The following is a 72,089-nucleotide window of genomic DNA, read 5'->3' as shown; positions in this document are numbered from 1 at the left end:
TAAGACTTTGAAATTGGTTACCAAAAATAATAAACTTTACATAAATTTAAACAAACAGGCTTAAACCATGAATGCATTTTGCTAAGTTGTTGTGTTTCCTTTTAATTACTGTTAATTAGATTTTTCAGTTTAAGTTTTAAAGTTGAAATACAATAACTAACCTTTTTCACAATTTACTGTGCTCTAAGTTAAAGCAAAATTTATTCAAACAAAGTGTGGCCTAATGATCCTAATCACCTTTAAAAACTCTCTAAATTGAACATGGCAAGATCAAAACCCTGTGGTTGATATATATATATATATACAAAAAAAAAAACATAATTTAAACAAATCAAATACAATATCAGTTCAATTTGTAGCTAGTAATACTAAACGATGTAATGCAAAGTTACCACACACTCTAGATAATTGTGAATTATCTAATTTTTATTGAACACTCGTGAAAATTAAGCTTCTTGAGCTTTGTGTTTTGCCTTGGCGGCGGCCTTCTTCATGGACTGGATGGTGGCTTGCATCTCTTCGCGCTTCCTCTGGGCATGTACGTGGCATCCAAGCCTCTTTTTGCTGAAACGGAGGGCACGTTTGTCCTTTCCAATCCTCAACAATTCCATGCATCTCCTTTCATAGGGGGCAAATCCTGAGACCTCACGAACAATTTGTCTGACAACAGTGGTCCTCTTTGAAAGGGTTCCTCTCCTGGAGGAATGCTTTTTCTTTTGGACATTTTTGGTGGTCTTGTGTCCCTTGTTAAGATCGAATCACATATCGTGAACAACTCCCATCTTTTTGTGTTCAATTGAAGAAATTAAGAAAGGCCATGAAATAATTCAAGCCAATGTTTGCTAGTTGGAATTTTTTTTAAAGATAAGATGTTTTTTTTTTCAAAACTCAGGCTAGTTCTTATCACTTAATATTTTTATTTTTAAATAGTTGTTTAAAAATTACCAATTGCCAATAATTTTTGTTATTAGAGTCCCTTAAATAAGTTTGTTGTAGTATTACGATAACAATATACAAAGTATTTGATTTTTAAAAACTAATTTTGTGTCATAAGTATAATGACAACATAAAGAAACAAATTTAGTTGTAAAAAATCAAGCTATTTTCAATTTATTTTTTAATCCACATGCTTTTGTATTTAAATATTTAGTCATGCATAACACTTTTTTACAGTTTTTTGCCTATATACTTTTTAATAAACTCAGGCTAAGTTTAATGTAATTCTAGCTAATTTTTGATCACTCAGACTTACTGTTTTATAAATAAAATAGCAATCATGGTAATGGTCCTATCTTCATTCAAGGTTGCCAAATCCTAGAATCCCAGAAAGACCTGTAAACCTTGGAATTTGACAATTTAGTAAAAAAAAAAAACAGGAATTTCAAACAAACATCACTAAAAAACCTTGAAAAACTAAAATTTTAAACCATATTTTAATTAGATACTAAATATCTAGCATAAAGATAAAATTTTTCGGTATCAAACAAAGATTTTTGAATTTTTTTATCAAAAACTAATATAAAGTAGCTTAACAGTATCTTTTTAATGTTCTACTACTATTTAAGAAAGTTTGTTCTGTAAATTTAATTTAATTTTATTGCTAAACTGGAACAAAAAAACTTGGTTTTTGAAAACCTGGAAGAAATTTACAAAAGACCTTTGACATCCATATTTATTAAATACTTGCTATCTTCTATAAATGTGTGAATGCTAAGAGTCGTGGCTAACATATTTGTTTTAAGTTGATGGTGTGTAACAGATTTTACATAACTTTACATTAATAAATTTTGACAGTTTATTTTATCAAGAATTTTCTATCTTAGCACTTTTTTGTGAATATTCTCTTCTGAAATTTAGTCAATTTAAACAGTACATTTCTTCAAAAATATCTGCATAGTCTTCCACTTCATTACCATCATTTAAACAAGCACAAGTGTTAGAGAATTTTACAACTTTTGTACTAAACTGTCATGTAAAAAAACAAGACTAAAAGGAGTTTACTTAATTTAATTTTTTTGGGCTAAGATTTCCAGTTTAAGGTATGCAAAAACCAGAATATTATATAAAGGGCATAGGGGGGATAAATCACCCTTTTCAAAATTTAATCTTATTTTATTGAGTTTTAACTATGCTATAATTTGCTTTTTACTGATTTTTTAAACTCAAAATAATTTTTGAGATGTTGCTGGTCAAAATTGGTTACTAAAATATATAATTTTTCACTATTTTCACAATTTGATCTTACTTTATACAATTTTAACTAAGCTACAAGACGATTTTTACATTTATAAGAATTCAAAATAATTTTTGAGATATAGCAGGTCAAAATTTGAGGCTATAATAGGTTCCTTATTGGAGGCGCAGACTAAAACGGCAAATAATCAGAAATCACTCAAAATCTATCTCCTCCATTGTTTTTTGAGATAGCTACCTCAAACTTTCAGGAAATGTTCTTTGCAATAATTAGTGAAGAAGTCTTTTTTTGCAATTTTAGTCTGTGCCTCCTATAAGGAACCTATTATAGCCTCAAATTTTGACCTGCTATATCTCAAAAATTATTTTGAATTGTTATAATATGTAAAAATCGTTTTGTAGCTTAGTTAAAATTGTATAAAGTAAGATCAAATTGTGAAAATGTGAAAAATTATATACAACTATTTTTTGAATTTAATTACATGGTTGCCACACAATTTGATAACTCTAGGTATTTAAAATTTTTTGAGAATCTCAGTATGACCCAGGATATTATAATTTGTATCTAAACTTGGATAGACTCAGCATAGTTTTTTTAATAAAAAACTCAACATAGTTTTTAGATCTTTTTTATGATCTCAGGAAAGCTTTTTTCTAGATCTTGATTGAGTTTTAGTTGTTCCAGTTTAATATTTTGTTGTTTTATATAACCAATTTTGTCCTAGAACTTGATTTCTAAAAATTTTATCATGCTTTTTAATTTTTTTAGCCTTATAGCTAGCTCTTTGCTACTCTTATAAATATCACAGGGCCACTTTATCTGGAATCTTAGAAAAACCTGGAATTTGACAATTTAGGCAAAAAAAAACCTAGAATTTGGGAAATTTTGAACAAAAACTGGAAAAACCTGGAATTTTAACAATTTTTACATGTTCAGTTGTAAAATTTCAATTTAACTCAAAAAATCTATTATTAGATAAAGAATTTTTGTTACATCAAACATTTTTTTATCAAAAAACATATTTAATGTCTCATAACAGTATTTTTTCAATATTTTTATACTATCTAACACAGTTTCTTACCTTAAACTTAACTTTAAACTAAAAATAGACCCAAAAGTGTTTACTTTTAAGAACCTGGTAGAAATTTGGAAAACCTGAAATTTTTTTGAAAATACTAGTGGCAACCCTGATATCATTATAATTTTTGTTTTAAATCTGAATTATTTTTAACATGATTTGAGTTTATTTTAGACAGAGACAGTTTATAGATATAAAATTTAATCATGCATTATAAACCTTAAAAAACTTTCTACTTTAACTAAAATAGTTAAATTTTAAGTTAAGTAAAGTTATATTTTTCATATGTCCTTAGTTCAAAGATAATATTTTTTGTTCCTACTTAAAGATACTTGAAGCTAAAAATGAGTACAGACTAGTGTTATTTTACTCTTACATGAGAGGTTAAAATTTTATGAATGAATATAGTTTTAATGCTAGTTATTGTTATTAATATGAATATTTTTGTATGAATTACAGTTTTTGTTTTGCAGATTTATTTAAAAGCTCTCTATAATGAGTAAAAATCAATTTAAAACATATTTCTAACAGGTTGGCCCAATGTGTAGACTTTTAAGGAATGGTTGTTTAAGGGTGTTGATTAAGAAAAATAAATTCTAAATGGTGTTCTGATATATAAACTCAGGATGACTCAAGATACTTGAGATACCTCAAGACAGTTATTGGTCACTCAGGATAGTTTTTTGACTCATCAAGTGGGAACTCTAACAGTATTTTATTTATTACATAACACATTTAAAGTAGCACTTAAGTATGTTTTTAGTGATTTTATGCTGTTTGAAAATATTTTAACTACCTAAAATTTAGTTTTATACTAAAAACGGACAAAAAACTTGAAATAAATTTCTAAAAAGTTATTAGCCACCCTGGTAAGATTTAAAAGTAAACATTTTCTTTACTTAGTGACAGAAAATTTCTAATGATATTACAATTGTTTACAATAATCGTTTATACTGTATGATAAAATTTATGATATGAATTATGATAAAATCAAAATATGACCAAATGATTTTTATGACTTATGGTGTGTTTTTGGTTTTTATTAGTATCCATTTGACTATTTACATAGTTAGGGTTATAGATAGGGAAATAATGGAAGAAAAGTGAAGTATTTTAGATGTTAAAGGTTAATATGTTACTTAGTTAATAATTATTCAAACTTGAGCAGTATTGAAATATTTTTTTTAATGAACTTTGTTTTTGACAGTTAAACTTTGCATTTATAACTTTTTTCAGCCAAAAAAAAACTAGTTGTGTCTATTGTAAAATACATAAAAAATATTTTACAACCTATATAATTAAAGACAATCATAAAAATTAAAATTAACAGCTTGTAAAGTTTGTTACTTGAAATTAATAATCTCTCTATGGAAAAAAATAAATCTGAATCAAACACAATGAGTCCTGCTATTTCTACTGCTGAAACAGTTCAAATGGATTCTAGTACAAAATCGTCAGACTTACTGGTATTTTACTATATTTTTTGCTATCAATTAATGTTTTGTATTTATCACAACATGTGAAAGTTTTGTACAAGTTAAGTTTAATTTGTCATACTGTCAACTATTTAGTAGCACTAAGTTCTGAAAATATTAAAGTTTTTAAGTTTAACTTTCATTGAAAAAAATAAACATTTAATAAGTTAAAACAAAAAAAAAGAATTAATCTTTACTTTCTGTAGTTTTGTTAATACTGTTTTGTCACTCACTCAAAGCATAAGCCACTCATACTAGTTGAAATTAGAGATTATCTCAGGTTGATTAGACCAGTTTGTAAAACTAAGCTACATTTTTCTTTGAAGCTTATTTTAGTTTTAATAAATATTTAAAAGTTTTATAAAAAATATCTCAATAAAAAAGTTTTTTGGAACAGGATGGTACACACTCAAACTACTAAAGATAACTCAGGGTTGTTTGAAACTTTTGAAAACTCAGGGTTGTTTTTTTTCTAAGCTTAAGTTAGTTTGGATGTTTTTCCTAAATTTTATGCTTTTTTTATGACTTTGAGTTTTTTTTTAGAAGTTATGTATTTATTAAGTCGTTATGATATTACTTGGGTATTAAAAAAAAGTCATATAAGCTCATACCAGCTCAGGCTTGTTTTTTGCCTCAAAAAGTGGAGTATAATAATTATTATTTTCAAACTTAAATAATGATCATAAATTATTTGACTTGCTCTATGGAGTTTTAAAATGGTTGTATGGTATTAGTAAGTATATAAATTTTGATTAGCTTGTTAGTAATACAAACTTTGTATAGGAAATAACACTATTTAAATTATTCAAAAATGTATTTTTGAATGAGATTTTTGAGAAAATTTACAAAAAATTACACAAATTTAAGAAGTGTCTATATAAAACTTTCTTTAAATTGCCTTAAGTTTTGAGTTATGTGTTTTTGTGATAATTGTCACTTTCACAAAATAACTTTCAGCTAAAAACTCTTAATAATTTAACTGAAGTTTTGCACAGTGTGTTTTAGTGATATTTGCCAAATAAAAATAAGTTTTCTAGCAGAAAACTCAGATGTTTAATTTTTTGTAAACACTCTAGTGGTTATATATGTTTATAATTATGTTTTTAAAAATGATTACAGTTGTAAAATAATAAAAAAATTAAACATTTAATCCTTTAAAAAATGTACTCATTAAATTTTTCTTTATTTGATACTTATAAAGTTTTTATGTTTTATCAAAGTATGTTTATAGCTCTTTGTAAACATAGAGTTCATAAACATTTATTTGCAGTCATGCTCTTAATGATTTTTAAATTAAATATATCAACATAGAAGTAGTTTTTGCCAGAAACACATTGTTTTAGGTTTGTTTAAAAACTCAAGCTGACTCAGTTTATAGTTAAGTTATATTATAATACGTGTAACCAGGTTATATGTATTTGTATTAATAATTTTTCCAGGTTATGGAAACAGATACTGCTTGTAATGAAAAGAAGCTAGAAGTTTCTAACAGTAAAAACAAAATTCCAGATTTATCCATAGATCATACTTTTTCAAAAAGTAAATACTTAATTGACTTATATTTTTTTTATAACCATATTAAGTTGAAAATTAATTCTTAATAAATACTTTTTATTAATAACTAAGTTTACAGTACTACTTTTATTACGTATAGAAAAAGGTATAAAAATAAAAGTTAGCTCAAGACTTTAAATTTCCTGAAATATTTCTTAAATAGTTTAAAAAAAGAAAGAATTGTAGTTATTTAAAAAAAAAATAATTAATTTTTTTAATTGAAATACAGTTTTTATATTTAAAGTATTACTTTTGAATGAAATATATAGTATGTACTAGTAACTAACAGCAGAATTTTGAGTACAAATTTTGATATATAAAGGATAATTATATTTTTAGTAATACAGTCTTTTTTCACCTTTTTGTTAGCATTTTCAATAAAAAACCCTTTAAACTCACCAACTTTGATATTTTATATCTCAAAAGTTAATTTGATTTTTGCTAAATTAAAATTGGTTAAAAACATTTTCAATTCTTATTAAAATAGAATATATATTATTATCCAGCAATAATCACCTAGAGTTTATAATTATGATTTTTAAAGTATAAAGTTTGTGTAAAGTAATAAGTATAATATTTTTAGGTAAAAATGATGAAGCTGCAGCAAAAAATTTATATGAAATTTCTAATAAGCCAGTTTGTAATGTACTTACAAATGAAAATAGTGTTTGCAAAGCAAATAATCAAGAACATTTTGAAATTACTTTATGCAGCCCACAATCAAATGAACACTTATTGCTCTGTGCATCAATTAAAAGAGGAAGTTCTGGTAGTATTTGTGAAAAATCTAAAAACAAAAGTAATTATTTTAACAGCAGTCCGCCACCTACAGTTTCACCTAGTAATAAAGAGGTAGAAGATTCTGGGGTTTCATCAAACAGTGCTGATTCTCCACAAAATTCTGCTTCACAAAAGTCTCCAAGTTCATTTCTACAAGATAAAACAACTTGTGCATCCAAAATTGATAGTTTATACTTATCACAAACACATTTAACAAATTCAGAAAAATGTACTTTAGACAATGAAAAAGGTTCAAATACTATTTTAGCATTTGAAAATAAATCTTCTGAAGTAATTCACAATCCCTTGCCATCTACAAATAAAAAAGACTTTGTAAATAATAGTAATTTTCTTCATAGTAGCAATTTTACACTTAGGTCATGTGATTTCGAAGATATACCAAATGCAAATAATAATTCTAACTTAGCTGGTGTGCATGGGTTTTTTGCTGAGTTTGATACATTTGAAGAAGACCCTGTAGCACTTTCTAAGGAATCAGATAAAAATTCAAATGATGATCTTTTAAATATAAAAGGTTCAGATGATGATTATATCTACTCAGAGTCAAAAATGTTGATCAACGATATGTTAGATGAAATATGCTCCAAAGAAGATAATTGTAAAAAATTGATAACTAAAACAGCTGAAAAATCAACCTTACTAAACTCTGTACCCAACCTTTCTGATGATAAAAATATTTTAGAAAACAATTTTTTTCAAAATAGCTTTGACCATCTAAGAAGAAGTTTGAATAAAAATAGTTCAAAGGAACAGAGAAAAGAGAATACAAATAAAGAGTCTACACGTGTTAACAATGAGAGTAAGATAATATTAAGCCTAAATAATCAGTTAATTGATGTGAAAAGAAAAATTCAATCAAATTTACTTATGAGATCCAATTTGATACTGAAACAGATTGATCAGTCCAAAAATTCCACTCAAAAATTTAAAAGAGAAGAAAGCACAAGTTTGTTTTTAATATATAATAAATTTAAGTTATATATCTTTAATTTATTAGTAATAAGTTGTTTTGAAAATGTAATGTGTTTTTAAGTACATGATAAGTATTTGTTTTGTAACATATACTGAAATTTATGAACTAGTTTTTATGTGGTATAATTAATTTCTCATAAAATTATGCTTGATAATCAATTAATATAAGTAAACTTCTTTCTTTTAAATACAAATTTAAATATAGAGTTGAAATTTTTTTTAGTTACTAATGGTCTTATGTGTTTTTAATGGTGTTTTAAAGTTTATACTAGATATTATTGTAAATTTAGGAAGTCTAGGGGGCCACAAGCCGTAAAAGGGGGAGCCACAAGGCCATGATTTGAAATTTATGATAAAGAGCAAAAAAACAAAAAAGGTCTTAGGCGTTTTTAATGATAGTTTTTTTAAGTAATCTTGTTAGGGGGGGCCATAGCTTTTTAATTTCTATAAAGGGAGCCTTTTGAAAAAAAGTTTAGGAAATCCTGATGTAAATAGTGTGTTTTTAAGTCCATAGAGATCCAGTATTTTTTATAAAAATTAAAATGGGATCTTATTTAAAAGCTTGAAGTATTTACTATAAGATATTTATCACATAATATGATTAATTTTTTTTGAAAAGGGTTGCTTAATAGTTTTAAGATTAAATATATTTTAGTAAAATAGTCAATTAAGCTTAAACAAGGAGCAAATTAGTTATTTTATCACTTTTGTCAAAAAGTATTTTTAATTGTAAAATGAAAAATGTAACTTATAGCTTATGTAAAAAAAAAGAGGTTTTAATTCTTGTACCCTTGTGCTAAGAGCAGTTTGTAACTTAAGTGATATCATTTTTTTTCTGTTTATAAAATTTATCATCTCAAATTTATTGTTTTGTATATTCATGGATCACAAAACATTAAAATTTTTTTAATTTATAGATATTAGTTCAGCTTATTGATATTTTATAAGTTAAAAAAACCTCATGTTTTTAAATATTACGAAAGAGTTAAGGCAAAATGGGGGTACAGTAATTTTTTAAAGTTTTATTATTTACATAAATAACTAAGGTACCAGAAAGCTTGTAAAATGTTAATGGTTTGTTTAATTTGAAGTAACTTTTCAGATATACATGATCAAACTAGAAAATTTCTATAGGTTCTTTATGGGAATTGACTATTTCACTATAAGTTTATCTCCTACAATTTTTGAGCAATCGTTTTTAGACTTTACTAGTACATATAATCTTAAAAAATTACATATAACTTGTGTTGGAAACGAGTTTTTAGATTTATAAATTAAAATTAATTTTTTATTTTTATTTTAGTAAACGAAAAATCTATTTACAAAAAACTTTAATTATATATTTGAGTTATACAAGGTTGAAAAATTGGTCTTAATAATATTTCCAGTTATACTTTTGTATCTGAGTTTTTTTGCGAAATTGACTTTATCTGAATATTAGTATACAATTTTTATTGTTATAAATCATGCTTTAAGCTAAGAGTCAAAAACCTGTGGCCCTTAACATTTTTTAAGGTTTAAAACAACATGTGCAAAAAATTAGTTAATTCTCCAAATGTATCTTAATTTTTTTAGTAAACGATAGGAATTATTTAAAGATAAAAATTACCAATTTCAGATTGAGTTTAAAATTAACAGAGTATTATTTTTTTTAGTTTGAATTTTAAAAATACAGTGTCCCATGAAGTTTTTTTTTAAGATATGGCCCGCTAAAGACTTTTCCAGTAAATCTGCACCTAAAATTTCTTTAGTCTTTAAAATTAACCTTTGTTAATTGTAAAGTTAGACCTCATATGGCCATAACTTAACTTATATTTAATGAATTTTTTTTGAAAAGTATGAATCTAATTGAAAAAATGTAATTTTATTTTTATATTAATTTCTGTGTAATAAGTTATTTAAAAACTGTTGTATTTACTTATTAATAAACAAATTTTTAGCTTCTGTTCTTTCTAAATAAAGTATCCTACGTAATGAGATTTAGAAAATTTTAGTTGTTTTTCAATTTGTCCTTAACTTTCAAAATTATAATAAATATCAGTTAAATAGTAATTTAAAATTAAATATAAAAGCTTGTCTTTATATTTATTATTTAAATCTTTGACTCTCCAAATTATTTAAAGTTTTTTAATTGTATGAATGTGTAACTTTGAGCAGATGTTGAGGTTCATCAATTGAAAAAGGCAAGAAAGTGTGTAGACCCGTACATGACAGATCCCGAGTCTGAAGATGAAGGAGATAAACCCACATCTAGTAAAAATGACCGAATTTGTTTGTCAATAAAGAAAACAAAGTGTACATTGTCCAGTGAAAATGAGTACAAATCCATACCTCTCTCTTCTGATAAAGGAGCAAATCTAGAGTTTGTTTTTGTCATTTTTTTTTGAGGAATCAAGTAAAGCACTAAATAACAATACATAATAAAAGTTATTTTAAATCTCTGCCATAAGTTTTTTTTAATTAAGGCTATGGGGGTATTGAGTTTATTAGACTTTTTTATTTAGTTTACTTTTATGATAGTCAAAATACTAAATTTTAAAACTAAAAAGTATACAGCTTATAACCTACGGTATTATAAAAATATCTAAGTACAATTTTATATTTTATAAGAATTTCTATAGACCTGACCTAGAATTCAAACTATGCTTGTATTGAAATTTTATAAAACCGATATTATTCAAATAAGTTTTGGTAAGTAACTTAATGTTTATGTTAAGTTTTTAGTTTAAAGTAGTGTACAAGTATAAAAAATAATGATGTTTTATAATGTTCATTTATTTATATATAATAGGAGTATTCACGATATTGTATCAAAATATATGAAAGTTTATGCTGATTTGATCAAATATCGTCGTGCAGATAAAATATTGAAAAATCATTGTCAAAGACTAAGATCTGAAGAAAATAAGTTAAAACTTGCTAAGGTATGTGATTGAATAATTATACATACCTAAATAGAATTACTAAACAAACTTGTTGTAATAATTGACATTTAAAATTTGTATGGTCAATTTTCTACTGATCCTAGACCACTTTATACATAAATATACAATGTATTAATTTTGTTTTTGTTATGCAGTAGATTAGTTTTAATTGTTAATTAAAAATATATCATTTATTACTACTAAATCTTTATTTTTAGTAAAAAAATAAACAAAAATATTTATAAATACAAATTACATATTAACAAATATTTACGTCTTCCGTATTGCGGATTCTTAACATTAGTCAAGTTAGGAAAAGTTTATAATTTTTTTCTCTTTTTTATTGAACACATTTAAGAAATATCTTTTGTTTCAGATTCCAGTTCTTGGTTTTGGTGAAAAACTTTCTGAGGTCAGTTTGTTTTTGATATGATATGCTAATAATTATAATTAACTTAATTAAGCTTGTAAGTTTTAGTACAGCTTTCGTATATAAAAAACTATGTAAAAAGTAAAACTAAAGTTATAAAACTGCAAGCTTGCTAACTTATTGGTAAGCGCCAAAATTTTGAAGTGCCTTCTCCACTCTTTTCTCAGCTTGTTTCTCTACTTTCTCTTCATTAGAAAATTGAGCGTAAACTTTTGCTCATTTTTGCTAGATATTTATAAAAAGTGAGGCAAAAGCAAAGCTACATTGATGCCTCCCGCCTTATCGAGCAAACTTTAATAAAAACACCAGCGCTTTTAGAAATCGTTTGTTTTATCTTGCTTCCTTGTTTGAATTTTATTTAAATTTAAACGAAATATAAAATATATTTAAAAACAAATCTAAGCTGAAGAGCTTTGTTAATATATTTTTTAATTTAATATTTACTTTTTAATTAAAAAATGACTTACCCTTAATTATTACAGCTTATTTTTACATTGACTAAATTAATAGAACTAGTTGGTAAACTCATTTTTGTAAAACGCTTTTATTACTTAAAAAACATTTTGAATTTTGTGTGAGTGTAATAAAGTAATGTTGGGTATTTAACTAAACTTATTGTATATTTGAAAAAATTAAAAATATAAGCTTTTTTATAATTACCTTTCTTAATTTAATATAATAGTTTAATTTTAATTTATCTATCTACCATGCACAGCTTCTAGTAAGAATTGCAATAAAGGATGTTAAATTTAATATAATTCTATAAGTGAATCAAACAATAATGTAGCAGCATATTAGTTTTATATTATGTAACTTTTGTAAATAACATTAACTTTGTTTAACAAATGACTTTAATTTTAAAACCAAAATTTTGCATTTGTAAAGTAGAGTTAAGTTTGTAAAATATATTTTTTACAGGACGAAAAGTATTCAACTTGTGCAAGAAGTAGACCTGTAAAGCATCGCAACAAAAATAGATCAATTCATCTGATGAAGCCAATATCAAATTGTGCAGTTTCTCATGTTAGTTGATTTTTCATTAGTTGTATTTTTTTATAATGAATCAAACTATTTAAAATAAAAAAAGGTAGAAAACAAAAACATTTGGTCATAATATTTTTATTATTTATCATTTAAAATAAATTTGTTCCGAAAAAAGGTTTTTTAATGTTTAAAAGAACGATTCCTAAAAAATTGAGGTAATTTTTTTATTTAGTGTAGTAAAAGTAAAATCTAAGTTTTTATTTTAAACTCCGTGATATATGAATTTAAAATTTTTTCCTTATATGTTTGTTCAAGTTCTTTTTAAAAAAACTTATTGTATCTATAAAAATAACTAAAGGTTTTATATACTGTGAAAGTATCTTCAAAATTTTTACTTTGAGCTATCAATAAGGATCAATGTTAATTTTTGTAAAAAAAATACTGGTTCCTCTTATGACCTTAATTTTATAGTTTATTGGCAGTTGAACTAAGATTACTTATATAAGTGTTTAGCTATTGATGATAGTTTAAAATCATTTTTAACTGCACTATTATCTTGTCTGTAATATAGAGCTACACATTTAAAAATATGGATTTTAAATGTGATTTTTTGCGTCTAGATGCTGCTTTAACAGCGGCATTGAAATTTTTAACTTGCAAAGCTTTTTAAATATTCTCGGACTAACCGAGAAATGTGATTTTTGTCATTTCGTTTATTCTGTATCCTTACATGGTAAGTTTGATATTTTTGGTATTTCCTGGACCAAAAAAAATCACTATCATAAAATGTAAATATATGTTTGCTAGAAATTCCGGATAGCCATTACTATTTAGAATCTTCTTTACGTTATCAATTGTTTTATTAAAAAGCAAGTTTTACAATGCCCCTAGTTAATTTTGTTACTGAAATGAGTTTTCTAGTATGTTTTACATATATGAATCTTCAACTAAAATATTTTACTGCGAAATTATGATATTATATAAATTACCTTTATATAATGTGTAAAATTATAATATTTAAAAGTACCACGACTTGATGTTTTTAATAATTGAAGTTGTTAAAAAAAATTTTACAAAATTTTCTACTAAGTCTCTATTTTAGTTTCACAAAACAATTTAGGTTTACATAGTAATGCTTAAAATTAAGCTAATAGCTGTGTTTTAATTTTTAAAGTTTAGATTTTTACTATAAACATTTTTACTTCAAGTTTAAAGCAACTAAATTTCTTGCTTAAGTTAGTACGACTTTATAGTTAGTTAGCTTTTACTAATGCTGCTTATGAAGTGATTTTAAAATTACTTTTTAAACTTTATGTTTCAAGATGTTAAGATTAATTTCGACAAATTTTCTTAAATTTTGTTTTAAGTTATATTATACATTATACATATTACAGTGCTTATAAACTTAAAAAAATCGTTATTCTATAAAATTCATAACTTTTGTGAAGTATATGTGCACTTTATTTTTTAAACGTTTATTCGCTATTTTATTTAGAGGACTTTGTTTGTGGAACTTTTTATGTAGAACTTTTTATGTTCAAGTTATTTAAATTTTTGTGTCATTTTAATAATTTTAGCCAACAGTTTGTATATGTATTTTTATTTTTCACATAATATATACATAAACTATTTGACATATTGTTTTAATGTCGTTTAAAAGTTTACTAGGAAAAGGTTATACATCTTAAGTTTTAATGCCCGTATTTTATAGTAGTTGCATCTAGTTAAAAGTGTAAAGATTTAGAAGATTGAATTTTTAATTGTTGTTTAATGCTTTGAATTTGTAGCCATTGTATTGAAAAAATTATAAAAGTGTTTAATAGTTATTGTTCAAAATATTTAAATGTAGTAGAAAATCATCTAAATAGTTTTGTTTGCAAATCTGTAAACCATGCATAAAACTACACAGTTTTATTTAAATTTACTGCAGGGATGGGTTATGTACATCAATAATAATCTCTGACATGATTTTTAGCTGAAAATGACTTGTGCAAATCAAATAAAACTTAGCTTTTCTATATGAAACATTTAAAAGTGTACTCTAAATTTGGTTTCCAGTACACAGTAGTGCTTATTAAAATATCATTTCATTACAATTTGCCTCTATGATGTTTTGTATGATTTTTAGTACAATTTAAAAATTTATGCGGCCTCCTCACATAAATCTCGCCCGCTGAATAGAAAATTGAAATGGAATACCTTTACTGTGTAGAATTGGGACATAAGTCTTGGAATAATCAGGGTTGCCACTTTACCTGTAAACCTGGTAAAACCTTGAAAAACCTGGAATTCGACAATTTAGGCAAAAATAACCTGGAGAAACCTGGAATTTGAGAAATTTTGAAAAAAAACTGGAAAAACCTTGAAATTTGAACAAAAATCACTGGAAAAACCTGGAATTTTAACAATTTCCACATGTTCAGTAGTAAAATTTCGATTTGACTCAAATAATCTATCATATAAATAAAAAAACTTTGTCATCATCAAAATTTTTTTTATAAAAAATGATATTTAAAATAGTTTTATATAATCTTTTAAATGTTTTTATACTATTTAACACAGTTTCTTACCTTAGACCTAACTTTAAACTAAAAATAGACCCAAAAATGTGTACTTTTAACCTTTTTAAACCTGGAACAAATTTGAAAAACCTGGAGAATTTTTGATAAAACAAGTGGCAACCCTGAATAATTCAAAAATAGTTTATTGGTAAGAAATATAATGCATAAATGAAATTACAACTATGGTAACTAAAAATAAGTTAACTTAAAAAAAAAGTGTTATATATTTTGAATTGTTAATTTTATCCACAGTATCCTCATGTACATCATGACTACGACAAAAGGCTATTGTTTAACACCCATTCTTGTAAGCAGAAGTTTCAGCTAGATTCCTATTTTGATGCAATGCCAGAAAAGACTACTCCTTACCTCAATGCCCAAGCAACTCCCGTTATTAATGATCACAGTTATGTAGACTTGTATAGTTGGGTGCAGAAGTTTAGTGGACCTGTTTCAAGAAAAAACTTCAAAATGAGTGGTTAGTTTTTAATTTCGAATACTTGTAGTACTGTTTGGCTTATTATACATATTTGGACATACAAAAGAGTTGAAATTATAAATAAATCTTCATTACGTTGTTTTATTAACTTTTAATATTATTTTTGAATAAAAATGTAATGAAAGTTGTAAAAAGCAAATGCATTTATAATATTCTTAAAATTCTAAACTGAAGAACAAATAAACAGATATATCGTTAGATGAGTATGTAAACTCTTACATAATCACACACCCTCAGTGGGCATATGACACAGGAGTTATGAAGAAAAAAACAATTGAAAAACAATCTGACAAATCACAGTAAGTTGATTAAACAACGACCAATCAAAACTACATTAGTTTAATTCATTTGTAAAATTTTTAAAAATGTATTTATTTAATTTAAAACTATTTTTTATTCAGTTATCTCAGTGATAAAGAAAGACTGGACAATTTTCGAAGAACTTTGAAGAGAAATTATTCACAAAATGAATCATTGACAAATAGTCCAGCTGAAAAAAGAAATAAGAAATACAGCTATGAGGTTTTAAAGAGAGTTTAAAAAGTTAAAACTAAATTTTTAACTGAAAAGATAAATATTTTATTAGCAAACTTCAGCAAAAACATTTATTTAAGGGCATAGGGAGCGGGGTCCAACATTTTTTTTACAAAAAATTACATTGGTTGTTGTATAAAAGCTTAAAGTATAAACTACAAGCCAGTTTTTTTGATAGGTTATAAGATCTTAAATTAGTTTTTAAGATCTAGACGTTTTTGTAAAAAGTTTCCAATACAAACGTGTAGAACGCAATTTTTTCGTCGTCAATTTTCTTGGCAGTTTTATAAATTCTTTAAAAATCTGTCTTTTCCTTCATTTTTTAGCTAGAGACCTCAAATTTTCAGGAAACATTCCTTTAATAGTTTAAAATACTTTAAATGTTGCGATTTTAATAGTATTAATAAGTAGAATAAAAAGTTAATAATTTTTTGTTTTTTAAAGTTGGAAAAAATCGATTTAAATATTAATTATGGACTTACTGTGAAAATTTGAAGAACACTGGCTAAATGATAGATTTTTAGTGAAATGGTCTTTTTTCGCGCTTTTGGTTTGCGCTTTCTATAAGGAACCTATTGAGGTCGCCGACTTTGATCGCTTAAATCTCAAAAGTTACTTTGAATTTTGTGAAACGGTTACAAATGTCTGATAGCTAAGATTAAACTTTAAAAAATAAGATCAACTTCTAAAAGTCAATGTGGACCATCTCTTTACCCAAAACTTATGAAGAGTAACATAGAAAAATAGTTAAAACGTTGCACCATTTTATTTTAATGATGAGTGTGAACACATAGTATAAAGATATATGTGTAGTTGTATCCAGTAAAAAGTTTTTTTAAAGTTAAGTAGAAAAATAAAATCTTTATTGGAAAACTATTATAATTTGAGCTGAAAGTTCCTTGATTAATAATAAAAACTTTTTACAGTTTTCTGTTACATAAAACCAGTCTCACTTTATAATTTTACGTTTAGTCCATTTTGAGTTTTTAATTTCTGTATTTTTTTTATTTATTTAAAAGAGTTAAAATTGCACGTTTATGAACTTGTAGGTTTCTTGATTACATGACTTAATCAAATTCTTAAAAAAAAGAGTCAAATCTTTAAAAATAAATTAAGTTATAAAATAAACACAGTTAATAAGAATATGATGGTGAGAAAGTTCATAATTACAAAAATAGCCTAATTTGATTTATTATATTAAGTTTTAAAACTTGTATTAGCCAAATCTGAAAAATAAAATTTTTCATCTAGTTTTAATTAATAAGGTTATGATGTTTAAAAGTATTTCGAAAAAAAATTATTAACAGAGAAAATTAACAGTAACTAATGTTTTTTAATTTAAATTTTTGTGCACTTGTATATTTACAGCTAAATGTTTCTTATGGTTTTATTTAATAATTTTACATGATAGATATAAGTTGATAGACAATAAGGCCTCGGAAAGTAAATACTTTTTTTTAGCTAACAATTGTTCTTAAATGAACACTTGAATTATGAACTACAATTGATATAACCTATGATATGATCATTTTTTTAAAAGCTTACAATGCAAACGTATTGTCCACAATTTTTCATTATTAGTTATACCTAAAATCAAGATAAGTTTTTATATTTTTAATATAAATCTTAAATATTAAAACTCAAATAAATAGTCATCAAATGATTAATTAATTATTGCTAAAAAGTTAAGTGTTTTATATGTGTAAAATACAATAAATAGTTTATGAACAAGTATTAAAACCTTTTAACGTTACAGAGGTTGAAGTACCTGCCTATAGTTTTTGGTTTATTTATCATTTATAAATTATTTTATTTATTAAAAATCTATCGTATATTGTTGATAAATAAATTAGATGACTGCAAGGGTGTAAAAAGTTTAACATTAAAGAAAATAAACTTGAAATTAATATTCAAAATAAAAATTAAAAATTTATTTAGGTTGAGCAACAGTTGATAATTACCTATATTGTAATTAATTCCTAAACTACATAGTTCTATCATTTGATAAAGTTATTTAAGAAGTGTTTTTTGTACTTTTATTCAAAAATAGTTATGCAAAAATAAAGATCGTTTTAAAATTATAGATAAATTTATTTTATTGATACACCAAACATTTTTTTTAATTTAGTCAATGGATAGTCGAAAGTCCAGTCGCTTTTCATTTGAATCTGAGTCTAGTGAAGTTGGAAGAGATTCTCCTTCTTACGTAAGCTAATATATATACATTAAATTAGTTCTTTTAAAAGTTTTATTGTTTTTCACTTATACTTACTAGTGTTTCTTAATAAACTTATGTATTTAAACACAGATGTCTGGACCTCCTTTAAAAAAATCAAGAGCAAAGAAAATTGTTTTTCCCGAGTAAGCTTTTATTTATAATTTTCATTGTTGATGAAGATTTTAACTATCCCTAGTTGTTAATTTCTTATTAAAATGTATATATATATATATTCAATTTATAATTAATTGATTATACTATGTTTGAATTTAATTATACTATGAAAACCTTAAAATATGAATAATCTTTTTTCGGTAGTCAAAGCAGTTAAATAATCTAGCTTAACTTTATATTAAAATATAGAATTATTTTTTACTATGAAGTAAAATATGTAGTTCATATCTTATTATTATTTGTGTATACAACAGGGTTGCCACAAGGTCAGGAAGTTAGGAAAAGTCAGGAAAAAATGGGTGTTTTTGAAAAAATGTCAGGAAAAGTCAGTAAATTTGACAAAAAATAGTCAGATTTTGTCAGTTTAAATTTACAAATTTTATTTTTTTCCAAAGCATTCAAATGGTAAAAAGTTAATTAAAAATCCGTAAAGTCTGAAATAAATTGCAAACATTTCCTATAAAATTATATAATTATTTAATTTTCTATGCCTTCATCTGGTATAAATTAATAAAATATCCTTTATAAAACTGCAAATTTTTCTATTAACATATTTAACAAGTACCCTACTTGAAAAAGCAGTTTTTGTAAGCTTTTTAATATTGATGATCTGTAGCAAGGACACTTCCATAGTGAAACTGATATATACACAAAAGTTTATCTAGCATAATTTTAGGACCAAAGTGTTTTTTGTTTAAGTAAATGATTGAGTTCTTTATAATTAAGCAGTTAGTTAAGTATTTTATGTAACAAGTTGATGTGTATGCTTAACCTCTATAATTTTTTCAAAGTTGTTTAAATTCGTAAAATAAGTTGTAAGAGAGGTATATGCCATGATTAAGAGTACTTATTTGTATTTTTTGTAGAATGACTCATGATGTAGAAAAATCATAATAATTATAGTAAAAAGTTAGGAAAAAGTCAGGAAATTTTTCTCAGCTTGATCTGTGGAAACCCTGATACAATAATAACTTACTTGATTTAAACTTTTTTAAGTATTAACATAAAAAACTCTAGTATGTATAATTTTGAAGTATATATAAACTACTTTATATTGAAGATAAAGTTATAATTGATGTTTAATTTTAATGATATTATTAGATTTTCATAATGTTTGCTCATGTACAATATGAATAAATACTAAATTTTCTGTATAAACTAAGTAAGATAACATACGATCTATTTTTAACTCTATAGGAATAGCATTTTTTTATTTCATAATCAAATCAATTATTATAAATTTATAATCAATATTTCGTTATCAAATTAAGTAAAAATTATTATTTATACTTTTTATGATAATAGTTTTAAAGGATAAAAGTATTGCTAGACTTCTTAGTTATACTAGTGCTTAAAAAATATACTGATAATTTTCAAAAATAATTAAGTTATAAGGTTATATGTTATCTAGAAACGTTAAAAGTTAATGATATCATATTTTAGTATATACATGTTTTATTTATATTGGTTGTTTAAGTGCTCCTAACTTTTGTTTCAATTTCAGAATAAGTTTAAAGTTTTTTATGTTGTTAATTTATCCTTCTATAATACTTTCTGTAATATAGTTTTAAGATGTTCTGTGTTTGCAAACAGTTCCAGAATCATACAATTTTATACATACAATGTAAACTGTTAATGATTCCATTAACTATACAGGGTGAAAACGACTCTTAACGCTAATAAAATGTTACAAGAGATGTTAACAAATAAGAATTCTCACTATTACACTAGTCAAGGTTATTTAATTACTTAATTGTTTGAAATACACAAGGCTTTCAAGCTATAGAAAATCTTCAAATATGGTCAGTAAGAAAAAAAAAACTGTGTACATGTTGTAAACCGTATATTTATTATAAATAGAATAACTAAATTTGTGGTTGATTTGCCTTAAAAACATAAAGTTAATAAAAACTTAATTCTATTAAAAAAACTTGGTTTAAAAAATTTATATTTATTTTTGAATCAATTTATTTAAACAGATCTGACAAAGGAAATTGAAAGCCAGCAAACAAAAGTATTAAGTAAATCTTATACTTTGTTTGAGCATGGAGAAAGAGATTTTTTCTGGAACAACCCTCTTGATAAGTATGCTTTTACTATTTTTTAGAGCAATTTTGACCATTTGATTCTAATTTAATTTCTCTAACAATCTTAATTTAGTTTTATTTATAATTATGAGCCAACAAATTAACTTGTTAAGTAAACTAATGAATAAACTTTTATCTTTAAAGAAAAACAAATACTAATACAATATTTTAAAGTTCAAAAATACTTTAACTTTTGTGTTTTAATATTTAATTGCTGTACATTTTGTAAAATAAAGAAAAATACAAATCTAATATTATTTAAAATCATTAAACAACAGTTGTTGTTGCCAACATATAAGACTGGTGATGATACTAGTGAGTAGCATGTCTGACAAAAAAAATCTTATTAAAATATAGTAATGTTATTAATAACTTTTTTTTTTAATTTTCGTAAGTTGTTGAGTTTATATATTTCCATAATTTAACATTATTAACATTGAAATATAAATTTTATATATACAACTAACTTGAAAAATATTCTTCAAAAATGTTTTTAGAAAAAGCATTTAGTTAGTTCGTATTTGTTATAAAAACTATCAAAAACTTTATATTTTGATAATGTATTTAGGCTTATTATGTTTTCTTTGACTTTAAACAATGTTGTGAAAAGGATTTTAAAGAACTTATTAAAAAAATATATGTTGTAATGGAATAAAATGCATTGAAAATAGCAATGCACAATCTTTAAAGTGTTTCTAAAACATAATTTTATTTCAAGTTAAGTTTTCTACACAAAGAGGGTTTAATAGCTTGTACTTCAAAAAACCAAGAAAAAGTTTTCTTACCGCCTTGATAACACTCAGACAATTTTTAGAAAAAATATAAAATTTATTATTGTACAGCTTAGTCTATAGCTCTAAAATATTTAGTTGATTTGTATCGATGTTTTTGATTTTATTATTTTCTAGATATATGTCTAAAGTGTATTAAAAAGTGTCAGCTAATTAAATTATTATTTTGAAATTAATAGAAACCATCAAAATAAGTCCAAAAAAGAGTACAGATCAATATTCAACGCATCAAAAGGTGCATTAGGTTTGTATGTTTTTTATTTTTAATTAACATGGTCATGGTTTTAGTTTTAGTAGGGTTGCCAAAAAACCTAGAAATACCTGGAATTGGTCAATTTAAGCAAAAAAAAAAACAGGAAAATCTTAAAAATTTAAAGAAATTTACATGTAATATATTAAAATTAAACTAGATGGAAAAAATCTATCAGTTACAAAAAAGATGTTATATTATTTATTTTTAAACCACATTTAAAGTAGCAATACAGTATGTTTTCAATATTTTTTTACCATTTCAGGCAGATTTTGACCTAAAATTTTCTTTTATACTAAATAGACTAACAAACTTGTAAATTTTAAAATCCTTGAAAAACTTTTTAAGAACCTTTGGCAACCCTGGTTTAGTCAATTATTTGTGGTGTTTTAAAAAATGAAACTTTTAATCTTATATAAACGTATGATGCATTTCACCATTTACTAGAAACTACAACTTTCAAGAGTTTTTAAAAATTAAATAAATAATTATTTTTTCATGCATTGTTCGAATATTTTTAAAGTGTAATTAAATGAATTTATAAACTATAAGTTGTTAACGATCTTGAATTTCATTTATATACATCAAGTATTTACACACGTGTATACACAGATTTCGAGCCTGATCTCTTGGAAGTTCCAGCAGAGTTTATCGATGAAGGTGGTTTTCACGAGCCTAGGGAATTTCCTCTGACCAACCCCGAAGAGCTGAACGTCGTTCACCCGTCGGCGAGGCGAACCAACTACAAGCTGCTCCACTTGCCCCACGCCCTGCGCAATCTAGAAAGGATAAACACCAATACGGCTCCTAAGAAAGTGCAAGTCGATGTGAAGGAGCTGGCAGAGAAGGTGGGATTGATAGATTCGAGTTGGAGAAGTAACAAGCGAGAAAGACTGAAGCTGCCAAAGAGAAAGAAGCCTAAACACAAACCCACTTTCTCCAATATGCTAGCTGAAAAGAAAAAGAGGGAGAGGAAGCAGGAAGATTTCTTTGAAAGCGACGTCACATTGTCTGGAGATGAGCATCAAAATGAATCAAACAAGTTTGTGGATTGCAAGAAACAGCGAGTCAGTCACAATATTAACAACAGTAATAATCGTCCATTAACGCCTTCGCTTAAAAAGGCTTCAAAACCTCGGCAAAAAAAATATCGTCGCGTCTAAAACTGATTATATTCTTTTTATTATGTGAATTTTTTATAATAATTTTTTTTTAAACGCTACGATATTTTACCATATTAGTAGCTTATGTTTTTATTAGTCATAAAATCTGTTTAAATAAAAACTTTGAGCGATTTTTGTAGACATAGACATAAATTATATTTAGAAAATTTAAATTATACTGATGCACACTAAGCAACCAGTTAATGATTAGTTAAGTTGTTACAAATAATTATGTTTTTGTCGTTATATTTCGTTATTCTTCATTGTCATTTATTGTTGTTGTAATAAAAAATATAAGTGTTAATTAAAATGTTTAAAAATTTAAGTGTGCAACAAAATCTTTACAACCTTTATACACTCTAAAACCAGATCAACAAACACTCAACTATAATATAACAAGGTTAAATGTGTTAAACGACAAGTAAAACCAATTAATTGTTATTTTAGAAACTTTGGGTCCTTCCAATATTATAATTCAACAATGGTATATCTATTGTAAGTACAAAATACATGAGTTATGTTAAAAGGTGAAAAGTTATAAATACTACTGGCTAAAACATTTTTGTTTATTATACTTTTACAACAATCTAACTGAATTATATATTAGTTTCGATCTCTTAGTTTGCTTAGGAAGTCTTATATAGCATTTGAATTTTGTTTTTGTTGTCTAAACATCAATATGTTAAAAGATAAATTTTGCAGGGTTGCCAAATGTTTTTAGCATTTTTTTTCCAGGTTTTCAAAATTTCTTCCAGGTTTAAAATTACATGTTATAGGGACTATTTTTAGTTACGTTTAAGGTAAACAACTGTGTTTAATAGTATAATGAAATTAAAAAGATATCTTAAAACTTCTTTAAATGTGTTTTTTGATAAAAATTTTTAGATGATAACAACATTTTTATATTCAAAATAGATTTTTTTGTCCAGATCGGAATTGTAATGCTTAACATGTAGAAGTTGATTAAAACTCCAGGTTTTTTTCAAGATTTCTTAAATTCCAGTTTCTTTTAGCCTAAATTATCAGGTTCTTGACAGAAAATTTAAAGTAAACTGGTATATTGATGTTTTAACCGGTAGATTGTTTTTGCTAAGAGTTTTCAGCTACCCATTTTAATAAATCATTCATGGAAACTTTTATTTATACTTTTTCAATGCTGTAAGTACAAATTTTACATAAAAACACATGCTAATACTTTAGCAATAGTATTATTATAGTTGGAATAAAAAAAAATGTTTTAGAATTCAGCAAAATTAAAAGTTGAGTTGTAATTTTTTCTTACTAACAATTTTTAGACTTATGCTCTTTAAAAAGCTTCAAAGAAACAATAGTGTAACCACTAGTGATCTGCTGGATTAAACGTTTTTTGCTTATATGCTGTAAAATTAATTGGAAAGTGTAATAGTCATAGCTTACATTACTAAGAGAAACAAAACTTCTATGTTTTCTAAAACAACAACGCTAGGTTTGTAACAAAATATCCCTTGAAATGGCACAAATAAACCATCAAGCATAAAAAATCCACAGGAATTTATTCTTTACAAATTGTGTCTGTTGTAGGTTTACAAATATTATATGAGCTTATCGTTGCTACAACAGTACCAAAATTGAAAAATAATTATCCAAAGGTAAATTTTCAAGTTGCTTTTGTTGGCAAATGTTATCCTTAACAGCATCAATAAACTCCTGTTGGTTGTTTGATTCGTAGTAATTTTGCTTTCTTATTTTGATAGACACATTTTTGTCTATTTATCTGCACTTAAGAAATTTTCAATACTACTTGGTTTCTGAATTAATAAATGTTTGTATTTATCTTAAAATGTTCAAAATTAGGGTTGGGTATTTATCTAATTCTTCGATTTAGACTTTCGTAATCCTCTTAACTTTGTGAAAATTATTTAAAAAATAGTTTTTTATTTGTCTTTCTGCTAAATTATCACAATATTTAATTCTAATATCCTTATACCTAAGTATAAGTTAATAATTTTCGTATTTTTTAATAAACTTTTTAAGTTTCATAAAAAAGTTCAGTTTCTTGTTGGAGTGACAAAACTGCATGAACTTAAAAAAACATAAATTGTTCTTTTAATTTCTTTTAAGACTAGAACATAATCACGGGGTGGGTGTCAAAAGCACAGCTTCACTTTAGCACGGCGTCACTTTAGTAGGGAGAGATATTTTAACACGGTATAATTTTAGAACTTATAAAATGTTTATCTAAATGATGTTGAATTGCGTGCTTATTCGCTTATCCGAACGCCCACTCATCCGCACAGTTTCAGTGGAGAATAAGTTTCGAAAATTTTTCAATATTAAACACAAAAGTTTTTGTGTGATACAAATATTCAAGCTTTGATGGTGTAATTTTTTTAAAACTAATCTTATGAATTTTGTAATTTAGTCCACTACCATGGCGTAATCATACTACTAAAGCTTGCATCCAAACTTTGTTTAAAATATAAACACTAATATAGTTATCAAAAACCTTTGTATGTAAAGTAAGTCAGTTATTAAGTTAAAAGATAATTTTTAAATTATGACTTAAAGTTTTTTATTTAAACTTTAAAAGCGTTTTTCAATATTTGATTAAGTTCTAAGTTTTTCAGAAAATGATTGTAAAACAGTTTTTTTTGTTTTTATTTTAATTCAAACTATATCCAAATTTTATCATTCAAAAACTTTTTGTTAAAGATGAGATACATGAAAATTTATTTATTTTTAAGTTATATAAGTTTGACACACTCATCAAACCAGATTTTAGAAATGGACAAGATATCAAAAAAAGAAAAAGAGTTGCACTAACCATTGAAAATAAATTAGAAGTTTGTAAAATAGTAAAATACAATTTGTTAAAGTCTTTTATAATGGAATAGTTTAGCATAGGCAGGTCGACTTTGTACGATATTTGTAAAGTAAATAATAGTTTAAAAAGTTTAAAGCAGAAGAGCTGAGCTTCTGTTATTTACAATGCAATGCATAATATACAGCAGTTATATTAACTATTGAAAAAAAGATTTTTTACACTTTTACGGAAAAATGCTTATCCGGACATATTTACAGAAAAATCTTGCCCAACATATCTGGATAAGTGAATAAGCACTGTACTTAAATATTAGTAAACTAACAAAAAATAAATGTAAAAATTAGTTCTAACACTTCTGAAAGTATTGTCTTAAAAATATTTACTGGTAGCACCTTACATTGATTAAAGTTCCAAAACAAAAAATATAATAAAAAAGCTAAACAAGTATAAAATAATTGAATTAATTTAGTTTACCAATGTACTAGTCAACATACAAATTTAATAACACATATATAAATATAAAAAAAGTTGCAAGACGCGTGCATGTAGAAATAAGAGGAACTTAATATCTTTATATATTATGATATTAAAAGTGTAAAAAAAAATTGAGTAAATTTTTAATAAGCCATAAAACAATTAGAGCTTGTAAAAAACAAAGGTATATTGTTTATTAATTTTTATAAACCTTTGTATGTCTCACCTTCTGCTAAAAGTTTACGCTTAAAATTTAACCTTATTAAAACTAATTTAAGCTTTTTAAAAACGTTTTAAGAAACTTAGAGCTTGTATATATTGCTAGGTTTATAAAAACAGTTTTGGAAGTGTCGAAAACACGAAATTAAAAGTATCAAAATATTTTCTATAAAATTTTTATAATAAAATAAGTTAATAAAGTTCGTAAAGTTACATTTATTTTAGTTTTAATTAAAGCTTAACCTTGTTGTACATTTAAAGCTTGTTAACATTTAATTTACATGTTGGACAGTTCGTTTTAAGATTTTTAAACATAATCGTACAAATATTGTTTAACAGGGTCTCCACAAGGTTAGAAAAAGTCAGGAAAAACTAAAAACAATGACAAAAGTCAGGAAAATTAGGAAAAAATGGGGGTTTTTGAAAAAAAGTCAGTAAAAGTCAGGAAATTTGAAAAAAAAAAAAAGATTTTGTAAGTTCAAATTTACAAATTCCTTTTTTTCTAAAGCCTTCAACTGGTAAAAAATAATAAAAAATCCTTTAAAGTGAAACTAAAATTCCAAAAATTTTTTAGAAACTTACAAAATTATTTTATTTTACAATGCTTTCATCAGGTATAGATTAATAAAATATCCTGTAAAAAACTGCAAAGTTTTTCTATTAACATATTGAACAAGCAGTTTTTATAAGCTTTTTAGTATTAATGATCTGTAGCAAGGACACTTCCATAGTGGAACTGTGGTATATACACAAAAATTTATCTAGCTTAATTTTACAATCAAAGTGTTTTTTAGTAAATAATTAAGGCAACAAAATGGAGGTAAAAATGAATGAGTGCAAAAAGAAAAGAAATGAAGCTCACAAGTTGTAGCTAGATTTAGATAAAAAATTCTCTTCGACAAATGTAGAGGCAGCAGATGAGAACTATTTAAATAATCTTAAGCAAATGGTTTTAACTGCTAAGAAAATGAAGCGGGATGGAGATCAGATGAAGTAAGCCTTATCTTCATTAGATGAAGAGATTGAAGTGCTAATAAAAAAACGGAAATTATAAACTTTAGTACAAAAAAAAGTGTTTGATTAAGTTCTTTATTCTTTTAAAGTTTTACTTGTAAAAGTTCCTTATATGTCTTTTTGTTTATTTAGATACATTTATGTTAGAAAATTCTAAAAAACTGTTTTTTTTTCAGACAAGCTGTGTTTATTAGGTAATTTTTATAAATAATATACAAGTATTTTGCTGATAGAGCTGTTTATTGTAAATACTTCAATTATACACAAATAGTTCAACTAATGTAATGGAAGTTTGATGAGTGAATACAGCAAAAAAAGACTGCTGTTTTAACCTGTATTAAATTAGATTGAAAGCTTTATACAGTTTGAAGTATTCGATTAGGTTTCTTAGAATGAGTTTAAATTAAGAGTTTGAGTTAGAAAAGTCAGGAAAATTTTAGTAAAAAGTCAGGAAATTTTTCTTAGCTTGATCTGTGGCAACCCTGATTTAAGCATAGAAAAAATAATTGTCACTCTGTGCTAAAAAGACGCCGTGCTTTTCTGATCCGATCCTAATCATGAGTTTGGTGTGAGAAATTTACAACCCGCAGGTAGGATCCGACCGGACTTTGCCCACCAACCTCTGGAGCGCGAAGTATTTTTTAACTCAAACAACTTTTGCAAAACAACTAAAATAATGTTTTCTGTGATAAATATTTTAAAATATGTTATTTTGTATTATGTTACACAGCACCGTTTGTTAAATGATTATTAAGATTTAAACTGTTGTTAAAAGATTAAAAAACACTATTTTGAAAAGTAACGCGGCCTGCAAAAGTTTATTTTTGAGGTGTCCAGCCTGCCAAAGACATTCCTGATAAATATGGCTGTCGACTAGAAAAGTTACCTACTCTTTATTTAGGCCAGGGGTCGGAAAACTGTGGCCCTCAAGTCAAAAACAGAGGCCTGCGAGGTACTATTTAGCTCAGTACATACTTTTTAAAAACAATAAAAAGAAAAGTTTTTGTGGTAAAAGTCTACAGTTAAACTCAGAATTTTATTACTTTTCTTTACTAGTGCTCTACTATTGCTTTTTTTTAGAGATTTTGTTTAATAGAGTATTTTATTATGATAACTACAATTATCTTAAATAACAGTGGCCCGCGAAGTTTTTTCTATACAATGCGGCCTATAAGCATTTTTAAGGAAAACTGGCCTGCCACTAATAAAAGACTGCCCACCCCTGCTTTAGGCAATACCCAAATAAAAAAGTATTTAAAATGTAATTTAGAGTTGATCTTTAAAAGAAATTAACTATTTAGACATTATTTAATTATGTTTTAAAAATAAAATCTAGAAAATATTCAGATACTAATTTGTAGATCACTGGTTGCTACACATTTAATTTAGTACAAAATCTGTTTGAAAATTAAATTTTTAAAAGCTTTTAAAGTTATTATTGTTTTTTCTTTTTGAGATTCTCTGTCTATACAATTTTTTGAAAATTTTTGTTATTTTTAATAATTAACATAAAATTTTGTTTAGCCAAATTTAAGATAAATATTTTTACATTTTTATGGCCATATGTTCTATCTTTAAAGTTTATTGTGTGTTATTCAACAACAAAATAGATTTTTCCTTTCTGCTAGCTCTACTTTAACATAACAATTTACTGTTGGAAATAGCTTTTGTTGCTTTATATCTGATTATGTTGCCTCTATAAATATTTCAATAAAGTTGGACAACTATCTAACTTTAATGATTTTTTTAAGAATACAAAACTATTATAGAAACAATTGTTTTATTGTTTGTTTGATTAGATATCTTATATACAATATTGTATTAGTTTTTTGAATACACTTGGTTGCTTGTCTAACTACTATGAACTTAATAGTTTCTCTTCATGTTACTTATAAGATATAACTACTAGTACACAAATTTTTTATTAGTTGTAAAATCGTTTACTATTCAAATTAGTGTCTAACTAGAGGTATTAGGGTTTAAAGAATAGTTTACTTTGTTTATTATTACTCTGACTAATACTTTTTGCTATAAGTATACTGAGCTACTTATTTTTAAAGCTTTACTCTAAAAGAATAAAAGTATGAACACAAGTTAAGTTTCTCGAAAGCCGATAGGATGTTTCGTACACAAGGTCCTTGGACCAAACTTTAAGCGCTTATTTTTTTGTCGTTCAACAAACATTTAAGTTCAAAATATTTATCTACAAAAAGTTAATAAAATAAAAGTTTAAGTGATTAAATAAAAAATATCGTTGCTTATTTTTAAATGTTGCTCAATTTTTTACTCTTTGATGTTTTTTTTAGTTATTGTCAAATGAGCTACGTCTTAAAAGGAAACAAAAAAAATATTTTACAAACAGCCAATAACAAAATTATTTTTTCCAAAAAAAAAGATTTTGTGCAACCAGTTACCACATGACGTAGTTTTTAAAATTTGGATCAAAGCTTAAAAAATAAATCAATTTGTAACCATTAAATAAGTTCCCCACATTATTCAAAAGAACTTAACTTTTTCTATCATATTTACTACTAATGATAATTGTAAATTGTTTATCAAAATATTTTCCCTATGTCTCCCCCCAAAAATATCTAAAGGTTTTATCAATTATAAAAATGTATGTGATTCAAAATTGCTTACAACTACTTAACTTGAAAGACTGTGTTATGTTTTCTTGTAATACTTTTTTTTATAAATGTTATCCTATAATGTGTTTTTACTCTAAATGCTATGCTTTTCTTATGTTTTAAGTACTTTATTTATTTTTTTATTTATTTATTTATTTAGTTTTATTTGCTGTACAGATACAGCTAAAATTTATAGCATCTGTAGTTAAAAGTGCTCAAAAATTTGGTCCAAGGACCTGGTGTACGAAAAAACCTTTCGGTTATCGAATCATACACCAGGATACAGTTTAATGTCATGTTCAGGACAAAAAGTTGTGTGTCTCTTTAGTATTTGCTTTTCGTTTTTAATCTTCGTTTGTCATCAAAACACAACAACAGCAACTTTGAGCGGCTTAAGCTCTGATTTCTGAGTCCAAATTTAAACGATAAACAATAATAATTATAAAATATTTTGTTTTTAATTATGCTTTAAATTACAGTATATTACATACAAACAATAATTTTTTTACAAAAAAAAATATCGAAAAAAAACATTAGCCAAACTAAATTATTTATTTAATTTGTAACTAATAAAAGTTAAAGTATTCTATCTTTGTTTTCTTGCAATTGTTTTCATAATATTAATATAGTGCATAAAATGTTTGCTAATATTTTATACTTAAGTATAAATTTTTCTTCTTTTATTATTATATTAAGCTAGAATTTTGTGACAGATAGTTGTATTAAACAGTTTTTATATTATAAATACTTGTTTATTTTCACTAATCGCTGTTCTTGTTTTCTGTAGTTAAACACTGACAAGGTTTCATAACTTTTAAAACTAGAATAGTTAATTACTAGAAAAAGTCATTTAATACTACATTAAAAAACTTTTTTCAACATTTAGTAGTTTATACAGCGATAAAAATAAAACAGTTATATAACATAAATAAAACAATCTAAATGTGTACTAAAAATACGTATAAATCAAAAAATTAAAAAATAACTGATCCTTAAATTTTTAGTTGTAAAAGATTTATAGTAATTTTAAATCAAGGCTTTTAACACAGTTACGCAAACAACGGCGGCTCAAGGATGGTATCAAGCAGAAATCTATGATCTGCTACCGTTGACTAAAAATTGCAAAGAAATACAAATTAATAGAAATATTGTGATTGAAAGGTACAAAAGCACTACTAATTTAATTGGGAGTAAGTAATTTTGATAACTTTTATTGATATTTCTTGAAGAATTTGATCATGATTCGGTTGTTAAAAGTTGATCGAAAATTTTATTCTCAAATACAGTAAAAAACATACGGCGAGTGTTTTTGGGAAGAAAATATGTTTTGTTACTTATAATTATAAGTGTTACTTAAAAAAAACTTTTAATCCTGTTTTAAACAAGAGTTAGATTAACTTAACAAACTTGTTTGAAATTTAATAAACCAGAATATAATAAAGTTAAATAACTTGATATTTGTTTACTTGTTAGTAACTTTAAAGCCAAGTTATTAGTTTCGAGTTTAATTAGTTACCTTAAATTTGATCGAGAGGAACGATTTCAACAATCCCTTGTTGGTATCGAACCGTTAAATGTGAGATGCGCTTTGAAACATGATGATGCAACCGACTGTAGATGATTGGGTTTAAAACACTGTTGATAGGTAAAATGATAATAGCTAGTTTGGCATACTGCTCTGGTTCCATGCACCGTTGGTCAAATGCAAAGCTGATTATGGAGAGCGAAGAAATAGGTATCCAGCAGATGGCGTTGGTGAGCACAAGAAGAGTAACTCGTCGCATCACCGTTCGTCGTGCGCCCGAGTCCGAACTTTCTTGCTTCAGCGACCTGTAACATTTTTAATGTTTAAGATTACTAAAGTTAAAAGTTTTAGTGTACAGTTTGTTTTCATTATTGATCCACAACTTAAACATGATGATAGTAGTGAGTAGTCAATACTTTAGCATTTCTTTATATTATTGAAATAACGCAAATAATAGAAACTTAGACTTAAATTGTATAAAAATTTAAGTAAAAAATAATAATATAAAGTTTTATGTAAATGTAGTAAAAAAAAATTAAGTTTTGAGTTTCAAAAGTTAAAAAAATATTAATAGAAAATATCAAAAAGGTTGGTGTTTTGAATTTGATAGTAGTAAACTTTGTTCTAGTTTAGTTTAAGTTAGAAAAAATCAATAAAACGGATACCTAAAACTTTTATAAAACTATTTGAAAAATTTTGCACAAATAAAAACCACAAGTTAAAAGAAAATACAAACAAAATTTATGAACAAACTTTTTTGATATGACATAGTAGCATGAAAGAATGATTGTAAAAGCGGTCAAGTTGTACACAGACAAAAAAAGCGAGAAGGCGTAATTTTGCTGGCTGCTAATAAAAATATCTGCAAAACAGATACCATAAGAGCTGTAATAACCATAGAAGCCTTCTTTATGTAGTTTTCGAAATGGAAAGTTTTCAGAAATTGTTAGTTCTACAGAGTCTGTGCTTAAGTTTCCATTAAAATGTAAGATACTTTTTGTCCAGAATTCATACCTCTTCACCTGATTTAAAAATAGGTCAGGTATTTTGTGCTGTACATATTTTTAAAACTATATTAAAAAGGACTTTTTATTTAAAGCGTATAAATACCTGTTCTGGATCAATGTTGAGTTTTTCAAAAAATGGTGATTTCTTAGAAAGGAGGACGAGTTTTTCAAATGTGTTTTTGGCGGCAACTGGAGCCAAACTGATAATGAGTGCAATAAGCCACATAAAAGTGACGAGTAACCAACACTTTTTCTTAGAAAAATACTTGTCGTAATTTTTAAAAGGATTTATAATGCCATAAAGGCGAAAAACGGTGATACAAAGCAGCAAATTTACGGTAACCAGCATGGAGGTCAGTGTGGACACACCAATGAAGTTGCACACTGTGCTTGTTCGCCACCGGAGTGAGTACATGCAGTACCGGCCGTTGTAACGGAAAGCCGTGATTCCGATTGTGACTAGACACACGGACATGACCAAGTCCGCGAAAGCGATGTGCATTACAAAAAACCGGTTAATTTCCCAAGTTGAAAAGTGAGCTTTAGGTCGTATTTGAGTTGCAGAGAAGAAAAACACCCATACGTTCGCTACTAAAGCGATCAAACCGACAACAAGAACGTATGTTTTGATGACCATGCTGCCAATAATGTCGCTTGTTAGCCCTTCTGGGTCATTCGATTGCAGACATTCGTCTGAGTTGTCTGAACAGTCAAAAGTACCGTCAAATTTAAGGTTTGCACTGATAAACTTTGGTTTTCCTGTAATAAGGTTAATGTAATGAATTTGCTAAATATGGTATTTTGGTTTTTGTTGTTTTATATCATACAAAATACAAATTTATCTAAATACAATAACAAATTTTAAAAACTGTTTTTAGTGTAGCGGCAATTAAAAAAATTTATAATATTGATTACCACAAAATTTAAAGTACGAACTAAATTGTATCTATTTTAATTGTTTTTATTTTTTGACTAAAGTATAAAAATATGTTGTCTAATTTCAACAAAACTAAAAATGTTAAAAACTTTTATTTTTTATTAACCAAATTGAACTCTTTTGTGAGTGCTTTTGTGTTTTTTATCGAAGTATAATTAAAAATCTAATACTTAATTAAAAACATAAGATGGTAATTAGCTTTTAAACTTATTAAATTTTTAAGTTACGTGTATGTACTAGTTCTTGGGTCGGTAAAGAGTGAACCGCGGGCCACATTCGGTCCATAAATGATAAAAGTGCGAACCGCTAGCATGTTTTTTAATGCACATGTGGCCCATGTGAAAAAAATTTGAGAAATTTTCTGAGGACCGACAAGAAGAGCAAAACAAAAGGTCTTAAGTAAAGCTTATGGAAACTAAAAACTTACACTAACTGTAACTACGAATGCAGCCCACCAAATGCCTGCCGAATTAATTAATAAATCAGTATAAATTTTTATTTAACAATATTTAAATTTGTTACTTTTTAATAGCTTATGAACTACTACTTCAGTGAGAGTTTAATTAAAACTTAAAATTAAGTATAATAAAAGATAATGAAAACTCTTATTTAGCAATTACTAGATAATTTTTATGATAAAGTAGTAAAACGTAATGTTTACTACTTTTAAACACTTGGTTTCAAAAGTAATTTCTCATTTTAGTTCGGATGAAATTTTTAAAAATATTTAAATGTTAAAAATTTGTAGTTCAAATATTAAATGTAGATTTAAGTTATAAAACTTAAGTTATACATATATATATGATATATATTAAATAATATTTGTTTATAATTGTTGAATGAAACTGTTTTATGTGTTATTTTAGCTAATTTTAAGATGATTTTATCAGTTTTTTAACCAACTTACATATGGTTACATGACAATTCAAATTCGGACAATTCAAACTTAGACAATTCAAATTCTTAAAAAAATATCTAAGAGATCATATCTCAAAAATTAAAATATATTTTCAAAAAATTATAAATTTTATTTAGGTTTTGTTAGTATCTACATGCAATTTTTTACTATTTGCAAAATTCCAAAAGTCAAAAATAAAATTAAAAACTATTAAAAATAACTATATTTTAAAATTTTTTTTAGCCATATCACAAAAACTTTTTTAAAGTTTGAAATTGATTTTGAAGATTTTTATTGTAGTTTTAACTAAATTGTTGTTAATACTATATTTCTTTTTTTATATGTCGCTTATGTTGTATAACGATATCTAAAAAAAGATTTTATTTTATGTCTTAAAAATTAGACATAAAATAAAATCTTTTTTTAAATGTTGTTATACAACGTAGGCAAAAAAAAAAAAGAACTATAATACTAACTACAATTTAAATGAAATTACAATAAAAATCTTATGCTCTAGTCGCTTTTTGGAATTTAAACGTGGTTGTTATATTGTATTATATTTTTATTTTACTTTTACTGTAATTTTACTTTAGTTCTTGTAAAGATAATAGTGCTTTGTATGACTTCTAACTTATGTAGTTTTTTATACCGTAAGTAATCGTTTTAAGTTGTTTTACATAACAAAAATGTAACTTTTTATATTACTATCAACAAAATCGGCGAAAGTCTGCAGAACAAGTCCGGACTTTCGTTTGCCGTGAGACAAGCTCAAATTTAACAAAAGGGTTGATCATGCCAATTCGATCATCAGACCACAAGTTTCGGTAGACTGAGACCGGTTTCGTCCTTATTAGGACTCATCAGTCTTATTATGACTGATGAGTCCTAATAAGGACGAAACCGGTCTCAGTCTACCGAAACTTGTGGTCTGATGATCGAATTGGCATGATCAACCTTTTTTTTATATTACTATAGTTTAAATTTATAAGCTAATGCTTTTTGACTTACTCCATTTCACAACGTATAACAGTCGGATTATATAACTTGCTAAACTGTAAACTTCGGTTAAAAAACTAGATAATATGTATACAGAAAATAAAATATAAAGATTGAAAATACTGTAACAATGTTAAAATATCTATAGTGTAGTTGTTTTAGGCTTTTTTTCGTAACAACTAGTTGTATTTTTTTCCCTTTTTTTAATAAAATAATTATGATCAAACTTTGTAAAATTTTATTAGAAATAAAAATGTTAAGTTGGCTTTAGAAAAGTGTTTTTAGAAAAGTTTGTAACTTTGTTCTATAGATGTTTATGCAAGTTACATAAAGGTAAATGTTAAAAACACTATACAAACAATTGAATTTACTAAAGCAACAACTCAAGTAACTAAAATGTCGAGTCATTACTAAAAATAGGTTTTAAATACAGTTAGCGATTTAAGGTATTATAAAATAAATAACTATTTTAGTTTAGCAAACATTCTTATTTTAAAATATATCAAAGTTAAGTGTTTATTAAATTAAAGACACACAATAGTTTATCTATTTTAAAACTACCAGATTTGCAATAAAAATGAGACTTTCCACAATTCATTTCATCTATTCCAAGTGGACAGTCTGCGATTCCATCACATTTATTTTTTAGTGGAATGTTAATTTTATAGTGTTTGTTTTGAGAATTTATATTTCTATCAGGTTTTGTGCATGGAAATCTGAAAACGTGTATAAGTTTTATAAATCTATAAACGTATATATAGTTAATTTCAATACATAACAAAACTAATCATTTAAAAGTTTCTACTTTAACTTAATTTTTTTTTAAGTGTTTTCAATATAAGTTAAAGAAACACTTATCAATAAAATACACAACTATTTATTTCTTTTCACACAAGAAAGTTAATGCTCTTTTTTTAGTTTAAATATACCATTAATAAAACTGTTCTGATTTCTGAGATAAATGTATGGTACAAAGTCATTGAATACCTGTTTTTACACTCCTTTTCGTCTTCTCTGTCCTTGCAGTCATATATCCCATTACAATACTCTTTATCCGTTATGGCCTTCGAGCCTTCATCACAAAGCAATACAGGCTTGTTAGTCAGGTTGCACAGCTTTTCATTTCCAGTACAACTCCCATCACATTCGTCTTCTCTAAACGCACACTCAATTACTCCGTCGCATTTCTTTGCTTTGTTGAATGGTTTTAAATTCACGCCTTTGTATGGAACATTCGTTTGGCACTTAAATTTTCCATCAAAAGTGTTCGGTTTACGACAAAATTTTTCATCCATTGATGTGTTACTTGAATTAAAAGAATAGCTTGAATTAAAAGAATAGCAGTCATCATTTCCATCACAGACTAGTTGCGGTTTGTTGCGTAGGACATCGCTGCAAGTAACTTTGGCTGAATTACTCCCAAATATCGTCTCGCAAAGTGCTTCTAAAGGTGAATCTTGACAAGGACATTCGTCTGACAAGTCATGGCAATCTATTATTCCGTCACAAAGTTGGTTAGATGATATAACAGTTTTGTTGTCAAGGCAACGAGCACATTTAAAATTTCCAGTAGTAGCGTTGTAGCAAATGTCTGAGCTGTCACTACAAAACCCAAACTTTCCGATAAGAAATTGTGGAACGTGACAGCGTTGACCAGTGTCACATTTAAAGCCCTAAAATGATTTTACAGTTTAGCTATCCAAAAAAAACTTTACTACTTACTTAAAAAAAGTTCTAATATTTTCGCACTTTGGTTTTAGACGATAGGTTAACGGGTATGTTGAAGCAGTAATTGTTTATACAAAACTTAAATATTAAACTGGCAAGTTTCTTAACTTAAAACTTTAACTTTAAAACAAAAAAAAAATCAAGTATTTATAATAGTCAAATTAAAAAAAAAATTCTCAAACTTTTTAACTATCCTTAATTCTAACTATGATCACTACTACTAGTTCTAGTGGCATTTCTAGAAACACGTTGAAGGGTTTGGTTGAAAAATAATTATAGTTTATAAACAATAATATTTGAAAAAGTGGCTATAGAAAATCAGGAAATGAAAGGAAGGATAGCTGTTTAAAAATAAAAACACCAAGTCAAATAAAAAAGTGACTAAAGTGAATGAGTAATCAATAAAACGTTTACATTTTGATTACCTTGTATGAAAACAGAAATCCACTGTGTTAAGTAGAACAGAAAAGAAAGGTTGTGAGAAAACTACAGGCGTAAGGATAATAAATAAAATAAATCATGAAATAAAAAAAAAGAAATCGTGTCTGTTTATTGATAGAAAACTAAATAAAGACAGGAAAAAAAGTCCATTATACAAAGGAAGTTTTAATTGGAGTGAGGTTAGTACCCATTAAGATACTTCAAAAAAAACTAAAATTTAAAAAATTAAAAAGCATTTATCAAGTTTAGAATTTAAGTCCTCAAATTGGAAGCAAAATAAAGTATATACGATTGAAAACTTCACATATAATAGAAAAAGTGACTAAATTTACTTGCAATCTCAAAAAGGAGTACAACTTGTAGTTCATATAGAGTATAAACCTTGAATTGTATTACCCAAATAAAAAAGGGGGCTTAATGGTATTTCCAGTTGAAAAGATGAATGTGATGTAAGTATTAAAATTTAATGTTAAATGTAAAAAGTATACGAAAATCTTAATATGGCTGTAAATATAAGTGTGTTAAAATAAACTTCATTAAACTTAATTAATATCACTCATTTGAAAAATCAAACTACTGTTGTAGAAAAAAGTATATAATTCTTAGTCTAAATATACATTTCTACCAAGCCAAAACAGTTACGCAGAACTTTTTATGACAATCAAAAATTTTAAACAAAGAGTTTGAATTAAGTATTGAGATAAGAAATAATGTCGTTAAATGCCAATAAACCTCTGCAGTGGATTTTCAATATTTAATAGACAAAGTATTTTTGTTGATGATCAAACCAAGTCTTGTACAGTAACCTGCCGCTTAGATATGCCTTTCATAAATGCGCTTTTTTTAGCCGAAAAACACTGTGTTCAAAGTATTTTTTCTAGTTAGAAATTAAAAATTTAATTTAATTGTATTTAAATAAAAGTTTTATGTTAAAAAAAGAATTGAATAAATTAAAACTAAAGGAACCAGCAAAAAGTTAAGAAGTTACAAACATTAATCAGCTAATCAAATATTTAAACAAACGTATTACAGTTTGTTTATTTGTATAACGAAAATAAAGAACAGTGTAACTTATATTTGCATACCCCATAATTAAAACATAGGAACAAAAAATATTTTTAAAAGGTCATAAAAATTTAGATAAACAAGAATAATGAACATATCAATTAACATTTACATACCCCATGATTGAAAAATTAATGTAAAAAGCGTATAAAATTCTCTACTATAAATAAGATTAACGAAAATAATGAATAGTTTTTTTAATTATTACTTTTTAGTTAATACCTTCAACAACTATGTTTTGTTATTATGATGAAAATTTATGGTTTGGAGGATTTTTGCGTATTAGTCATTTGAAAATTGTAGTAGCTTTTAAAATGTTCATATTAGGCAAAATGTAGGTCAATAAAGGCAAAAATTTCTTAGGTACGCACTTTTGCGTTGTGTTCAAAGTTCATTAATAAGCGGCAAGTTACTGTACATTTTTTATGTAGATTTTGATTTCTTCGTTTCAAAACTGTTTTATTTTCTGCTCTGTTTTAGATTAGTTTACAGCCTACTTTTACTTTTTTTTAAAACAATTAGCCTTAACGTATTGCACAACTTTACTTAAAATTAAAGACCTGATCAAACTATACAAATACGTCTGTTGTTTTTTGGTTTATTTTTGTCTGGAAATTGTGTAGACTTCCTGAGAATTAAATAGGTTGTTTAAAAACTTAAAATGTTGTTTTTTATTATTAGAAAACTCAAATGTGCTTTTAGGGCATTATGAGGGTCATAAAAAAATCTGTAAAGTTTACTGAAAACTCTGTTTTTAGGCACAAAAGTCAAGTGATGTTACTTATTTAATTTTGTTATTGTCCTTTTATTTCCTTAAAGTTTAACTTATCAATGTTTTTTTTTTCTTTTTGTTTACCTAAAAATATTTAATATAAGTATGACTTGTAAACGCTTGATGACCGATTTTTTTATACTCTAGGTCCTTAAACAATATTTTTGAGAACTTCGTGTTCAATAAGCTAAAATTTAACAAAAGGGTTGATCATGCCAATTCGATCATCAGACCACAAGTTTCGGTAGACTGAGACCGGTTTCGTCCTTATTAGGACTCATCAGTCAGTCACAACCGAAAAACTTGTAGTCGTCAATCTACAAACGGTTTATCATGCTTTCGCATGAAGCAACCATTTGCTGGCAATGATTAGTGACGTCAGCATTGTCTTTGCCGTGCAACGTTTAAAACATTGTCCACTAGGCAAGACATCTGGTACGCTCGTTTTAGTACAATCAACAAAATCGGCGAAAGTCTGCAGAACAAGTCCGGACTTTCGTTTGCCGTGAGACAAGGTCAAATTTAACAAAAGGGTTGATCATGCCAATTCGACCATCAGACCACAAGTTTCGGTAGACTGAGACCGGTTTCGTCCTTATTAGGACTCATCAGTCAGTCACAACCGAAAAACTTGTAGTCGTCAATCTACAAACGGTTTATCATGCTTTCGCATGAAGCAACCATTTGCTGGCAATGATTAGTGACGTCAGCATTGTCTTTGCCGTGATGAGTCCTAATAAGGACGAAACCGGTCTCAGTCTACCGAAACTTGTGGTCTGATGATCGAATTGGCATGATCAACCCTTTTGTTAAATTTGAGCTTGTCTCACGGCAAACGAAAGTCCGGACTTGTTCTGCAGACTTTCGCCGATTTTGTTGATTGTTCAATAAGCTATACTAAATTATGAATTTAAATTAATTGTGAAGTAGCTTTATTTACGGTGCAGTAGTAAGCTGTATGTCTCTAAAAAATAAATATCTTAGCATATAATTACAATAACAAAACCTTAAAAGCGTGATACTTATACGTGGGAAAGTAAGCTTCAAATATAGTTTTGATATAAACAGATGTATTAAGTTACTAGTTTCACCCGACACTACTTCTTACTTTCAGAAAGTAAGTTATACTAAATAAACTACTTTATAGTTTCCTATACTTAAATTAAAACTTTATAGTCAGATTAGCTTATAAAGAAAAAAGATTATAAAATAGTTCTTTAAATGTTTAAATCTTTTTCAGTAATTTTTCAATATTTATTATTTTTGAATCCAGAATGTTAAGTAACTTAGAGTGTATAATTTTTTTTATGTATTTTTTATGTAAAAATATCTATTAAAAAAAATTTAAAAGTATTTAAGCAAAAAAAACTTTTTAAAGTTCACAAACTTTTAACACTTGGGTGTTTTCATCACTGAGATCAGGACAATCAAAAGTTTCATCACACGTCAGAGCCCATGGAATACAAACGCTACCGTCATTGCAGCGAAACATTGTGGCTTCTTCGCAAGCTTCGACTTCATCGCTGCAATCCAAACAGTTTTGCACTCCATCACACTTTAGTTGTGAAGGTATACACCTGTTAAGTTACTTTTATCAACTTAAAAAAAAATAACTCTCAACAACTTCTCTGACTTTATAGAAATTGTTCGTATAAATTTTATTATTGAAAACTGTTAAAGCATTATATTTTTTACGACTTAAAGAACTTTATTATCTATTTTCTGTGAAAAATGAATTGAAGTTAAGTTTACCTGGAATTGTCAAGACACTGAAATTCATCATCATTGCAAGATGATACACTGAGGGATTTATTCTCATCTCTGCGACTTTCTGTGCAATCAACTACATTGTTGTTTAACCAAGATCGAGGAATACAACGTTCGTATATAGAATTTTCACAGGCAAATTCATTTTCAGTACAACTGAAGTTTTTTACTGACTCATCATTTCCACTGTTGCAGTCATTATAGCCATCATTTACTCGATATCTGTTCGCATGCTGTACTTACTGTATTGTGTAGTACATTAGATACTGTCTTAGATTTAGCTAGTTCTTAGTTTACTATGTGTAGATAAAATAAATGCTTCGTTTATTAATGTAGTTTTATCAAATCGAAACACGCGTAAGTATTGTAAATAAAAAATAGTTTGTTAAATTTTTCCTTAAAAAGTTTCACTAGTCCACCAAACTTATAAGGTTTATTCATAGCTTTAACTCTAGTAGGCATGTAAATATATAGTTATTAGTATAAAAGTTTTGTTTTTAAAACAAACCCTGTATTTGCAGTACAAAAAATAAGATTTTTTTTTCATAAAAAATTAAGCGTTAGATAGTGTAAACGATTTTAACATAACAAATTTCAACAGAAAGCATTTTTAACAACTTTCACTCACAAAACTATTATAGCTAAAAATAAATTATTAAAACACACTGGACAGTTTTTTTCATCTAATTACAGTCAATAGCTTAAAAAAAGGTTTTCTAGTCTAAATTTACGCTGAGCTGTTACTGTCTGCAGTAAAATAGAGAGTTAATTTTTAAATTTGTTACATTTTGAATTTACTTATAAAGTGTTTAAAAAAAAGGTTACTAAAATAAGATCTGTCACAAATTAGCTGACTGTCTATATAAAAAATATTAGTTGTTTTGTGAAAGAAAGTAAGGTTTAAAAACTTTAAAATACTTATTTAGTCTGAAAAAAAAACTTTGCATTGAAATATATCATTTTTATTGAAAATTAATCGTCTAACCAGTAATGAAAAGTTTTCAATGCAAGTTTCTTAACCAATTTTAGTTAATACTATAAATAAATTCAAATAATATTTAATAAAATAGTTTTTAGAATACTACGTACACTTTGAACGGTTAAACTAATACATTTTAAAATTATAATATTTGGAAAACTTACTAAAAAACGAGTGTTTCTTATAAAAGCTACAAAAATAATTAATCAACTAAAGCTCTAACAAATTTAAAAACAACTTTTACCTGTGTTTTTTAGAGTATTTAACTATAAAAATATTTAAAACTTTATATAAAAATTATATTAAGATTTTAAGCTGTGCATTAACAATTCAACAGAAAACATTTAAAAACTTTAACTTCAACTAACAACTTTTGCATAGAACTGTGTATTTTCAAACTAGCAGAATGGGTATTACATGCATATGATACTAATTTATTTATGAAATTTACCACCAATAAACTGTTAATTATTGTCAAAGAAAACTGCACACGTTGCGCCCAATCAAAACAAGTAAATAATATTCAGATATACGCTTTTTGATTCGTTGTGTATTTTTTGTGTTATATAAATTTACAGGCTTTAAAACTAACAAAGTTCTAAAGTAGACAAACTTAAGTTTAGTTATTTTTATCAGATTGATTAGTTTTAAAAACTATGATTTTAAAAAATAAATTATGAAGCACCGTAGTTGGTTTACAAAACCAAAGACGTACCAAAGTTAGAAAAATAAAAATAAAACAACCTCATAATGCATCGGCCGTTTTTACATTGAAACTCATTCTCTAAATGGCATTCAAAAAAGTGCAAGTTTTCGTCGCTTCCGTCAGAACAATCGTTTATGTTGTCGTTCACCATTTCGCGTGGAATACAGCGATATCCGTGTGCGCATTGAAACTCGCTTGTAAGGTTACAATTGAGTGCTTCATCTTCATCACTTCTGTCTTCGATGTTGAACTGAAGTATAAAAGCTTTGCTTAAAAGTGTTTTAAGGTAACACATTAGCAAAGTTAAAACAGTATAGGTAGTGTTTTCTATATAGGTATAAACAAAAACAAAAACTGTTTTTATTCTTAAAACAGATTTAACTGTTAAAAGAACAAGCTAAACAAAACTTTTTTTTACTTAATAAAACTGGTTTGTTGAGTTAAGTTTTTTGTTATACTTCGTTTTTTTTTTTATAGATTTAAAGTGAAATTTCTATTAATCTGTTTAGAAAAAAGTTTAAAATAAATCTAATTTCATTTAAACATAATCAACTTAAATATTATTGATTTTCTTATAACAAACGTAAATAATGAAGGCAGCTAATTTTGTTGCAAAGCAACATTATTGTTTAAAATTTTTAATCTAAAACCTAAATGACTTTGGGAAACATCTTATCTGTTGAAAATGGTTAATTAAATGTTTATTCCTTCAAGAACACACAACTTGAGTGTGAATTAATTGTAAACTGAAGATATTAAATACTTAAATTATAAAGTCACTTTTTCAAAACTAACTGTTAAAAAATATCAACCAAATTTAATCAATCAAAGTGAAGTTTAATTTGCATCGAAAACCACCGTTATTATTGATTTATTTACAGTACCGAAGCCTTGTGTAACGTTTGTTCGCGAAATTTCTGTAATATAAGCTACATTTAGTAAACTAACGTTGTTTAGAGAACAGTCTACTGATCCGTCTCTTACCCAGTTTCTAGGTATGCACCTTTTGCTTATTTTACATTGAAATTCGTTTTCATCATGACAACGCAAGTAAACAAACTTATTAATGAATTCACACCCAAGCTTAGAATTAATTTCATATCTGTTTACGCACCTCCTAAAAATAAGTATAACGTTTGATCTTCAGCAACTTTGGAACATTTACAACTACACACAAAAAACGGAGAGTTTCAAAAAAACTAAGTTTTTTTTTGCTTTAGTGCAAATCTTATGCATAATTGTTTGTTTAATGTTTTAACTTAAAGTTACGTGTGAGTTACATTAGTAGTCATAATAATATGAATAAAAATAACAATACTATTATAAATAACTTAAAACTAGCTTTTGCTGTAAAAATATTTACTTAGAGTATTTTATTTATAATAATGTGACATTACTTTGTTGATATTAAAAAAGTTGATAAGTAATAATAACCAGCGTTTAAATTGTAAAATAGCTTGTTTATGTGTATTAAAACTTTTTACTTGTTCTCTTATTTAGTTTAAACAAGTACAATTAGATACATTAAAAGTTGTAATACATAGGTATATGAAGCTTGAAATCAAAAATACTTGCATTTTCATATTGCACTTAAAAAAAAATAACAAAAATGGTATACTATGAAAGTAAAAAAAATACAGGTAACACGCTTTACAAATTCACTCTCAATTAAGTTTTTAGGTCTAAAGTAAAAGTTTAAAAACAAAAACTTTATACTTATATGATAACAAACACTTTACATAGTTTTTATGGTAATATTGTTTTGAAGTTTAAAATAAAGTTAAAAGCTTAGCAGTCTAAGAATTACTTTTTGATGAGTGTCACATGAATAAACTAACAACATAAAGTATTGATACGTGAAAGAGATTAAGTTTTAGATACACACTTGTTATAGCTTGTTAAAAATATAAGCTTGTTGATTTTCATACTACCAATTGTAAAAGTATTACTTTTTAATTTGCAATGAAGGTGGTAATACTTTTAATTATATATAAATCAACCTCATTAAAACGATATAATTTTAGTGTTATTTTTATTTTAAAAAGTTTGTTAATCTAAGAGACACATTGTTTTTAATTTATGAGCTTGTATGTTTTTAAACATATACTAAAAGTCCAAATTAAATTTTATAACGTATTTGCAGGTTTGAAACCACCTAAAACTTAATTTCTAAAAAACTACTAATCAACATATGGTATCTAGGTCATTCGCTGCGTAACAACTCTTTAAAAAAAAGTATAACCTAAAGTAGATACAAGCAAAAATTATTAAAATTTAATCGCTTTTTATAAATGATAGGTTAGGGCGATGTAAGCTTTTCTTAATTTAATAACTCACTGTAAAGTATAACTTAATTTTTCCTAGGACCAAATATTTTAGGCGGTTTTTTTGTCGTTTAATAAACTATAAAAATGTAATATTAAGTTGACACTCTAAAGTATCTTTAATAGTATTAACGATCCTGAATAACAACTGCGTAAATAACTGGAAAACACTAAAAGTATATTTTAAACTTTTTTATAAAAATTATTAACCATAAAACTGACATTAAATGAAAGTTTATAACTTTTAACTTTTTCAAAGTATCAGTTGTTAATACTTTATTATATCAATTAAAATATAAAGATTAATATAAGTAAAGATAGTGTATAACAAATTAACAATTTTCCAAATTTTTATTGAAGCTATCAAAGACTAATCTTATTTCTTCGTATGCAAAATTTTGCATTAGTTTTATTAAAACCAATTTAAATTTTAAACTATAAAAAAGTTTAAAATATTTTATAGACTTGTCTAGAAAGTGATATTAAAGTTTGTATTTTTCAGTTATCAAGCTGATTTTTATTATGTTTAAAAAATTTGCAAAGTATTCAATTTGCATTGTATAACTCAACTTTAAACATTTACTTGTGGATTTTGCATTCCATTTCAAAGTCAAGGCATTTAAAGCTTGAAACGTTTAAAAACTTTTTAAACTGATCTCCTGGTAAACAGGATCCTGCTGGATCTCTAAAGCTGTTGACTGTTGATCTTCTTACACAGTTTTTGCTCGGACATAAAAAATAACCGTCTTCATGTCGACACGGCACGTTTAGAGAACTAGGTCCACTATCTTTCGAAACTTGGCCATCTGATCACAGTTAGTGTAAGACTTTATCAGAAAATTAATTTTTTAGAAAAAGAAATTTATTATTAATGTGTGTTGAAATTTAAATATAAATTAAAGGCTACTAACTTAAAAAACACACTAAACCACCTAAAATTTTTACAAATTATGGCAAATAAATATAGAATCAGTTTTTGTTAACAATTTACATGTATTCAAAAAACACATTGTTTGGCTTAAAACCTTTCAAAATTTAAGTTTAGTATAATTTTTTTTTTACTTGTTTAATATTGATTTTTCATAACTATTTCTGTTTTAATATTATATAGCTTCCATAATTTTTAACTTTTTTATTGTTATTATGTTTTTTTTATGATAATATTTGCAACATTTTGGTCCGTTTGGTTAGCTATATTTGGCAACTATGAATTTCATAGAACAAAACAGTAATATTTAATTAGAACAATTATCTACAACATTTTTTTTACCTTAGAAATGTTTTAACCATATCTAACATATAGTTGCTGTTTCATCATATTTACAATAAATAATATATCTTAAAGTTTTTTAAACTTACTATAAAACTAGTCAAAAACAAAAATAGTTCTGAAATATACTTATTTTAATAAATATTCAGAAAATAAGTTTTCAGAAAACAAGTTTTCAAAAGTTCTCCCCCTTTTATGAGTTTATCTTTATAAGCAAAAACATAGCAAGTAAGAATTAAAGGTAAAAGAACATAAAACAAAATAGATCATAATAAAAGTACCTTGACAATAGTCGCACCATTTTGACACAAAACTTTTACTTTTGTGTATCGAGATATTTGCTTTATTATTATTAAATTCAGAAGTACAAGGACCTTCAACATATGCCTCGTTGTTATTACATATGTCTGGATATAAACCAATACATCTATGGCCACTTGTAGTGCAAGAAAACTCTGTTTAACGTTTAAGTATTTAGAAATCAATTTAACACTGATAAGCGTATATTAAAACATTAGTTTTATCTTTTTAACGTACTAATAAATGATAAATTGGTGGTTTAATTTTTTAGCAATTTTGATGATTTTTCATACGAAGCTACTGACTTTTAAGATTTTGTTATTTTTATAAATAATTTTGTAAACAATTTTTATGTCTGCAACATTGCTATTTTCAATTGCTATTAGTTACAATACATTGAAAAAGTCCTAACAACTTTTATATATCTTTTTACTTTTTTTTTTGTTTTTGTTGAGAGCATAGTTTTCAACTGTTGCTTTCAATTTTTGCAATTTAAGACGCTTTTTCAGAAATTGTTAAAATATGACATGACTCAGTTTTTATTATCGATTCGTTTTTAGTTAGAACTGTTTTACTCAAGTAAACATTTCAATAAATCACTGGTCGTATTTATTGGGTTTAAAAAAAACTTTATAGTGATTTTTTATTTTTTTAGATTTAAAATTTTGACTGTTAGTTTTTTTTCTGATAATGATGGTTTTAATGTAAGCAGACGGTGTGTGACTCGATGACCGCCGAGAGTCATTTTAGTTTGTTTTTTTGTAAATATTAAACTTATTATGATAAGAATGGTTTGAACTCTAGTTTGTTAGTTTATTAGCAAAGCAGTTATACTATTTAAAAAAATTTAACTTAATAAATAAACCATGGAATTTGTTAAGATTATAATCGTTATTTTAAAATTTCAATTAATTTTAAACTAATAATTGGAATAGACTAAAAATGCCTAATATTACACTATGCTTAAAAATTTATGTAGTTTTTGATTATGACAAACTTTACTACAAAAAGTAGATACGTTAGGACTAAAGAGTGTATTTTTTAGTTTTTTATAAGAAGCTTCATTTTGAAAACATATTTTACACAGTTATTTTTTTCACAAAATTATCAATCATTTCCTTTATAACTATCAGTATTAATTAGTCTGTATAATAACTTTAATTCAATGAAGTTTTGTAAAGTTAATAACTAGCTGATATAACCTATTATTACAAAACATGGTTCTAAACGCAACTGTATAATTTGTTTGCAGAACGATTAGCAAATTAGTTGTCTTTATTGTTGGAAAAAACAGCAAAAACTATTATCATATAATAAAAAGGTTTATTACTTGTAAAAAAATCAGTGTAATCTCTGCATCGCACTGACTTTGTAAACTTGCAACGCAAATTATAAAAATATTGACTATTAAATGTAAAGGAATGTTTATTATATCTAGTTTTTAAATATTTTTGTAAACAAATAATGTTTGCTTTTATTATCTTATAATTTTAAACTCAGGTATAACTATTAAGTATAACTAAAGTTTTATGAAACAGTTTGTAAAATAAATTTTTTTAATTTAGTTTTTGAACAGCATTACTGTTTAAATACAGTTTAAAACAGCACAGATGTTTAAAAACACATTTATTATTTTATTTAATCGCAGACTAGTAAAGAAAAAAAAGTTTAAATGCATTATCAGCAAAAGCAAAATTCGTTGTACAATAATGAGTTTTATATTTAACACATATATATTGTTTTACTAAGTAAAGTGATAATATTACTCACAAAAAAATTAAAAAGTAAAAAATAATTAAATAGTCAAAAACTACAAGCATTTAAGAATTTTTTTTTCATACCCTTAAATACTGTAATACAATATTTTTCAAGTTTTATTTTCTTAAATTTATTAATCGGTTTGTTTTTAAGATGTTTCTTTTAAATACTTAAAAATTAAAACTAACAAATAAAACGGTTTTAAAAAACAAAACTTTTTTTATGTTATAATTGCTTTAGCTTAGCTTATTTAGTTATTTTAGTAATCTTCTAGTAATAAAAAGTGTACTGATAGACTTAAAAACTTTTGGTACTTTAATTTTCTGAGTTTTATAAAATGTATTTTTGTTATGTATGTTTGAAAACTGTGATCTTACTCAAAAATTAAGTCAAAGTTATAACCGTACTAATACTTTTTATATATCGTTAGTTGTGCTTTAAATATTCTTCTAATGGAAAGCAAAAACTATATTATAAACTTTATTAAACAAAAGTAAAAGACTAGTGAAATTATGTTAAGATGATAAAAGATATTTTTCAAAAATTTTTGTTTTGTCAAACTAAAATATTTTTCTTTATAGATTATTGCAGTAAATACCAGCTGAACAGTTAAATTATTAATATACTTGTTACAGTAACGTTTATACTCAAATCTAGAATTTATCAATATTTTTTTATTACTTACTTTTTTTATTCATTTAAAAGTTTCTAAAAATAAAAAAATTAAAGTTTCATGAAAGTATGTAGTAAACATTTCTCTACTCAAGAAATCTTAAAGTGTGTAAGTATTAATTGATTAAAAATTGAACTTGTTTATATATACTAAGTGTAAAAATTAATAGTTTATTTTATTTAAAAAACACTTTTCAACATTATTTGTACCTTAATAAATAGTAAACAATTTCAGCTCATAATTTAAAATAAATTTTTTATTTACTCTTTTAAAATGTAGTTTCGTTAGAAAATATTTACAGCATAACGAGCTAAATTTTACGTAAAGCTATTTTTTGTACACCAAAAGTAGACTAAGTATACAGTTTACTCAAAAGGTGTCTAAAAATGAAATATTAGTTAATAAACATAGTATCTATCTAAATAAAATCTGAGTAAATATTACTTGTTTTTAAATTTAGAACCGCATTAAGTTTTTATAAATTTATTTCTCTATCAAATAAAAATAGAACTGTACTTTATTAACTAACGAGCACAAAAAGTGATCCGTCTATAAACGAAATGTTGTAACTTAAAAAATTATTTATTCAACTATATTAGAAATCTAATGAATGTAAGTGCTTTTATTATCTTAATTTACATGAAAAATTAAGAACTTCCTATTTATTAATTTTAAGCCGTCACTAATATTTGTTATACTATTATACTTACTTTTTGAAGAAACTTTACCAAGAATGGCTATAAACATTGGCAACAATTCTATTTTAAATAGTATTATACCCATCTTTGCTGTTTTTCTTAAAAATAAAACTTTAATACAGTTTTTTGAAGTTTTATACTCAACTTTTTCTTCAAACAAAGTTTTTAAACTCAAAATCAGACAAAACTATGTTAACAGTGTATCTACAAAATCTATATTACTCTTAGTTTGAGTAATAAAACAGCTTTGAATAAGTTTTAAAAATAATAAAACTAATTCAGTATTAACTTACAGAAATACAATTTAAAATGATATATATTTTAGATAAAATGCATCATCTAGCGTACAGTTGTTTTCTTATAGCATTATACTTAATTAGCATTCTATATGTTTAGATGAATTAAAACACCTTAACACGTTGTTTGAAAATCAATTACTATTCTCCTCTAAACATCTATATAAAACTAAATTTTCATCTAATTCCTACAAATCGATTTATTGACAAACTCTGTAGGCATAGAGATTGTTTTTGTTTAAAATGTACGTTATCATATACTTGAGCTTTTAAATTAATAATTTTGATTTTTAGAAAATTTATTTTTTATTACAAATGATAGAAAAAACCTAGTACAACAAAATTGATTTTAAAATGCATGTTACGTGTTTTACTATTGAATTTCTTACTTTTTATTTTAAAGTACATGTAAATAAATGAAATACTGAGATTTTGTATAAACAACAAAAATTTACTATTAAAAATACACTTTTTCAATTTTTCAATTTGTTTTACTTCCATAAAAACAAATTTGTTTCAAAATTTTATATTATTAGAACAAACCATGTGAAATTCGAAGTTTAATTTTTTTTTAAAAGTCTTCAAAAAGCGTACATTTGGTTTTTAATTTGAAAATTTTACAAAATATTGTTTTATACTAATAAAAAAAAGATAGCTATAGGACAAAACTATTGTATAAACTGTAAACTTATGTTATAAATACATGTTTAAGTAAATCTAAAATTGGTAGATTGTAATGTACTATATAAAAATATTGATGAACAACCATTACACATACTTTTTAATGCTTTTTTTAAACTGTATACTTATTTGTCATCTAAGATTAAACATATGTAAAGATATCACTACAATAATTTTTATAGACTTAGCTTTTTATTATATTTATTTGAAAATATATTTTAACTTGTTTTTTAAACCCCTTGTTTAGGAGCTTTGGCAGCTAAGATAAATTTATGATGCCAAACCCTATAAACTTATTTTAGATGTATAAAAAAAATGAATGAGCATTTATTTTACTAAAGTACTTATTAAATTATATATGAACAATTTTGACAAAATAAAATCTTCTAATTACAATTAAACTATAACATTCATTTTTCAAACGCACAGCTCTTTTTTTTATTGTTCTAATTTTCCGTAGATAAACTATGTTTACTTTTAAGAAAAAAACTGTTTTTGTTTAAAAACCACTTAAGGTGTGTTCAAAAATACTGTTCTAAATCATTGTAAGATTAGTTTTTTATTGTAGTATATTGCAGCAGTATCAAATTAAAAAAAAAAAAAACTTTTGTAGGGTGACATCTAACCAAACTAAAGTCAACTGGTGCCAGTGTTTTGACAGGTGACGCTCGATAAATTTTTGTGTTAAAGTTTGATCAATTAAAATAAGTTAGTTATGCAGACGTTTCGTGCTCTCTAAGAAACATTGACTTTTTTTAAAGTTACATTACAAAAACTAAAATCTCCCAAACAGTAAGCCCAAGAGCCATGATCAGCTGCAACCCACAAACTAAAGTCTGCTAGAATATTAAGATCCTGTCTGTTGGATCTTCCACTTGTACTACTAGTTTATTTATGTATGCCTTACGCTAAGATTATTAACAAGGGTGCAAAGCAGAGTTGAAATAATAACAAAGTAAACTACTTTTTATCTTTAGCCAAGATAAACAAAAAAGATTCAAAAATTAAATAAAAATAGAAATATTTTACATTATAAGAAATACTTGTTTGAGTAATAAATAAAATGTTTGTATTTTAATATAGCCAGCTTTCACCAAGAAAAGATTAAAATTCTTAAAAAATGATAATTTTCTCTACTTTGGAGCTGTTAAAAACTAAGCTTGTCAGAAATAACAGTTACCGTACTTTTTGACAAAAATTATCAATTTAACCTGATTTAGTTAATAAATATTTTCGGTGAGCTTCAAAATAACAATAGCGTGTTTTCAAAATTATATCTTATAAACAACTAAAAATTGTTAGTTCGATTTTTAATGCTTTTTTTAATAATTAGTACTAGTTTACCTAAACAAAAGATTGTTATACAAAAGTAGTAGTATATACCAAAAATTTAAGCCTTAAAAATTTAATCTACAGAATTTAAAATATAGTTTTTATTTTCTTTTATGTAGAAAATAAAGTCCTTCGTGGACTGGATTATTTGATATCATGTTTGTGGATTTTCGTTTATTTGTCTCATTTTTTTCTACCATAAAATTAATGATAAGAACAACAGTTTCTCTGAGTTAACATTACGGCTATGATTTACTTGAATTAAAAAGTTAGTTTCGGCCCGCGTGTTTCCTATACTGATACATCATTAATTTACTTCTGTGAGATCGGTATAATACCGGTTGATATTTCAATCACTGAGCCTAACTTTCCGGATGACAATTACAACTTGTAAGAATGAGTTTTTCGGTATTGCATCATAGCAAGCTAGTACTCCTCTGACAATTTTTTTCTCTGACAATAACTGTAATTAAGCATATAACTTACTCAAAGGAAAGTCATGAGTTTGTTAATTTTTAATAATTCAACAGATACCTAAAAGTCTGAAACCTATAACTTTTTACTTCTTTATACTTAACTCAGGGTTGTCATGAGTTAAAAAAAATACTTTCCAGGTTTTCTTTCAGACCTTTGCAAGTAAATCTTTTTTTAATCAATCTTAACTTAATCTTAAATTTAAAAAAAAATCGATAAACTTAAATTACTTTTAAAATTGTGTATTGGTACTTATATTCTATTGAAAAATGTACCAAAGTTTTAAAACAATTCCTTTTAAATTTTTTCCATATGATTGTTAAAAACCATTTATGTTGATATAAAATAAATAGCCATAAAATATAGTTAAGTTTTGTTGTAATTTTTCAGTTACTACTTATCAAGCTATTTAATTAAACAACATTTTAAACAATGATGTATAAATTTGATAAATTTTTTGAAAAGATAAAATACTATAAAACCAAAAGTCAAAAAATGAAGAATGTTTTGTTTATTTTAGTACTTTTCTATTCACACACACAACTAACAAAAATTAATTGTTACCATAAAAACATTTAATGAAGTTCTTTTAATACTTAATTTAATATGCATTATATCACAGTTGTCAAAAACCGAAATTTCTAGATTTTAAAGAGTTTTGTATAAAAACCCATTTTTTTTATTTAAAAAGGTTTTTTTTTCTTTCAAATTCCAGTTTTATAGCTATCCTGTCTTTATGACTCACAACATTTGTTGTCATACACCATTCATCTGAACAATAAGTTTTTTCAAACTATTTTAAAGGTTTCTGCAGTTAAATACAACTAGTAAATTTGTGTTTTTTTTAACCTACATGATCTTGTTTATTATTTACATAACTTTCCAAAGTTGTTAATAAAATAATTATTAGATTTACTATAAAATTTGTTAGTCCATAAATAACTGTTTTATGAAGATTTTATAAGACTAATAAAAAAATAATTTAATTTAGAAGAACATTAGCGCAACACTTTCGACAAACTAAATAAATTCTTAGTTATACCTCAATAGGTTTGCAACTCTACCAGGCAAAAAAAAGCCAGAAGTTACCGAAAACTACTATGAGTTACATCAAGCTAGCCTGGGTTTATGATAAAGTTGAATAACAAGTTATAATGAGCAAGAAACTAAAAAAATAATAGTAATTAAGTTTAATTTCATGAAAAAATTATTTCGAACTCGCGATCATTGTTAAATCGACCACGTAAAACTCTATATTCATTGAACTTAATTTCTAAATCTAAAGGCTACATGACAGTAGTCCTAAAATTATGTATTAGTTTAAGATTGTTTCACTAGTTTAATATCTCGTTTTAAATCGTTCGTGTTTAAATTTTTTTCAAGTTTTTACATTTTTTGAGAAGCAGACTTTAAGGAAAGAAAATAGAAAAAAAAATTGTCAGACTCTTGCTTTCAGCGCAAGTTTTTGTAAACTAGTTTACTAAGAGTATTTAAAAAGGTCATTTATAGTAATTTTACAAAAGTTTACTTTAGTTTTTATAAAAAGAGGACTTACTATTACGAACTAGAACTTTTTAAAATTAAATAAATTGTTCAAAATAAAAAACTTAACTTGATGTTTAGTTTTAATCACAAGTATTATCTTATTTATTATAAAGCAGTTGATTTTGCATTAGTAGCAATGTAATAAAATATAGTGTTTTATTTATGTTAAAATATAACAATGTCGTGGTTTAGTTATTAAAATGACTTGGTCAGTCTTAAATGAATTAAAAAATAAAAACAATTGTTAAAAAGCGTGCAAAAACCAACTCCAAAGCAGCACAATTTTCAACAATGTATACCAGGGTTTTCCAAATTAGGCAATTTGGCCTCCTTAGGGGTTATTTTGGAAAATTAGTAGGACTAAGGTGTGAGAAGAAAAGGGGAGGTCATAATTTGAAACTTACACTAGATATTCTGGAGTTGATGATGAAAAGCAAAAAAAGATCTTAGGCGTATTTTCTTGTCGGAGAATCCCATAGCTTTTTTAATAAAAAATAAATGGGTAACGATGCGTACATCTTACTCAAAAAGTGCTCCTTGCTTACATCTTGTAATTTTGACATTAATTTTTTTAATTAGTAAAACTAAAGAAGCAATTCTGTTAATGTATTGAAACTTCTAGTAAACTAAGCTTAAAATAGTAGTTTTATTCAATCGAGTTAGAAAATAAAAGTTTAAAAATGATATGATCCCCATAAAATAATAATAATTAAAATATTTTAAAAGTCACGGTTTTCATTAAAAAAAAATTTTAAGTCAAAAATTGTAGCCTGAGGATTAGAAAAATGTTCAAACTAGTCTGAGTTATTCTGAGTGTGTAGCAACCCTGCCACAAACACTCTAAAATTATAAAACAATTTTTTTGAAAATAACAAAGTTTTTAAACGATGAAATACAACAAAAATATTCTATACATGTTTAGTAAACACTAAAGTTTTGTTTTTTTAGAGTCAATAAATGTGCATCACAAAAATATCAAATTGAATACACGATTCTAAACATAAACAAATAAAAATATAAGAATGAACTTCGTCAAGAAAATTAATAAAGTATTGAGCAATAGCATAAAAACTGTTTATGTATATTTGGCTAACTTTAATTCTGAGGTTAGGTGAGGCGTAGGTATAAATTTTAAGAAGATAGGGTTGAATTAAAACATGCCTTATAAGTACTTGTGATATACAGCAAAAATAAAACACTTAAAATTATTATAAAACAATCTTAACAGTTTTTAAAAAATTCTAAAATAATTTAAATACCTCTGTTAGGGGATTAAAAGTTAATTGATTGAACAGTTTGCGCTACAACATTTCAAAAACTTATTTATTGCACTTTCAAAAATATGTGTTTTGCTAACACAAAAAATTTCGGCGAAGAAAGTTGTTTAATTTATTTTTAAGTTAAACAAAGAATATGTGATCAAGTTAGTAAAACTGCTCATGATAACACATGTCCGTACTTTTCTACTTGTTCAACTGCTCCAACTACATTTTGATCAAAAAGTTCGAACCTTATAGGCATTTCTAAAGAATGAAACGGATTCTTAAGTGCAAAATCAGCATAAACTGAATATAACTTGTTCAGCAGCATTTCAACCCCATTCTAAAATAAATGTATGTTTTTAGTAAGTTTATGATTTTTGGAAAAAAAAAAAAAATTAAAGCATTAATCAAACTTAAAAAATGCTAAAAAATAAATAAACGCTATTTAACAACTAAAAGTATCACTCTGTTCAACTAACCTGCTTAGGATCAGAAATTACAAAAAACTTCACTCCAGTGTGCGTTTGGTAGCATTGCAAAGAAAATGCATCAACTTCTAGTTTTTGAATTCCTAAATAGATATGCTAATTTTAATTAAATGTGTACAATTTTTAGTTGAACTTCTTAAGCTCAATCAAACAACAGTTTAAAACATACAACTTATCAAATAAATATATTTTCTTAGTTGCTACGCGAAAAATAGTTAAAAACTGCTACTAGGATTTAACTGACTTTTGCAAGCTAATTAAAGATCAGTTTTAATATTAAGTTTGCTTTACTAGAGTTTTCTTTTAATTAAAAAATTAAATGGCTTAAAGACAACCGGTAACTAGGTTTTCACTTACTTTTGAAATCTAGTTTAATTTTTCACATAAAAAGATTTATAAATAATTCGCAAATCGGTCCAGGACCTTTGAAGAAGCATATTCAATCACTTTTACAGACTCAACAAGCAACCATACGAACTTAGATTATTTAGAGAGTAAATGGGTTAATTTATTACAAGCAAGTATAAACATAAATAAAACAATACTGCCTTTTTATAGATAATAGCAAACTTATAAAATCAATAATTTTACAGTAATCGGTTTTTAATAAGATAGTTTCACAAAGAATATTTTTTGTTTCACAATGGTTTTTAACCGTTTGTTTATTTGATAAAATGTTTACCTTAAAAAACAATATATTAGAAAAAATAATTTGCTGCTGAAACAAGTTAATTTAATTCTTTATATAATTTTTGTGTTATTATGTTATTTAGATTTAAGTTTCGTTTCAAAATAGTTATTTTTATTCAGGGATTAAACTATTTCTTTAAGATAAAAAGTTTGTAAGATACAGCTTGTTATTAATAAAAGTTTTTATAATTACTTTAAGTATTGTTTGGGAAAATTTTTTATTTTTATTTATATTTCGCCGATAGCAGTAACTATTTATTAACAATAACTAACATCAAACAGTTCCTCACTAAGATAGTTTTAATTTAAAGTTTATATTGGTAAAGTGTTTGTTTTTATATTAATTTCATTTGGATTTACTTTTACTTACGAAAATATTATTACAATGTAAAAATCGTCTAGCTTTTAAAATTTTAGTTTTATACACAGTTTTGAACTACTACGTCATAATATATTTTTTAACTTTTATTTATTTTTTTGTTGCATGAATGTGTTTAGTTCTACTAGTTTTAAAGTTTCACTGATGAAGGACGGTTGTCCGAAATTAATTTGAAGAAAACGTGCAATAAACTGGTAGATTTTTAAACCATCGTTAATTTATTTTTTGTATTTCACATAAAAAGCTAAGGTACCAGTTTTTTTTTACCGTTTTAAAAAATTCAAAGTAACCTTTGAGAAATAAGCAATCAAAAATAGAGAGTTTGATATGCTCTTACGGGAGGCGCAAACTAAAATAGCAAAAACAAACTTTTTACTTTAAATCTATCTGCTCCTTCAGTTTTTGAGTAATTGTTTCAAACTTTCTTCAGTCTATTCTTTTTTAAATTTTGAACAATTTGTGGGAAACAGATTTCTTTTGTAATTAAAAAAAAAAAAAACTGTCATACCTTTTTTAATTTGCTTACTACAAGTTGTCTGTAATATTAAAAAGTTCCTGAAAGTTTGATGTGAAATGCTTTAAAACTATAGGAGGTAGTAGAAATTTAATTAGTTCTTCAAAATTCCAAGAAAACCGGTCATAATTATTTTTTGTTCTCAATGGTTGTATCAGATTTTTTTACAAAACTAGATATATCTTTAAAGTTAATTGACTTTTTTTTCTCTAAAAAGTATCTTACAGTATATGATCTAAAGTCTAAACTTTCAAACAAGAGCCAGTATTAATTTTTGGAAAAAAAGTGTTGGACCTTTTTCCTATGGCCTTAAGTAGTAACAATCTTTTGGCTATCATCAGCAAAATTGAGATGTTTTAGCCACCATATAATAAACACTAGACTGCACCGGACGACTATCAACAAATGTTTATTGTGATCATGCCTACCTCTGATAAGTATTTACAAATATTTAAACTAGCCAGAAAAGTGGTAACCTGATCGCAGTTCGATGGTTATTTTTCAAATAAACACATTATAAAAAACTAACACTGAAAACTGTACTGAGTAAATATTATTTACAAATAGCTATGATTTTTTTTTCAAAAAAATTGTAAGATAATAAGTAGTAATCGTTATAAGGTGAAAATAATAAGTACATATAATTTTTTCCTTTGATGTATTGGTAAATGTTTGACTTTTGTAAAAGAAAAAAAAATCATGACTCATTATAAACGTTTAAATTTCTTGGATTTTTTGAAAATCTTGAAGAAAATAAATTTTCCTAATTAAGTGGCAACTATGTTTTTAGCACAGGTATTCTAATTTATTGTAGCTGTAAAATGATAAAGAAAATAATAACTTTCTACCTGAGCTGTTTGATTCTGGAGATAGCTGCACACTAATTGCATATAGTGAGTGGAACATGGATGCATACATTATCTTTAAGTTTGAAGTTAATTGTGGCTTTCCAAACTTAATGCTAATTGGATAATTTGATTCATCCTCAATCGCCTGTTAAACAAAAAACTTTAACTAATAATCAATTGCCAATTAGTAAAAAAAACAATTAAGTTTTCCTTTTTACTTTTTGTAGGATTTACGACATAGAGAGGGTAAATTATTATTAGTCATTCATTTAATGTTATCAGTTTCTTTTTAGAGTTTATTAAATTTAAAGTAACTTTTCAAACATAAGCGATGAAAGTTTGAGAGTTACTTAGGCTAATTATGGAAGACATAAACTAATAATGCATAAAAAATAATGTTTTACTAAAAAAATATCTTTTCACATAAAATTTAAGCGATTGTGTTTAAATTTTCTCATTCTAATCTTAAAAGATTTTTAAAACTTGTCTAAAACAACATATAAACATGTATCACTTTTTTTTTCAAAAAGTAAACAAAAATCTACTTTTTCCTCACTTGAAAAATAAACTTTTAAATTCTATAAAAAAATCAAGGAATTTTAAAAATATTGAAAGATATGTTTCATAAAATTTTAGACTTTTAGCTCAAAAAATTTAAAAAGTATATTGATTTTTAGTGAACTTAGAAAGTTCTAAAGAAAGTGACAATTAAAAATTGCTGGCTATAGGTTTGTAATAGGAAGTTTTTACAAATTAGACTATATCTAAAAATTTTATAGAAACTTTAATTGTCTATAAGAAGTTAAATTTAGTTCATACTTAGATATATTATATAAGAACCAATGTTAATTTTTCAAAAACATATCTTTAAGAAGTACACAAACAATTTAATCATTTTCAATTATAAATATTACAAAAACCTTAATTCTATAGGGTTGCCAAAAGTTTTTGAGATATTTCTACCAGGTTTTCTGACTTTATCTTAGGTTTTTGAAAGTACAGGTTTTTTTGGTCTACTTTTAAGTTCTAAGTTAAGTTTAAGGTTAAAAATGTATTAAATAGAATATAAACATTGAAAAGATACTGTAAAGGTGCTTTAAATGTGTTTTCAATTGAAAAATTAATGATAACTAAAAAACTTATCTATATGACAGATTTGTTGTGGTAATTCTATATTTCATTATTTTACATTGTAAAAATTGTTTAAAATTTCAGGTTTTTTAATGATTAATATTTAACATTCCAATTTTTTCCAGGTCTTTTCTAAATTTTCCAAATTCCAGGTTTTTTTTAGCCTAAATTTTCAAATTTCAGGTTTTTTAAGATTCCAGGTTTTTTGACAACCCTGATTTTATATATATTGATTACTTCAATTAAATCATCAAGAAACTAGTTTTAAAATGGTACATTTTAGACTATTACTTTAGAATTTTTTTATAACTTTTTACAACTTTTATTATATCAGTTCCATTTTCAAGCTTTCTACCTCTCGCTTGTTTTCCATTAACTGCTAACACAACATGACCGACTTGAATTCCATCTTGTTGACCAAATACTACTTCTATTTGGTCATTTCGCCCTTCTAGAAAAATCTCCAAAGGAAAACTGCATGAAAGTTAAAAAAGGTTAAAAATAAGTTAATTTTGTTCTTTCGAAAATAAAATGCTTCTATTATTGTATATAAAAATATTGATTTTAAAGTCAGTTTAAAAACATATTATTGGGTTGCCACTCTTTAGGCCAAAAAACCAATTTGATTCCTGTGTTTATGATTGAGTAGGAAAAAATATAGTATGAGCCAAAACCTTGAGTAAAATTACTGTTATTCAACTCAAAAAATAACAAAATACAAAAACATTGACAAAAATGCTTAAAAAACCCTTTTTTTTAAGTTAATTTATAACACTTTTCCTGAGATTTAAGAAATATTTAAACTAGCCAGGGTTTTCTCAAAAAAATCAAATTAGCAAAGTTTTTCAAAAAATTTCAAACTAGCTCGAGTTTTTCTAAGTGTGTGGCAAACCTAATACTATTTATCAGACCAGATGTTTTTAAGTTTAAGTAAAAAGTTTGCAGTAAGTATACAAATACATTATATACTCTTAAACATAATTACTCAACAAAACATGATAACACATTCTAAATTCTTAGTCTATCAATTAAAAGTATTCAAATATAAACTGTTTCAGACAGTTTTTGATTAAATTCTGCATAATATTACTTATTAATTGTTATATTTAAAATTAGACCTACATAGCAATTTTATCTTCTTTTGAGATGTGGCCCCTTGATCTTTTGAAATAGTTTGAGTTGTTTTAATTTAAATTGTTATGTAACTATTTTAAAATACTATACTTATTGTACTTTTTTTGGTATTGTGTGAAATATTGTAAGTGTAACAACTATAATTCGAAAAAATTCAAATTCAAAAACTCATTGCTTTTTTACAAAAATTAACATTGACTCTTATTTAGAATTTAAGAGCACAAACTATAAGATGCTTTTTATAGATCATAAAAAATTAAAATTTTAAAACATAGCCAGTTTTGTAAAAAAAAATCCAATACAACCAAAAGAAATCAAAAATTTTAAAGAACAATTTTTTTAGAACTTTGAACACTTTACTAAAAATCTATCTTTCTCATTTTTAAAGCAATTAACTTTAAGTTTTAACAAAAAAAAATTTTTAACATTAAAAACATAAGTCTACTATAGTTTTTACCTATATAAATAACAATCAATGTTTTTCATAAAAGTTTTAATATACTTTCACTGCAACTCATCAGAAACTTACTGCAGACATTTGAAGTAGAACAATAGCTTTTTAAGAAAAAACAATAAATTAGAAAACAACTTAAGTAATAGAAATAGATTGCTGTAAAAAACCAATCAACAAAACTCAATTGTTGTAAAATAGTAATTAATAACGCAAAAAACTAACATTTTAAAATACAAAACAAAAAGTTTAACACAAACAAACACACTTTTAAGTAAATAAAATAACCAATGAAACTTTTAAACTAATTAACCAGAGACATTTCTAAACAAATAAGGAAACCTTATAGTCAAACTCTTTCTGCTTACACAGTTCTGGTTTATTTAAAATATTGAGATTGCTTCTAGTCTAACCAAATCAATGGAATTTGTACAGTTGTAAATAACCTAAAGACTTGATAAATCATAGTTCTTTGCACAATTAACGTTATTAATCAGGTGTCTGCTATCAAAGATCTTTTTGTTGCATTTATAACAGCTTTCGTCTTGTTATTAGTCTTTTCTTTTATAAAGTTTAATACACATTTCGGTATATGTTCATTTACTCTTGTTTTTAGATGCATAGATGTTTGTCCAATATAGCTTTTTTTGCAAAAGCAATTAAATTTGTAAATAATACAACTTTTATCAAGGTGGGGTCTTTCAGTTCCAATCTGAGAACTGGTTTAGAAACAAATATTACTCTAGGGCCATGACAGATACTCAGGGGGCCATGAGATCATAATTTGAAACTTACATTAGATATTCTCGAGTTGCAGAGGAAGAGCAAAAAAACAAAAAAGTCTCAGGTGTTTTTAATGGTAGTTTAGAAACTTACAATAGATATTCTGGAGTTGCAGATGAGAAGCAAAAAAAAAAAACAAAAAAAAAAGAGGTCTCAGGTGAATTTAATGGTAGTTTAGAAACTTACACTAGATATTCTCGAATTGCAGATGAAGAGCATAAAAAAAGAAGGTCTTAGGTGTTTTTTATTGTAGTTGTTGAGTAATCTTGTTGAAGGGGGCCATGGCTTTTTAATATCTTTAGAGGGGCCCATTTGCAAAAAAGTTTGGGAAACCCTGCTCTAGGCTTAACTTGGTTATAAGTTGACTGTATTAGTTCTATAGAACTATGATTTATCAAGATCTAAGGTTATTTACAACTTTACAAATTCCATTGATTTGGTTAGACTAGAAGCAATCTCAATACTTTAAATAAACCAGAACTGTGTGAGCAGAAAGAGTTTGACTATAAAACTTCTTTATCTTTTAGAAGTGTCTCTGGTTAATTAGTTTAAAAGTTTGATTGGTTATTTTATTTACTTAAAAGTGTGTTTGTTTGTGTTAAACATTTTGTTTAATTACTATATTACATCAATTGATTTTTGTTGAATGGTTTTTTACAGCAATCTATTTCTAATTACTTAAGATGTTTTCTAAACTTCATTGTTTTTTCTTAAAAAGCTATTGTTCTACTTCAAATGTCTGCAGTAAGTTTCTGATGATTTGCAATGAAAGTATATTAAAACTTTTATGAAAAACATTGATTGTTATTTATATAGGTAAAAAATGTTTTATAATGTTACAAAAAAACTTGTAGGGAGCAGATAAAAAATATTTATAACCAAAACTTTTGATTAACATTTTTGTGTATTTTTTATTTAAAAAAATTACCTACAAGATATTCAATTTTTTTTTAAAGATAACTCTAAAAAGTTTTAAAAAAGTGTTTTTCATAGTTGCCACTTCAAAAGCAAAAAATGTCTGAGTTATATCAAACCAGCTTTAATTTATTTAAGTTAAAAAAGTTAAAAATTTGCTTTTAATCAAGGGTAACCTAACTAATTTATCATAATTATAAAAAAATACAAAATATTTAAGAAGACAAGAAAAAAAAAACACTAGTAAACTACACTACAGACCAGTGGCGTCGCGTGGTATTTTTTTTAGGTGGTGCAGAATTTAAAAAAATATCAATTATTTAAATAAAAATATGTTTTTACTGTCAAGTTTGAAAACAACTGAACTTTTGCTACACCTGAAGATAAGCTTTGCTTTAAAGGGCCTATGGGGGATGAAACAATTTGATCTTATTTTATGTAGTTTTTACTAAGCTACAAGATGCTTTTTACAGATTTTAAAAATTCAGTATATGTTTTAAGATATAGCCGGTCAAAGTCAAAGGCAATAAAAGGTTCATAATGGGAGGCACAAACTAAAACAGTGTTTAAAAAAATGTTTTACCCCCCCCCCCCTTTATGCCCTAAACATCTACTTTAGAATTATTTTACTGAAATTACTTTATACAGTTTTAATTTAACTACAAGTCATCTTTTATCAATATAAAAAATTCTTAAAATTTTTGAGATATGGTAATTCACAGTCAGAGGTACAAATGAATCCTTATTTTTATAATATAAACTCAAACAAAAAATAAATCAAATCACTAAAATCATATCTTTTTTTTATAAGTTGGCCTCAAAATCTTTAGATGTTTCTTTTATAAAACAAAAAAAAAATGCTAAATTAGATATTTAAAACACCAAGAAAAAAAAAGTTATAACAAACGTTTTTTTTTTGTATATATAAAAATATATATTGATACTTAAAAATTGAAAACTTCTCTTCAACAAAAGTATAAAGTTTTAAAAAAATTAGAATGAAAAAATTTAATTAAAAATTGTTTTAAAAATGATGGAGAATATAGGTTTTCAGTAAAATTATACTTTTTGCTGTTTTGGTTTGCTCCTTGTATAATAAACCATTGTACTCTCTGGCTTTGACTGGTTGTAACTAAAAGTTTAATTGGAAATTTCAAGTTTATTAAAGAGTAACTATTAGCTTTCTGAAAAAGTTAAAATAAGAACAACATGTAAAAAAGTACCTATACACCCTCCCCCCTTACTCCTCACTAATTGCACATTTTTTTTACAAACATTAACATTTTTATTAACTTTTTTTCTAATTTTAATGTTTTTTGTTGGAGGTTTAAAATTCAATAGTTTTTTAAGGGTAGCTTTTCTTTATTTAATATTTATTTTTTTTTCATTTTGATGACAGTATTTTTCTCAGGAGCTCAACTTTTTTAAGTTTAGTTGTGAGGCTGTTGAACTTTTCAAGAATTTTAAAGATAATTTATAAATATGTAACCATTATAGAAGTAAAAGTTTGGTTAGTTAGTTTTCATGTGGCCATAGGGGTAAAACACTTATTTTTTAATTTTAAATAACCTTGTTTTTTACAGAGTAAAAATTAAAACTGCTTTAGTCAGCCTGAATATTTTTCTAATTTGGTCTGTTTTAATTTATCTTGGGTTAATCTGAGTTTTTAACATTTCTAAGTTATTCTGATTATGAGGCAAGGCAACCATGTTTCAACAATTTTATCTAAAATTTTTGCTTTGTTTATGAAAAAATTAAACCAAAAGTTATATAAAGTAGAGGTAGACTAAATTTCCTAAAATGTTTAACTACTCTAAGTAATCAAAGTTTCTAAATTAAGGCTATTTACTTTATTTAAATATGTGATTGTTTCAATAATACTATTTTTTATTTAATATAAATCTAAAATATTTTTCTGTAAGAGTGAACTAGAAGTTTATAATAAACTTCTTAATTCTTTTTTTAAGAACTTGAATTTTATTATTTATTTTATTAGTTTTATGATAACAATAATCAGTTATAGTTAAGTTTATGTATGCAGATTAAAATAAAAAATCAAATTTTTAAGACTTTGGTGATTTAGGGTTTTTATCTTTTTTTCAAAATATGCAATTTATGACAAATCTTTTAATAGAAGTGATCTGTTAAATTACAAAAATCATGTGGGTACATAAACTCAAGTTTAATCCTTTGCAGTAGCTTGCTTTGTTTTTATTTTATGTTTACAATAGCTTGTAGATGATACTTAAGCAAGTCCTGTTTTAGGGAATTTTCAACTTAGCTTACTTACCGCAAGATATTGATTTTGCAGTAATTCTTGAAGAAATTTTGCTTTTTTGAGTTCATTTGCGGCAGTCAGCTAAGAGTTTGCGGCAGTGAAGTGGGCAAAATGGTTGTTTTCAAAATTGAAGTTTTTAAAGAGATTTCGTTTAAAAAAATAACGAAAACGTTATAGATACTTATTTTTTTCTTAGAAAATTTCAAAGTGGTGCAGTTGCGGCAGTGCAACACCCCACGCGACGCCCCTGCTACAGACATAAAAATGTTATGAGATTTCGAAGATTTATTCAAAGTGTTCAAAATAAATGCTTAACACACAGCTGAGTTTTTAAAAATATCTTTACTAGGTTTAAAATAGTCTGAGTTTTTAAAATTTTAAACTAGCCTGTGTGTTTAGCAAAGCTGTTTAAGTAAAGTTTGGAAAATAAAGAAATAACAAAGTTTATCAATATTAAGTTAAAAATAAAGCAAAAAAAAATCATTATAAGTCAGATTGAATAGACTATTAAGTTTTTTAAATATTTTAAACAAAAACATAAAATTTTATTGCCATTAATGAAGTAAAAAAATTTATTAAGGATTATAGCAATCTTTATCTGCAATAAAAATATTGGATTTAAAAAATAGTAATGTGAAATATAAGACGAGCTACAAGAATTAAAAAAACGTTAGTAGGAGTTTTTGGAGAAAAAAAAATTGTTTAAATCAGTTCCAACAAAGAACATGATTGTTTTCAGTATCTACAGACTAATCAGTAAATTTTTTTAAAGCAAATTATAAAGTAGCAAAATTAGTTACTAAAAAATACCCTTTAAAATTTTAATCTATTTTATAGTTGGCGTGAGCAAAATATTTTTTTTATTTATTAAAAGACAACAAGAAGTCTGGTTTAGGAAATGTCTGAAGATTATAAAGCCGCATAACTCAAATTATTACCTTAGTCAATCTGTTGAGATGAGAGTACTGATACAACAAAAATTGTTTATTTAATTCTAGATTCTACTAGAATACCTACGTTCTACCAGAGGTGTTTTTTTAACTTTGGCATTTTAGAAAAGTTTCTAGGTTTAGTTAATGCAAGCACAACAATAGGCAAATATATTTAAAAAGCAAAGGTGCGATGCACCAAATATAATTTTTTGAAAGTACAATAGTTTGCTTCTATTCTCAGTATAAAATAAAATAAAAGGTAAAACAATTGTCTTAAATAACCTAACAATATTTAAAATATTGTTAAGCTACTTTAAATGTTTTTTTTTATAAAAAACATTTGTATGGTAGATTTTATGTGCCAAAACAAAAAATCACTACTTTACATGGATAAAATGTTTAAAATTCAAGGTTTTTTCAAAAGTTCTTATATTCAGGTTTTTCAATATTTTTTTCGCATAGAATGTCAAACTCCAAGCTTTAGAAGAATTCGAGGTTTTTTGGCAACACTAATTGTTGAAACTTATATGTAAACATTTAGTTAAAAAATATTTAAAATAGTATCAGCTGCAAGATTTTTAATTTAACATATTTTATACTGAAAACTAACTCTGTAGTCAAACAAAACATTCATCATAAGTTTAATTTGCTATTCTTTAAAGCAAAAGAGCCAGCTTGAGTGACATAAAACTAGCCTGATATTTTAAAATACAACAGACAATTCAATCCAAAACTAAAAAATAGAATAAATTGGCCTGAGATTTGAAGTCTTCAAATATTCATAATCTGAGTTTTTTATATCTGCAATGTTTGATGTTTATTTGCTTGAATTTGAACTATTTCGATTAACAATGTACAAACTTAATAAATTTACAATGAATATAATTGATTAAATAATATTTCAAATTTTATCAGCTGCAAGATTTTAAATTTAACATATATTATATAGAAAACGAACATAACATACATCATTAGTTTAATTTGTCGTTATGTAAAGCAAAAAAGCAAGCTTGAGTGACAAAAAACTAGCCTGATAATTTAGTATACAAAAGGCAATTCAATCCAAAAGTAAAAAAATAATAAATTGGCCTGAGATTTAAAGTCTTCAAGTAGTCATAGTCTGAGTGTTTTGCAATGTTTAGTTGTTTATTTGCTTGAATATGAACTATTTTGATTAACAAAGTACAAACTTAATAAATTTACCATACTCAAATCTAGTTTGTATTAAATAGTTATTTCAAAAAAACAGCAACTGTGTATATCAGTGTTCAACTCATAAAAATTAACTTAATTTGCCAAAAAAATTGTTTTTAAAATAAAAATATACACCAGACAAAAACTTTTTTAATTTATGTCTTATATATTGTTTATAATGTGGTTGTACACAATTAGATATTACATGTAGAAAAAACAATCTTAGAAAGTTAAGCATATACTAAGCTTAATCTAACTTAGTTATTTAAAAAAAATGGTTTAAAATATGAGCATCTTTGTACATTGGTGTGCAAAGGAATTTATTTAAATTGCACAGAAAGCTTCTAAAAAATATAAACGTGTCAAAACCAAAATAAAAGAAACTTTATTTCTTAATTCTATGTAAATTTTAACTGTTTTTGTGCTATTACAAATATAACATTTAGTAAAAAATATCTATAAAGTAGACTTAGGAAAAAAAAAATCTTAAAAAATACCCAAACTGTAAATTAAATGACATCGTAGTTAATTACTGTTTATTAATTTTGTACAAAATGGAACACATTTGCATAGTTTATTTACTAAATACGTATTATATAAGCAACTTACTTAAACCAAGCACTTTTAACACTGTTTTTTCATATAAAAACTTGCTGATGTAAGAAGAAAACTATTATAAAACTGAGAAAAAACCTTGATGGAATGGTATTCTTTGTTTTTCACACTTTTAAAATCAAGTAGTAAAGTATTTTAGTACTTTAAAGTGTTATACAGCAGCTAAAGCAAGATTAGACAAATTAAACCAAATAACAGAAAAATAATCTTATAATATATTTTGCTCAGCGGGCCACATTTACATGCTCGCGGGCCGCAAAATTTTCTTTCAAGGGCTGCAGATTTACCCATTAAGGGCCGCATTTGGCCTGTCGGCCGCAGTTTGCCGACCCCTGACCTAGCGTGATGTTTCCCCAATATCAAAATGAAATTTTATTTTATTAGAGGTCTATTTTAACAATAATTTTAGGCTAAAAATGACATGTTATAAATACATAATTAATAAAATAAAACTTATTTACCACAAAAAAAAAAATTAAATACTTAATTGCTTTCATTTTACACTATAATTCGATTATATCAATACAATATTTTATATTGACTACAGTACTGTAAAATTAAAGCGATTAAATGTTAAAGTTTTATTAGTTTAAAAAAAATACATTTAATTCTACTTATGTACTCATAAAGCTTGTTTAAAACAAAGTATCTTTTTAGACTAAACATATTAGACTAGAAACTAAGATTTGTAGCCTAATAGTAAAAACATAGTTAATATAGACATCAAATATAATGTAATTTCAGTTTAATATTGGTGCAACATCATGCTAGGTAATTACCAAATAGTCTATTTTTGCCTTCCATTAAGAACCAATCTCTTACTTTGATCACTTTTCTTTCAAATGTTCTTTGAATTATAACAACAAGTGGTAAAAAGTAATCAATAGCTTAATAAATTATGTAAAAAATAAGAATAACTCCCAAAAAAAGTTTTACCCCCATTAGCTCTTAAGTTAATATAATGAAATACAGTAGTGTTCTTCTTGAGCTCCTGTTTTATCCACAATAAACAGTATAAAAAAAAAAAAAACTCAATTAAATTATACATTTTAATACTAAACAAAAACTTACTTAAAATTAATACTTAAAGCTATCATTTAAGAATGAACCAATGTTAATTTTTAGTTTTTAATTCATTCAAATAGAAAGAACAAGTATTGAATAGAATTTTTTTAAATGGTTATTTGTTTTAAAATAAACTTTTAAAGAATAATTTTCATTAAAGTTGTTTGAGTAATAACAAAATAATAATTTAAAGACTTTTTAAGATAATTCAACTGTTATAAATATTTTAGACTATATAAAACAAAACAAAAATATGGTATACCTGAAAGTCTTTTCATTCTCATACAATGGCTTGTGATGATCATACTGATAAATTAATCCTCCTGCTTTGTTAATTACATACACTGAATAAATTGTCATATTAAGTTTCCTGAAAGAAACTTGAAATAACTATATATATATATATATAAGTTACAGTTAATTTTTATTCCTATGTAACAAGCTGGAACGGTTACATGACAATTCAAATTCAGACAGCTCAAATTCTGACAATTCAAACTTAAAAAAAAAATATTTATAAGAATATATCCAAAAGATTAATATATATTTGAAAAAATTAAAAATATATATGTGTAGATCGGACAATTCAAATTCTTAAAAAAAAATTGAAAGGGCACAATTTAAAAAGTAATGTATATTTGTCAAACATAAAAAATACAAATGTAATTTCTATTAATATCTACAAGCTAATTTTTTTTTGCAAAATCATAAATATTTTTACATATATTATAAAATTACTAAAGATGTTTTTTTCTTTGTTAAACCCATATCTAAAAAAATATCAAATGTTTTGCAAAAAGAAAAAAATGGCTTGTAGATATCAATAGAATCTACATTTGTATTTTTCATGTTTGACAAATATACATTACTTTTTTAATTGTGCCCTTTCAATTTTTTTTAAGAATTGTGTGGAATTTGAATTGTCCAATTTGAATAGTTGTGCACCCAGCTGGAACCAGCTTTGCAATTTGGGATTTATTGCAACTGTTAAAAAGTTATGCAAATGCTTGCTTTTAAAAGATGTGGTTTAAAAAAACCTGTAGAAAATGTCAATCTTTTTTTTGTATATGTGTGGGCCATGGGTTTTATTCTTACAACCTTCAACACAGAGAGTTTTCAAAGCCGTCATTAGGAACTCTTTATCATCAGGCATATTTATATATATATTTTTTAATGTAGAGAAACACACTCTCCCCTCTGCATTGATAAACATTTTTTGAAGGTCCAAGTGAGTGAGTTTGAGCTCATCATAAGTTACTCCACCTGCCCTATCTTTACACCCAAGCATGTGCTGCTGACGTTCTGAACAAAACAACAATAGCAATCCAATTATGATATCACTGCCACCAAGTGATCCACAATTAGCCGTTGAAAATTTAAGTAGCAATATACTACTAAGCAGTATAATTTAAAAACAAATAACTATAAAGCAACAAACTTCTAAAAGATTAACTAATGTAATTTATTGCTAGTATCAAGTTAACACAAATCTTGATCAATATTTTAAAACTTGACAAATAATTTCTCTTGTAACAAACTTATATTAGAAAACGTAGAACATCTCAACAGAAATGTTCCATTATATAATAAAAATAAGATAAATAACACAAAATAATTAAACTTGAATTTATACAGAAATCAACAGGGAGAAAAAAATATATAATTAAACTAGTTTATACACAAATGCACAAAAAAATAAAACAATATACTCAGGCATATGATTATAAGCACTCAAGTTTCACTTCTTGTGTCATGTTAATAGAAAATTTTTACAACCCCATTTAAGCTTCTTTTTTCTTTTTGTTCTTGGACACTAGACCAAAACCTTGGTCCCAAATACCTAAAGGAGTTTAGGCCTAGTCTTGTTCTAGGTCTTTCAGTTATGAAACTTATTTTTTTAGATAACCTTGTATTGTGTGAGTGAAGAGAACTAGCAAGAGTAAAACTTTTATGCTCAACATCAAATCCTGCACCAATTTACAAACTTGCAATTAAAACACATCATTCAATTTCAGCAGACCAGTTTTCACATATTACATACATATTTAAATGAATTTATATAAATTTTTAAGAGTTATTTAAGCACTGACAAGGTCTTTGACAGAAACTTAGTTTGTAAAATAAATTCTTGAAAAAATAAATCCATTATTTCTCCTCCAGTAGTTGAAATGAGATCTCTCTATTTGTTTTCTTAAAACCAAAACATATAATATATTTATATATTAACTAAACTAAATAAAATAAGAAATAAATAATGAAACATTTTATCAACAGTTTTAATTGGTTTAAAACTTATTTAAGGAGTATCTTTTCAGTAATTTTGTACTATTGGAGGCCATTTCCTATTTTACATTTAATTATCTATTAAAGTGGTGCATCAAAAATTAAAAAAAAACTTTTAAATATACTGGAAGAAAGTCAGGAATCTCTAACAATTTATATTCAATCCCAGTGGCCACATGTTTTATGTTTTAATGTAAGGGATTGTTGTGCAAAAACTGCAATTTCCAGCATATTTATACTTCATTTTTTGTTAATGAAGTACAAAAGCTACCATTTTTTTGTTATCTTTTCAGACAAACTTTTATTATTTTTGTTTCGATATTTATAATTTTAAAAACTGTTTACTACCAGGTCCAAATAAAAAATAAATTGAAAAGTAGGTTTTTTTTTTGTACATGTGTCGGCAATGGGTTTCGTTTCGATCTTGCAAGGTTTAACACATATATTTTTAAAGCGTCATATTAAGCAAAAACAAAAAAATATTCAAAAATTTTGGTCGAAGGACCTGGGTGCACAAAAAAATCTCTTAGTTATCAAGCTGCAAACCCAACTTAAATCAAAATTATAATGAGAAAAAAACTAAATTGTCATAAAAGCTTTAATACTGTGAAGCTAGCTTAGTCAATTTAAAAAGAACATTTAAAGTTTTCTTTACATTCTAATAAAAATTACTAACGTTTCTAAACGCTATTACTATAAATAAAACAAACAAAGCTATTTCAAATAAGTTTTTAAAACTAACATGAAACTTTACCTTAACTTCATAAATTATATTTTTGACCTTTTTTGCTACTTTAAAAAATTGATAGCATGTTATAAATTAAATCTACTTGATTATTTTTTTTTATAATTAGTACCGTTTGTTTAACGATCAAAAAGCGATCAAAAAGATTGTCTAAGTCCATGGTGTACAAAATATTTCGTTTATTGAACCATATTAGTTAAAATTAACTTAAATTAAACATTTTTAAACTGATGTAAAAAAATCACTTATAATTTTCTAATCATGTTACTACTACTTTGATGATTTGAAAAATTTTGATTTTTTAGCTTATGTTTGAAGTAAAATACTAATTTTATTTTATGCTTCTTAAAATTTGAAACAAACTTGATATGGTTGATAATTTTT

General features: G+C 25.4%; 2 protein-coding genes and 1 pseudogene across 2 annotated transcripts; 1 reads left to right on the top strand and 2 right to left on the bottom strand.

The window, feature by feature from the left end:
* Nucleotides 1–446: 446 nt before the first annotated feature.
* Nucleotides 447–782, bottom strand: LOC145833387 (large ribosomal subunit protein eL36 pseudogene; annotated as a pseudogene).
* A 3,818-nt stretch (nt 783–4,600) lies between these two features.
* LOC145834117 (uncharacterized) lies at nt 4,601–22,880 on the top strand. The gene is made up of 16 exons (XM_082941470.1): nt 4,601–4,738; nt 6,187–6,286; nt 6,885–8,048; nt 10,232–10,436; nt 10,866–10,998; nt 11,375–11,410; nt 12,347–12,451; nt 15,226–15,451; nt 15,660–15,771; nt 15,874–15,994; nt 18,135–18,212; nt 18,315–18,367; nt 20,055–20,134; nt 20,378–20,483; nt 21,456–21,520; nt 22,139–22,880. The coding sequence occupies exons 1-16, from the start codon at nt 4,640–4,642 to the stop codon at nt 22,687–22,689; spliced, it is 3,234 nt and encodes a 1,077-aa protein (XP_082797596.1). The 5' UTR covers nt 4,601–4,639; the 3' UTR covers nt 22,690–22,880.
* A 31,828-nt stretch (nt 22,881–54,708) lies between these two features.
* On the bottom strand, nt 54,709–69,043 carry LOC145833734 (trafficking protein particle complex subunit 4-like). Its single transcript, XM_082940893.1, has 5 exons — nt 68,940–69,043; nt 59,631–59,784; nt 58,180–58,324; nt 55,740–55,831; nt 54,709–55,600 (listed from the first exon to the last, which is right to left on the bottom strand). The coding sequence occupies exons 1-5, from the start codon at nt 69,035–69,037 to the stop codon at nt 55,436–55,438; spliced, it is 654 nt and encodes a 217-aa protein (XP_082797019.1). The 5' UTR covers nt 69,038–69,043; the 3' UTR covers nt 54,709–55,435.
* Nucleotides 69,044–72,089: the final 3,046 nt, after the last annotated feature.

This window comes from Thalia democratica, chromosome 4 (genome assembly GCF_965202585.1).
Source record: "Thalia democratica chromosome 4, ktThaDemo2.hap1.1, whole genome shotgun sequence".
Lineage (NCBI taxonomy): Eukaryota > Metazoa > Chordata > Thaliacea > Salpida > Salpidae > Thalia > Thalia democratica.
The sequence above is the reverse complement of the archived record's forward strand: the minus strand, read 5'-3'. Positions and strand labels throughout refer to the sequence as shown.

Bases quoted from the DNA above. Each gene is read 5' to 3' on its own strand.
- LOC145833734 (XM_082940893.1), bottom strand. From the start codon at position 69,037: ATGACAATTTATTCAGTGTATGTAATTAACAAAGCAGGAGGATTAATT. The intron at 59,785-68,939 runs GTATACCATATT...ACTTTCATGCAG, and splicing joins GAGAATGAAAAGACTTTCAG to TTTTCCTTTGGAGATTTTTC. The intron at 58,325-59,630 runs GTTGTAAAAAGT...TTTGTTTAACAG, and splicing joins ATGGAACTGATATAATAAAA to GCGATTGAGGATGAATCAAA.
- LOC145834117 (XM_082941470.1), top strand. From the start codon at position 4,640: ATGGAAAAAAATAAATCTGAATCAAACACAATGAGTCCTGCTATTTCT. The intron at 18,368-20,054 runs GTAAGCTTTTAT...TTAACTATACAG, and splicing joins AAGAAAATTGTTTTTCCCGA to GGTGAAAACGACTCTTAACG. The intron at 20,135-20,377 runs GTTATTTAATTA...TTATTTAAACAG, and splicing joins TCACTATTACACTAGTCAAG to ATCTGACAAAGGAAATTGAA.